The 71,622-nt window shown below is 36.1% G+C and overlaps 6 protein-coding genes and 3 pseudogenes across 6 annotated transcripts in view; 5 read left to right on the top strand and 4 right to left on the bottom strand.

Moving 5' to 3' along the window:
• The first annotated feature begins 2,731 nt into the window (after positions 1-2,731).
• Positions 2,732-6,170, top strand: LOC145563251 (uncharacterized). The gene is made up of 9 exons (XM_081623698.1): positions 2,732-3,534; positions 3,722-3,806; positions 4,043-4,228; positions 4,408-4,572; positions 4,985-5,024; positions 5,091-5,182; positions 5,429-5,600; positions 5,696-5,858; positions 5,992-6,170. The coding sequence occupies exons 1-9, from the start codon at positions 3,212-3,214 to the stop codon at positions 6,089-6,091; spliced, it is 1,326 nt and encodes a 441-aa protein (XP_081479824.1). The 5' UTR covers positions 2,732-3,211; the 3' UTR covers positions 6,092-6,170.
• Positions 6,171-8,655: 2,485 nt separating this feature from the next.
• Positions 8,656-12,931, top strand: LOC145564621 (uncharacterized). The gene is made up of 3 exons (XM_081624887.1): positions 8,656-10,112; positions 10,824-11,098; positions 11,754-12,931. The coding sequence occupies exons 1-3, from the start codon at positions 8,656-8,658 to the stop codon at positions 12,929-12,931; spliced, it is 2,910 nt and encodes a 969-aa protein (XP_081481013.1).
• Positions 12,932-25,860: 12,929 nt separating this feature from the next.
• LOC145564622 (uncharacterized) lies at positions 25,861-26,505 on the bottom strand. The gene has a single exon (XM_081624888.1). It carries the CDS (start codon positions 26,503-26,505, stop codon positions 25,861-25,863), a length of 645 nt encoding a protein of 214 aa, XP_081481014.1.
• A 5,397-nt stretch (positions 26,506-31,902) lies between these two features.
• On the bottom strand, positions 31,903-32,709 carry LOC145563252 (RING-H2 finger protein ATL78 pseudogene; annotated as a pseudogene).
• A 4,283-nt stretch (positions 32,710-36,992) lies between these two features.
• LOC145563253 (RING-H2 finger protein ATL78 pseudogene) lies at positions 36,993-38,138 on the bottom strand (annotated as a pseudogene).
• A 4,819-nt stretch (positions 38,139-42,957) lies between these two features.
• Positions 42,958-44,009, bottom strand: LOC145563254 (RING-H2 finger protein ATL78 pseudogene; annotated as a pseudogene).
• Positions 44,010-50,093: 6,084 nt separating this feature from the next.
• Positions 50,094-56,125, top strand: LOC145562024 (autophagy-related protein 13b-like). Its single transcript, XM_081622175.1, has 4 exons — positions 50,094-50,901; positions 51,160-52,631; positions 52,730-52,902; positions 55,116-56,125. Exons 2-4 carry the CDS (start codon positions 51,285-51,287, stop codon positions 55,504-55,506), a joined length of 1,911 nt encoding a protein of 636 aa, XP_081478301.1. The 5' UTR covers positions 50,094-50,901; positions 51,160-51,284; the 3' UTR covers positions 55,507-56,125.
• Positions 56,126-56,544: 419 nt separating this feature from the next.
• Positions 56,545-60,162, top strand: LOC145564623 (serine/threonine-protein kinase ATG1t-like). Its single transcript, XM_081624889.1, has 7 exons — positions 56,545-56,992; positions 57,599-57,716; positions 57,812-57,870; positions 58,480-58,544; positions 58,725-58,818; positions 58,891-58,955; positions 59,970-60,162. Exons 1-7 carry the CDS (start codon positions 56,732-56,734, stop codon positions 60,160-60,162), a joined length of 855 nt encoding a protein of 284 aa, XP_081481015.1. The 5' UTR covers positions 56,545-56,731.
• Positions 60,163-68,140: 7,978 nt separating this feature from the next.
• Positions 68,141-71,622, top strand: part of LOC145563256 (protein TONSOKU-like) — a 13,106-nt gene continuing 9,624 nt past the window's right edge. Inside the window, exons 1-3 of the mRNA XM_081623700.1 lie at positions 68,141-68,653; positions 69,402-70,196; positions 71,491-71,622. The exon at positions 71,491-71,622 is cut by the window's right edge and continues 45 nt beyond it. Coding sequence (XP_081479826.1) covers positions 68,381-68,653; positions 69,402-70,196; positions 71,491-71,622 — 1,200 coding nt within the window. The 5' untranslated portion in view covers positions 68,141-68,380. The remainder of the gene's footprint in view (positions 68,654-69,401; positions 70,197-71,490) is intronic.

The following is a 71,622-nucleotide window of genomic DNA, read 5'->3' on the forward strand; positions in this document are numbered from 1 at the left end:
TTTACAAAGAACCCTAACTTTAGGATAGTTCTACACAAAATTTCCATTTTTTATCCTAATTTTTCTGTTTCTAAAACTTCCCATTTCCTAACGTCAAATTATGATACCTTGAAAATAAAAATTCCCTATTTCCCCGAAATTATGAAATGTAAAAAAAAATAAAAAAATTACCAGATTCTAAACCCTAAAAAAATCTACTCACATCAATCTTCTTGCTGCTGCTCTCAATCTTCAATTTATCGCCCTTCTTCTTGCTCGCTGCTCTCAATCGTGGATTCCGTCATATCACTTCAACTACCAAGGTACGTTTTTCTCGCTTTATTTTAGATTTTATATAATTTTAGTTTTGATTTATGGATTTATTGTTTATTTTGGATTTATAATTGCATTTTTGGGAGATTTTGGAATTATATGACTTCGGATTTGGATTTTGGTCTGAAATGATATTTTCGTGTATTAAATTTCAATTCGATGATTTTTTTGCTGAAAATGATATCTTTTTTCAATTTTGAGCTTATATTGAAGTGTTAATGGAATTCTGGGTGTCTTAGAGTTTAAGGGCATGCTACATTATCCAACGCATTATTTTGATGGAGTAGTAATTAATTTCTAATGGTGCTTGTTTACACAAATTTCGAGTCTAAATAAATAAAGACGGGAAATAAATAACAAATGAATTTATATTAATATATGAATTTTGGATACAATCTCTGTATAAAAGTTTATAATAATGTAAACTAAATCCCCTGATTCTGTTCCGCAGCTTGACGATGACACGTGTGTGACACTTGTAGGTTGACGTTTGATAACGTCGACTTGTGAACGCAGGGGGACGTTTGATGATGTTAACCTGTATTCAAGGGTTTTGTTTGAATACACCTGGACGAGGGCTTATGAAGCTTAACCCCGTTTAAATGTGTTTGAGTGTATCTGAATAAGTCGGCACGAGTTTGATGTGCTTGTTGACTTACTTCAGAGAGAATTCCGTTTGACTTTTATGAGCTCATGGAATAATGATTTCTGGATCCCTTCAACTGATGGAGAAATGTGTATTTATAGGAGATGAGAACCCCTTGAGTGGACTTAGTAGGTTTGTGTCTGGCCTATTTTATGACTTAGAAGTCTTTTAACCTGGTTCGTTTGATTTATTTTATAACCCGAATTAATTCGGAATATTTATTTGGATGAGCCAAAAATAATTAAAATGGATTATTAACATGATTTAACCCTAATTAATTTATTTAATTTAATGTATAACACTTATAAAATTTCCGTGTCTACAAATTGCCCCCTCGAGACTGCGTTACATACACGATTTAAAGTGTTTGGCGTGATAAGGTCTTGACCCTTTTGCTTAACTTGGGATTTCCTAGCATTTTTTTTTTTTTTTTAAAGTACTGAATTTGATTTATGGAAATTCTTAAGTACCAAGTTTAGATTCCCAATTACAAAAGATAATTGTCAACCGAAACCTATAAAAATAAGGGATTTGACTCCTCTATATCACATTATTACGGTAGACATACTTTGATGAACAAGGTAGCCGACTTTCCCCTGCAACTGCTCATTATTGTTCTTCTTGAATTTGCAGCCGCAAAGGTAAATATTCGAACTCGTACTTGTATTTTTTTCCAACTAATTATCTAAGACTTAATCACAATTACATCTTGCATTGTTTTTTTACAGTCTTTAAGAATTTCCCCTGACATCCCTCTTTCGATTGTCGCCGTCGCAAGGAACTTGATAATTTTGGAGTATCGTTGCAGCAAGTTAATCGTCAACAACAATAGGTAATTAATACTTAACTTCTGCCTTTCTTACTGTGATTAATCAATTCTCATTCATCATGATTCAACCATGATTACTACTCCATGAATTTGTAGCAATAAAAGCACAAGGATTTGGAGTTTCCTGACTTCGGAGCAATTGGTTTTTCAAGAAATTTTCAAGAAACCAAACATACTCACGTCCAGTAAGTTTGTTTGCTTTTTTTTTTTTCTTCTTTTTTTAATTGCAATTTTGTCTCGTATTGCGATGCTGCTGAATTGATTTTTGTTGGATTTCCGTATAACAATTATACTTTTTCTTGGCTGACATAAAAAGCTTACAATTTACATGTGTTTATACTACGTACATAAAATATATGGAGCACACTGTAGTTTATTGTTATGTGTAAACACATTAAAATTCCTGTGAAAACTGAAAACTATATCTATTATATAATCACCACAATCCCTAATACTCAAATTCTATTGATCATACTTTTTTTTTTTTTAAATTTAACACCAATAACTATCCATCCGATTATTTTAAAAAAAATATTTTTGTATGGTATATCCCGTGCAAAGCTAACAGGCCGACGTTCATACAAATACAAACAAGGATTAGCCGTGTTGTTTCATGAATTACGGTTGCTAAGTGCTAAGTTACTCTCCTATTTAAACAAGGATTGATTATAATAATGAATAAAATTTCCATAAAATTATAACTTTTTATCCATCTTTCTTTCTCCGCTTTATATATGAGTACTTCGTAATTCAGAAAAACTTAACATAACCCATCAATCTCTGTATCTTCTCTTTCAACGAAACAATAAAAAGAGAAAGAGAGATAATGATGCCTCTGCTTCCTCCATAGCAACTTCGCGGCTTCCTCTCACTCGACATTCGCTGCCACTGCTTCCTCTCACTCGACATTCGCTGCCACTGCTTCCTCTCACTCGACAGCGACTTCAACAAACAAGTATCAACTTAAAGTAATTTACTAATTTCTATCATATTTTTATTTTTTTGTTATTTTGGTTCATCTACCCAATTTAGAGATGCATGGAAATAAAAAGTTTTTATTTTTTTTATTTTGTTTTTAGTTAGATTTAGATAACTGATTTGTTTTTTATTTAGTTTTTTTAATTTGTTTTTTTTTTTTTTACTTCCTAGTATTTGTTTTATTTCTTTTTCCTTTTTCTGTAATTTTTTGTTCTTGTTTTTGTTTCTTGTAATTTCTTTTCCAGTTTTTGTTTGGCTGATTTAATTTTATTTTTGTTACCCTTTTATTAGTTGCTTTGGACCTTGCTAGAGATGATTAAGTATTATTTTGTTTTCTTATATTTAAATTGTTTTCGATATTCTTAACTAAAATAGTGATTGAGGGTTTTAATTAACAGGATTTTTTTTGTTTTGTGTTTTGGATTTTAGCATTGACAATTTAAAGCATGGCAAAGAGAAAGAGAGATAATGAAGTTTTGGTGAAGATGGATTTTTACCCTTACCTTGATACGGTAAACAGGCATAATCTAGATTTTGATTTCGAGAAGCAATGTTCCAAGTGTTTTAAAAAGGAGGATGTTTATGCTTGTTTGGTATGCGGCAAGTATTATCATGGAAAGCGTTTCGAATCACATGCATATGAACACAGCCGCAACTACAAACATCATGTTTTTCTTAATTTACAAACGGAGAAATTTTACTGTCTTCCCGATGGATATCAAATATTTGACTCGTCTCTAGATGATATTCGTCACGTTCTAAATCCAAGGTTTGTTTCTAATATATTGTCCGTATCAAATTAAATTAATAATACTTTTGAGTTTTTTTTTTTTTTTTTTTTATTTATTTTTTTTTTTTAATTGTGTAACGCAAAGAGTATTGAATGACCTAAATATTTCAATGTGTATTTGTTTTTTTGGTGATTTATCTTTGATATTTTGTATTTGTAAAATCAGGTTTACTTCGGAACAGATTCAACAGCTAGATAAAAGCAAGTTGTGGTCAAGAGCTCTTAATTGTTCTTTTTACCTCCCTGGATTGGTATATTCTTTAACTTCACCTAAATATTACTTCCTCAGTTTTTTTTACCCGCTACACTTTCACTTCACATAAATATTACTTGTTTCGGTTTTTTATCCGCTACATTTTGACCAAAATAGTGTTAAAAAAAACAAGGAAGAAGTAATACTCTTCTTTCTGTCTTGTTTAATTTTCTAGTTCCTTTAAATAACGAGTAAAGTGTTTTATGTAATAGTTTAAAAATATATTGTTTTCAGGTAGGACTTAATAAGTTGAAGGAAGCTGATTTTGCCAACGTTGTGATTCAAGCACTCGTACGTGTTACACCTTTGAGGAACTTTTTCCTAGTCCCAGAGAACTACAAACATTGTAAATCTTCCCTGGTTCACCGTTTCGGAGAGCTCATTCGAAAAATTTGGCATCCAAAAAATTTTAAAAGACAGGTATATTATATATTAGCATATTTAAATTTCAAAAACTTCAGTAGATTTTGGTTTTTTCAATTTTTGATTTATGAGTACTCATCAAACTAGGTTCGACGCTTCAGTTGGTAAATCTCAATATAAATGATTTCACTTGTAGATGCAATGAGTATAATTTAATTGAATTATTATTATTGCAGGTAAACCCCCATGAATTTTTACAAGCTGTGATAAAAGATAGTGATAATCTTTTTCAAATGAGTGTACAATCTGACCCAGTTGAGTTTATGTCTTGGCTCCTTGATACTCTACATTTGCATCTCACAAGTTCAAACAACAATACAAGCATCATTACCCAATGCTTTCAAGTAATATCTCTATCTATTTATTTATGTACAAACTTGATACAATTGCATGCATGCTATTATGCTAGTATTATGTCTTGTCGCAATACGTCTAATTGGTACTATTTCGTGTTACTATGATGGCATGTCTTGTCATAGTACATCTAACTTGCGAAACTCTCCCTTGGGTATGGGTACTAGACACATGTTCAAGTGTAAACTCGATTAATTAATGTAAAATCTCCAAGTAGTATTTAAGGAATTACTCCCTCCGTCTTTTAATATCTGCTACATTTGACCAAAAAAGCTCTCACATTTTTTTGGTCAAATATAGCCTATAATATAGGACAGAGGGAGTAATTGTGTATATATATAAGGTAAAATGAAGAGTGTGAGCAACATGGAATTTAACTTAATTTTCACAACGTATGTACAAGGAGAATTGGAAGTTGTCAAGGAGATACAAAGTAAAGGTATAAGAGAATATGGTGTTGCAGCTGCTGATGATGGTGCATCTGAAAATTCTAATGCTCACATAGAGACATTCACAGTGCCATTTATAATGCTTGACCTAGATTTGCCACCTCCACCACTCTTTAAAGATGCCTTGGAGAAAAATATAATCCCTCAGGTACGTATTCAATGCATATATTTCTTGCTCAAAGCCTTTGATTTATGTTGTCTGTGCTTATATTGTGTTGACAATTTGGAAATAACGAGTACTTGTTAAAAAAGATCGTTTGGTACAAAATGTAAATGCAATTATATTCTAATGGTTATGCTTGTTGTTTCCAATCAATAATATATACCTTGTTTCCCCTTTTTTATAAACTTTGTTTTTTGATGCATTTTTTCCATATGCATTCATAATGTGCAGGTTCCACTTTTCAATATATTGAAGAAGTTTGATAGGGAGACCATAACAGAAGCTGTGCATCCTCAAATAGCTAAGATGCAGTATCGTGTCACAAAACTACCACCTTACGTTATTATGCACCTACGGCGATTTACCAAAAGCAACAACTTTGTTGAAAAGAATCCTACCATTGGTATATGATCTCATCTTGTTATTGATATTTTCAAATCATTTTCTTCCATTTTTTAGTGCAAAGTATCCTAATTCAAAAAAAATTCTCGTATGTAGTTAATTTTCCAGTGAAAAACCTTGAGATGAAAGATTACATTGCTCTCAAAGATGCCGAGAAATTTTGGTCAAAATATGATCTAATGGCAAATATTGTCCATGAAGGCACGCCTATCCAAGGATCGTATAAAGTCTGCGTTCAAAGAAAGTCGGAGGATCAATGGTAATTTTGTTACATTACATTATCTTGTTTTTTTGTGAATTTTTGCTTAATTTACATTTGAAACTTAACGAGTAGTATTCTTAATTTTTGACAGTTTTTCACTTTCTTTTGTTGGATATTTTAATAATTGCAGGTATGAGGTCCAGGATTTGCATGTTTCAGAAACAAAAGCTGAGATGGTTGCCCTTTCAGAAGCATACGTGCTCATGTATGAGCTGCTATCGAATCTTTGAAAGCCACACAAGTAGAATAACACTGATCACCTTAGGCTTAGACTTTATATTAGTGACTTTATCTTTTCAGTTTTTTAAATTCCTTACACTAGTATGATAACTTTTATGTATGAAGCAAAAATTAAATTAAAAAAAGAAAAGAAAAAAACCTAAAAGTTTTGGCTGGAAAATTTTCAATGTAATCGTGACAGTGCGACACGTGTACTCCTAAGATTTTATTTGGGGATTGTTTTAGTATAGGGTATAGATCTAGACTCGTAGATTTTGTTAAAATTCTATCACTGTATATTGTTTTGTTAAAATTCTATCTTTCCTCAAATTGCTTATTAGATGTGAAAGTATTGCGTAATATGCTTAGACCAACTTATTAACAATTCCCCCAAAATTTATCAAGTTAATTCAACAAACGTCATTCATTAGCAAAGTTTGCACTGAAGGAATGCCTTCTCCATTGATCGAACAAGGATTTATCTTCTTCATATGTCCAATTTCCTTAGACGGCGGTGGCCCCGTTCCTGATTTGTATGGTACGTAGCAGTTGGTGGCGTTTAAGTGTAGCAAATGAATGAAGATCGTAAAATCGTAAGAAATATTAAGGATTCCCTTTTGCTCTATTTATATTGCTGGCTTAACATCTGTACCCATCTAAGTGTCGAGTGATAAGAATACTGTGTGTTACATTGTTACAATCTTACAGGATATTGCCGTCCATCCACATAAACCTCGCATTAATTATTTTCTACGTACACTCCCAAGTCCCATCAACCTTACTTGCAACTAACACTTATTATTATTAGTAGTATTAGTTCTCTTTTTCACTAACAACAATATAAATCTCTATATACATACCATGCATACATAGTTGTATAAAATTTTAACTTTGTCCTCACCTTATAATTTTCCTTTAAATCTGTATAGGATGATATCTGGGCATGATCGATATCTTGCGAAAGCACATGACCAGACCACAAGAAGATGCTGATATGTTACAGAAAGAGCACATGTCGGCCTGCCGCAATTTAACACGTGGCAACAGAAGCTCAACACTTGGCACAAAAGCCTCTGCATGGATGAGAGCCACCTGTCAAGGTAAACTATTATAAATAGTTGGTAAGACCTCATTAATGAGGGCATTAATTACTCTCTCTCTCTAATCTCTCTCTACTTTCTCTCTCTTATTTATCTTCTTTTCTCAAACACTTTTTGACTTTATCATCGGAGTGGTTATCCCCGGATCACCCCGGGGTTAGCTAACTTCTTCTCATTGTGTAGGTTCTCAGCTTGCCGATAGGAGTATCAGAATCTCAGGTCCGAGTTCTTGGAGGAGTCGGGATCAGACAGAAACAATTTGGCGCTAGAAGGAGGGTACAGTTGATCACTTCTATCGCCTAAGAACCTCACACAAAATATATATACAACAACAATAATCATGGCCGGAAACAATTTTAACAATGGAATACCAGTAGGACAACCCCAGGTGGAGATAGTAGATGAAACCCATACCCTAGAGGGTAATCAGTTCCATATGCCGATAACCCCCTCTACAGGAGGGGGGGGAGGCAGAGGATCCTATGGCGGCATTCACTCCAGATGAATTGGAAACAGCCGCAAGGGTGATGAGTGCAATGAGTAAGAAGAGAAAGGAGGCTGAGGCGGCACGGGCTGAAAGAGAAGCTGCCCAGGCCGATAGAGGAACATCGCACCGTCACCAGGAGGAACAACACAATCAGCTGGAGAACTCGTCAAGGAGACCCCGACATGAGTCGTCAGAAAGGACGCACACAACATCACGGCAGGATGAGCAATCCTCGAGTCGTGTTGTGGATACCAGAACTCAGCAGCAAAGAAGCTCGCAAGTAGCAGGTCAAGCAGTACGCACGGTAGTGCAGTTAAGGGCATCCCCATTTGCCCAGCACATCTTAGATCAACCAATGGAGAAGGTGAAAATGCCGACTTGTAGATATGATGGAAGAGGGGATCCGGCAAGATTCATAACATCTTATGAGGGACACATGATGCTGTACACAAACTCAGATGCAGTTTGGTGTAAGGTCTTTCCGACAACTTTGATTGGGGCTGCAGCCGATTGGTTTAACAACCTTGAAGTTGGATCAGTAGATAGCTTTGAAAGACTGACTGAGATGTTTGTAGGGCAATATGTCAGTAATAGCGTAAGGCAGAGAACTTCTAGAGAATTGATGGCCGTGGAGCAGAAACCAGATGAATCTCTGAGGGATTACATCAGGAGATTTAACAATGAAGCAAACACTATTCCGAAGTTACAACAGGAGATAGCCGTGATGGCTTTGATGAATGGGTTAGTTGATTCGGATTTCAAAAGGTATCTTACAAGGAAGAGTCTGCCGACATTGGCGGCAGCGTTCAGCAAAGCTCACGATTACATAAAGAGCGAGGAGCTGTTGAAGACGAGTAGCAGGCATATGGTGACTGGAAAGGGGTAAAGTCAAAATGAGGGGACCTCGTCTGGAGGGAGCAGGCCGAGAGCTCCTGCCCCAGGAAGGGGAGGAGGAAGTCGGCAAGATACCAGACCGACAAGGCTGCCAATGAGATACAGCACCTACACCCCCCTGAATACACCAAGGGCTGCAATCTACTCAGTGAATCAGAACAGAGAAGATTGGTCAAGGCCGATTCCCATGAAAGCAAGGTCGAGGGACGTGAAGAAGTACTGTATGTTCCATAGGGATGTGGGGCATTATACAGAAGAGTGTACCCAATTGAAGGACAACATTGAGGAGTTGATCAGGAAAGGGCACCTAACACAATACCGGTTGAATACCGGCAGAAATCAGCAACCAACACAAACAGTTGAGAGGCAGCAGATAGAAGCGGGGCCCGAAAGGACACAGGGGAGGATAGTCCGACAAGGGGATGCAGGAGTACCACCGTTATCTACAGGAAGAGTGGATGTGATAACGGGGGGGCCAATTCATGGAGGGACGATTAGTGGAGCGAAGAAGCATTTAGCGGAGCACCGTCATCTAGTTTGTGCTTTAGATGTAGATAATCGTCCTCGGCCGGCATCAATACCACAAGTTGTATTTACGGAAGAAGATGAACGAGGTGTAGTGTTCCCACATGATGATCTGTTAGTCCTGATAACCAAGATCAATGGGGCTGACATCAAAAGGGTGCTGGTGGATGGAGGTAGTTCAGCGAACGTGTTGTTTATGCAGGCTTTTACCGAAATGAATATAGGAAGGCAATACTTGAAACCGGTATCATACCCTGTGATCGGTTTTAATGGGTCGACAGTGAGGCCAGAAGGGAGCATTGTGTTGCCTGTAAGGATTGGTGATGGACCACAAGCGAGGGATGTGATGGCAGAGTTTTTGGTGGTAAGTGTCAAGTCGGCTTATAACGCAATTATCGGCAGACCGATAATTCATGACATGCAGGCTGTTGTATCAACATACCATTTGGCAATAGCCTATGTATCAAACTTGGGAGCTGTGGAAAAGGTGTATGGAGGTCAGGTTATGTCGAAAGCCTGTTATGTAACAGCTTTGAAGAACCCAGTTGGTGATGTCGCAGTTCCATGCAACCCAACAAGGGAAGGTGAACCGACAGTGCAAGATTTGACAATGAAAAACTTTGATGCAAGACCTGAAGAAACACCAAGGCCGTTGCCGGGCGGAGAAACCGTCCAAGTTGAATTGCAGCCAGGCAACCCCAGTAGAACAGTGAAAGTTGGGGCAGATATGGATGTGGAGACCAGGTGTAACCTGATAAGTTTATTGCGCGAGAACGCCGACGTCTTTGCGTTCTCGGCCAGTGAGATGCCAGGCATACATCCTGGGGTAATGGAACATAAGCTGAATGTTGATAGAAAGTTTAGGCCGATAAGGCAGAAGAAGCGTAATTTCTCGACTGAGAAGATAGAAGCGATCCAGGCCGAGGTGAATAAGCTCTTGGCAGCAGGGCTTATAGAACCCTGTACATATCCCGAATGGTTGGCAAATGTAGTAATGGTGAGGAAGCCGACAGGGAAATGGCGAATGTGTGTGGATTTTACAGATTTGAATAAAGCTTGCCCTAAGGATTGCTACCCATTACCTCGGATAGATAGGCTGGTAGATTCGACCTCTGGTCATGCCATGCTTAGTTTTCTGGATGCATTCTCAGGATATCACCAGGTCAGCATGCATAAGGCCGACAGAAATAAAACGGCCTTTATAACAGATGTAGGTGTGTATTGTTATAAGGCAATGCCGTTTGGGTTGAAAAATGCAGGAGCAACCTATCAGAAGTTGGTGGATAAGATTTTTGAGAAACAGAAAGGGCGGAATGTTGAGGTGTATGTGGATGATACGATAGTAAAGAGTAAGAACAAAGAAGACCATATAGCCGATCTGAGGGAGACATTCGAAACCTTGAGAAAATATCAAATGAAGTTGAATCCAGAGAAGTGTGTTTTTGGGGTGAGATCAGGGAAGTTTTTAGGTTTCATGGTTAGTGAACGGGGGATAGATGCGAATCCCGATAAGGTGAATGCGGTGCTTCAAATGAAACAACCAAAAACCATCCGTGATATACAGAGGTTAACGGGCAGGATGGCAGGGCTAACAAGATTTATCAGCAAATCAGCTGATAAAGCACTCCCGTTTTTTATGGTGCTGAGAAAGAATAAGGCATTTGAGTGGGGAAAAGAACAAAGTGATGCCTTAGAAGTAGTGAGGAATCATCTTAAATCTCTTCCCACAATTGCCAGGCCTGAGAAGGGAGAAGTGTTACAATTATACATCTTAGCATCACCAAAAACAATAGCGGCCGTTTTGTTGGTAGAAAGGAAGAGACAACAACAACCGATTTACTTTGTCAGCCATGTCTTGAATGCGGCAGAACGCAGATATCCAGTTATAGAGATGATGGCTTTAGCTGTACTAGTAGCAGCCAGGAAGTTAAGACCTTACTTTGATGCACATCCGATAGAAGTACTCACCAATCATCCCCTGGAGAAGTCACTGCGCAAAATGGATACGTCTGGTAGACTACTGACATGGGCAGTAGAGTTATCGGAGTATGAAATAAGTTACAAGCCTAGGACGTCAATTAAGGCTCAAGCATTATCAGATTTTATTGTTGAAACCACATACACAGATGAAGAAGAGGAGTTGGGAACATGGCAGGTATCAGTTGATGGATCAGCCACAGCAACGGGGGCAGGGGCCGGAGTTGTGATAACGGCTCCAGATGGAAAAATATTTGAATACGCCATGAAATTTAAGTTCAAGGCAACAAATAATGAGGCCGAGTATGAAGCTGCGGTAGCCGGAATGCAGCTGTCAATAGCGGCAGAAGCAAAACGGCTAGTTTTGACAACTGATTCTCAGCTGGTGTCAAGCCAGTTTAGTGGGGAATACGAAACTCGAGAGCCAGCAATGGTGAAGTATATGGAGAAAATGAAACAGTTAGCAGCTCAGTTGCAATACTTTGAGATTAAATTGGTTCCGAGATTGAAAAATGCTCAAGCAGATGCATTGGCAAGATTGGCAAGTTCAAGCTTCAATGACTTGGAAAGAACAGTAATGGTTGAGGTTAAGGCAGAGAAGCATAGATGAGACGTCGGCGGATGTCTGTTGTGTTGAAGTGGGGGATCAATGGTATGATAAAATACTGGCATACATTGTTCATGGTGTAGGGCCAACAGACAAAGGAGAGCTGAAAAGGTTACAGAAGGATAGTGTGTGGTTCGTTATGTACCAGGGCCAGTTGTACAAAAGGGGGTTTTCATTACCATTGCAAAGGTGTATAACGGATGTGGAATCAGCAAGGTTAATAGAAGAATTACACGAGGGAAGCTGTGGAAACCACCTTGGAGCAAGAGCCTTGTCCAGAGAGGCAATGAGAAGGGGATATTACTGGCCGACAGTGAACACAGATGCAATGGCTTATGTTAAAAGATGTGAAAAGTGCCAAAGGTTTGCCCCAGTTATCAACTTGCCCCCGAACGATCTAACTCCGATACTGAACCCAATCCCTTTTGCCCAGTGGGGAATGGATATAGTAGGCCCATTCCCATCAGCCACAGGTGGAAGAAAGTATCTGATAGTGGGAATTGATTACTTCACCAAATGGATAGAGGCAGAACCAGTAACGAAGATAACGGCATCGGAAGTAAAGAAGTTTATATGGAGAAGCATCTTCACGAGGTTCGGGCTGCCAATGGCGATGGTGTTTGATCATGGAACCCAATTTGACTGTAAGCCAGTCAAAGATCTTTTAATGATGTATCGAGTGAAGTTTGCTTATGCAGCGGTATGCCATCCACAGTCTAACGGCCAGGCAGAGGCAGCAAACAAGCAAATCATAACAGCAATGAAGAAGAAGATCGAGGATGCAAAGGGCTTATGGGCAGATTTGATACCAGAGATATTGTGGGCAAACAGGACGACAATAAGAGAAGCCACAGGAGAATCACCCTATAACTTGGTTTTCGGGACAGAAGCGGTCATACCGGCAGAGGTTGGGTTGCCGACATTTAGGGTTCAGCATTACTGTGAAGACCAAAATGATCTACTCTTACGACAGCAACTAGATTTTCTGCCAGAGCTAAGAGAAAAAGCAGCAGTTAAGTCAGCTGCATTTAAAGAAAGAATGTCCAGGGCATACAACAGAAGGGTATCTCATAGGCCCTTAGAAGTAGGAGATCTGGTACTACGAAGAACAGCAGCAACTAGTAAGGGTAATGAAGATGGGAAGCTGACTGCGAATTGGGAAGGGCCTTATCGAATAAGAGATGTCGTCATCCAAGGATCATTTTATCTGGAAACCCCGGATGGGACACCTCTAAAAATGTATGGAACTCGGCTGTATTGAAAAATACTATGTGTAATGAACAATCCTTATTTTTTGAAGCTGATATCAAGAAAGATATCGGTAATGAATGAAGAAGTATTCAGACAATGCGCATTGAAATAGGCATCCTCCATTTAACAGAACATCGTTAAGTGGGACGGACAGCTAAAAACCGCTTCCATGAAGATAACAGTTATACAACCTGATCAGTTGTATACGTTAACTCATGAGGTTGCTGGTTCAAAATATAAATACCGGCCAAATCAATTCGAGTATACGCCGACATGAGGCGTAGCTCAGAAAATGATCGCCGAGAGGGTACCTAACTGGCTAAAACAACACAGCAGTAGGTGACCAATGTTATAATCTAAACCAGCAACAACCGTTCGCTTTCACGTTCGCAGCTCAGTGTGCATAGCTCAAACGTGAACTATGTACACTGGGGGGAACAAGGAATGATATGGCGTTCGTATGCGTTGTGATACCCATAGTACGTCGATAAGTTTTTAAAGTTACACTGATAAGTTTTTAAAGTATGCTGGTAATTGTTATATGCAATTTCTCGAGCTAGGTTTTAGATCTGGTATCTTCGGAAGCTGGCGTCTTTAAAAAGGTTTCTAACTGGAAGTTTTCGGATTTCAGACAAAGCATTAGGTAAGCAATTATTTTTTGCAATTTTTTATGCGTTGAAAACTAGCAAGGCAAGGCAACATGATTATCATAACCTTGTTTAAAAACAGGCAAACTAGAAAATGATAAGTAAAGAACAACACAGTTATGATAAAAGTGTAGAATTTTGTAAACAATCGGCAGACAGTAAAAACAAAAATAAGTTTACACAACAGATAAAATTAACAACTGACAGGCATCACCACAAAAAAGGGGTACATGCCGATAAAACAGCACTGCCAAAACATGTTCATACATACAAAAAACAATAAAAGAGTTACGGCTGGTAAGGCCCAATGATGCAAGACCCACAAGAGGATGTCGGTGATGACTGCCCGCCCTTTCAAGATTGAGCATTCTCAGGCACTGGGGAATCCAAAATGCTGGGATTGCTGGGGCCGTCATCAACAGTTGGCGCCAGGTTATACAAGTCCTCATCAGAAAATTGCTGCGCCTCAAAGCCAGAAGGGATCTTGTAGGCTTCCTCGCCGAAAGCCTTTTCAATTTTTGCCCAATCATCCTTCTTCCAACCGGCGGCGTGGGCAATACATCTCTGAGCAGCGATCCAACCTCCATCAAAACGATCTTGGAGTTTGGAGCAGAACTCATCAGAGGCTAGATAACGGTCGACCGCTCTCCGACGGATACCAGGTTTGTCGGCTTCCATTTCTTGAACCTTTTCTTCAAGGTTCTTAATTTTAATCCTGGCATCCCAGAGATCTTTCTCAACTGAGGGAAGCCGCTCAACGGCCTTGTTTTTCTCAGTGATCTGAGTCTTCAAACTTTGCACCTCTAGCTCGAGATTGGCAATCCTCTCAGCCTTGACCTTCAGCTCCGACATCTCCCTGTCATCTTTTTCTTTTATTTTCCTCAGATCATCGAGGGCCTTTTCAGCATTTTTGATGACCTCCTGCATGGCACTTTCGCTGGCAGAGGCTTGATGATGTTTCTCCTGGTAGTAACGATACATCTCAACCAGCTCTGTGCCAGACATGACGGCCTATAGAAATGTATATTTAAGTAAAAGTAGGGAAGCCGAGAACGCTACATAAAAAAATATATATAAAGAAATAAAATAATAATATGTATATGTACCTTCATCATGTTGTGCATGTGGGTAGCAGCAAGGGGGCCGATTGGACCAGCAGGTCTGTCCATTGGCAGTGTCAAATTGCTCAACAGCCGATAACCGAGATTTCCACCTTGCATTGGGTCATCGGTTATCATAGATTCGTTCCGGCCGACATCTATAGCAGGTTGCCAACGGTCGCCGGAATGGCCGGGAGGGACAGCAAACCCCTTCAGAACTTCATCTGGAAACCTTCCAGAAACACGCTCAATCTATTGATTGGACCGATAAGTCAAGGCTGGGATGCTAGAATCCGACCCAGCCGTTGTAGGAGCAATTGCGGTGGTTGCCTGAGGTTGACGGGGAGATTCAGCAGAAGTAAGATCTTCGATCTCAATACCCTGAATAACCTTCTTCACAACGGCCTCAGGGCTTTTAGCTTTGTTGACAGTCGGGGTCTTTTCAGACACCGACTGGTCCTTCTTCTTCTCGGGCGCCGATTGATCCTTTTTCTTTTCGGCCCGCCCTTCAGGTTGCCTGGGGCTGGAGATCACAATACCACCTCGCCGATTGGCTAGAGGTGTTAGTTTTCTTTTCTTGGCATTTTCATCGGCCATGATCTCAGCTCTCCTCTTGGCACTAATAGCTGGAGCACGCCCGCAAACGGAAGCAAGAGTATCGTAGGGGTCGGAAGCTTTGGGGCAGCGCCTGATAACCCTTGTCCCGTCAGAAGATAGGCCGAGTTGTCTGTTATCCAGCTTATCAATACCTGGTAAAAAGGAATGAAAATTCAATCAGTTAAATGCGAATATAAAAAAAAAACAATAAAAGGGTAAGGAAGGTAACACTAAACAAGTAAACTACGCCGTTTTCATTATGAAAATAAGAAAATGAATAATTAGTGAATAAGAGTAATAAAACTAAGAAGGATAAGCTATACCATGCTGGTCAGTCCAACAAAGACCGACACGAGATAGCGGCGCGTTGCCCAGAATGTAACTCACATTCGGCACCCACACCGCAGGAATTAGACGGACCTTGCCGTCGCCTTCATCATGTTCAGAGATGTCAAAGTGATTGACAGCCCTTTCTTCATGCTTCCCGAGATCTCTCTCGGGGATTGAATCAAAATGGGGATGAGGCTTGAAAAAAGTTCTCCTCAAAGGAAAATCCTCTGGGACTGACATAAAGAAAAACTTATCCTTCCAACCTTTGCAGCTAGATAGTTTAGGATGGACGGTATATTTGTGGGGTTGGGTATATAAAGACCACCACCCATCTGATTGACCATCTCTCTTTAGGGTAATAAGCCGTCTGAATACATTAAGGGTTAGAGGGAAGTTCCGATATAGCATAACCCAAACTGTAGCAATAACGGCACGAATAGTTTGAGGGGTTAACTGAACCAGGCAAACGTTCCAAGCCTTCAAGATTTTAGCAACAAATGGATGTAGAGGAAAACGGAGGCCAAAATCCAAGTGCTTCATGTAAACAGCCACGGAACCAGCTGGACAATCCAACACTGAAGCTCCAGATGGAGGGAGAGACAACTCGTACCCATCAGGTAAGTTAAAGAACTTTTTCGCACGACGACAATAGTCCTTTGTAATTGCCATTTTCCTAAAAACTTCACTTATCTTTTCCTTTGCAACTTTTCCGTCGTTGCCAAGAACTATAGGTTGTCGGAACTCAGCCCTATCAGTCTCAGAACTATACCCCTCGTCCAAATTCTCTTCCTGGATAACCTCAGCCGTTAAATCAACAATGTCATCCCTACTCTCATTATTTACACTGTCTTCCTGAGCGTCGTCATCTCTTAAAACTGAGTTGACGGCAGAATCATGAACAGGAGATGACGGACCTTCTTCAGGGGTCAAAGGGATGTCATCCTCAAGTTCTTCTTCAGAAGAACTTACAACCTGACCTTGTCCAGGTCTTTTGCTAGATTCCGCTGCCTTGGCGGCCTCAGCTGCTTTGGCGGCCTCAGAGGCTTCACGGGCGGCGGCTCGGGGTTGATAACTTGTACTCTTTACCCTTGGCATAGTGTTTATACCTATATTGCCAACGTTAGTGCCGTATTGATTAAAATATCGTCTCCCAGTAAAGCTGCGTAAGTGATAACGGACATTAACAGGTTCAACGTCAAGAATTTCAGTATCGGCAGGGATATCAGGGTTAGTAGGGTGAAGGGCGCTTTCACGGTGGGCAATGGTCCTATGTATCATAAAAGCGCGTTTTTCTTCTTCAGAAGTTAACGTCTCAAAAGGGTAGTCAATGTTATCAGAAAGGGAAGACGAATTACCTTGATTACTACCGGTTTCTTTGCCTAAAGACTGTCTAATTAAACGACGCCTAGCAGTACTAAGGTTAGGAAAATTCTCTTCGACACTATCTTCAGACATTTAATTGAATATAAGAAAATAAAAATAGCATGAAAAATCAGGGGTTATGGTACGAAAATACCTTCAATGAAAATCGCGGATTTAACGCCTCTAACTGATAAAGAAACGACGAAGAAAGCTAGAGAAGGTACGCCCGAGGAGACGGAATGCACAAACCAAACGCAAGGAGGATAAGAAAGGACAGAACTGTGGTCAGCCACTTAAACTTTTTCGAGAGAAAATTGGGAAGGAATGCAAAGTAGTAAGAAAATGGCGAAATTTTGATCTAAAAAGGGGAAGCTGAATGGCCAATTGAGGTGAAAGGCGGTTCAGAGATCCGACGGCTGTTAATTGACAAACTTTTTCAAAAAGCAGCGGCAGGATTTATGACACGTGTAAAAATTTTCCCGCCCAAGCAAAAAAAAAAAAAAAAAAAAAAGGGGAAAGAAGAAAAACGGTTACACTACCATAACGTACCCTTTGTAATAAATTGACCTTGTAAGCTATCGGCATACAAGGTCACTCGGGGAGGAAAACGGAGTTTTTCGCTCCCAAGTTTTTTGTAATAAATTGACCTTGTAAGCTATCGGCATACAAGGTCACTTGGGGAGGAAAACGGAGTTTTTCGCTCCCAGGGTTTTAGTAATAAAATGACCTTGTAAGCTATCGGCATACAAGGTCACTTGGGGAGGAAAACGGAGTTTTTCGCTCCCAGGGTTTTTGTAATAAATTGACCTTGTAAGCTATCGGCATACAAGGTCACTTGGGGAGGAAAAGGGGTTAATAAAACTGATGAGTTACTGAAACTGATGAAGAACACGGCGTTACGGCACAACAATTATCCTCTTACATAAATAGTAATAAAAGTACTAAAAGTAGCAAATTAAAATAACACTTCTCAGCAAAAGAACATAGAGCATAAAAATATATGTACAACAACAATAATCATGGCCGGAAACAATTTTAACAATGGAATACCAGTAGGACAACCCCAGGTGGAGATAGTAGATGAAACCCATACCCTAGAGGGTAATCAGTTCCATATGCCGATAACCCCCTCTATAGGAGGGGGGGAGGCAGAGGATCCTATGGCGGCATTCACTCCAGATGAATTGGAAACAGCCGCAAGGGTGATGAGTGCAATGAGTAAGAAGAGAAAGGAGGCTGAGGCGGCACGGGCTGAAAGAGAAGCTGCCCAGGCCGATAGAGGAACATCGCACCGTCACCAGGAGGAACAACACAATCAGCTGGAGAACTCGTCAAGGAGACCCCGACATGAGTCGTCAGAAAGGACGCACACAACATCACGGCAGGATGAGCAATCCTCGAGTCGTGTTGTGGATACCAGAACTCAGCAGCAAAGAAGCTCGCAAGTAGCAGGTCAAGCAGTACGCACGGTAGTGCAGTTAAGGGCATCCCCATTTGCCCAGCACATCTTAGATCAACCAATGGAGAAGGTGAAAATGCCGACTTGTAGATATGATGGAAGAGGGGATCCGGCAAGATTCATAACATCTTATGAGGGACACATGATGCTGTACACAAACTCAGATGCAGTTTGGTGTAAGGTCTTTCCGACAACTTTGATTGGGGCTGCAGCCGATTGGTTTAACAACCTTGAAGTTGGATCAGTAGATAGCTTTGAAAGACTGACTGAGATGTTTGTAGGGCAATATGTCAGTAATAGCGTAAGGCAGAGAACTTCTAGAGAATTGATGGCCGTGGAGCAGAAACCAGATGAATCTCTGAGGGATTACATCAGGAGATTTAACAATGAAGCAAACACTATTCCGAAGTTACAACAGGAGATAGCCGTGATGGCTTTGATGAATGGGTTAGTTGATTCGGATTTCAAAAGGTATCTTACAAGGAAGAGTCTGCCGACATTGGCGGCAGTGTTCAGCAAAGCTCACGATTACATAAAGAGCGAGGAGCTGTTGAAGACGAGTAGCAGGCATATGGTGAACCCAAAGCTTTTTCGCACGACGACAATAGTCCTTTGTAATTGCCGTTTTCCTAAAAGCTTCACTTATTTTTTCCTTTGCAACTTTTCCGTCGTTGCCAAGAACTATAGGTTGTCGGAACTCAGCCCTATCAGTCTCAGAACTATACCCCTCGTCCAAATTCTCTTCCTGGATAACCTCAGCCGTTAAATCAACAATGTCATCCCTACTCTCATTATTTACACTGTCTTCCTGAGCGTCGTCATCTCTTAAAACTGAGTTGACGGCAGAATCATGAACAGGAGATGACGGACCTTCTTCAGGGGTCAAAGGGATGTCATCCTCAAGTTCTTCTTCAGAAGAACTTACAACCTGACCTTGTCCAGGTCTTTTGCTAGATTCCGCTGCCTTGGCGGCCTCAGCTGCTTTGGCGGCCTCAACGGCTTCACGGGCGGCGGCTCGGGGTTGATAACTTGTACTCTTTACCCTTGGCATAGTGTTTATACCTATATTGCCAACGTTAGTGCCGTATTGATTAAAATATCGTCTCCCAGTAAAGCTGCGTAAGTGATAACGGACATTAACAGGTTCAACGTCAAGAATTTCAGTATCGGCAGGGATATCAGGGTTAGTAGGGTGAAGGGCGCTTTCACGGTGGGCAATGGTCCTATGTATCATAAAAGCGCGTTTTTCTTCTTCAGAAGTTAACGTCTCAAAAGGGTAGTCAATGTTATCAGAAAGGGAAGACGAATTACCTTGATTACTACCGGTTTCTTTGCCTAAAGATTGTCTAATTAAACGACGCCTAGCAGTACTAAGGTTAGGAAAATTCTCTTCGACACTATCTTCAGACATTTAATTGAATATAAGGAAATAAAAATAGCATGAAAAATCAGGGGTTATGGTACGAAAATACCTTCAATGAAAATCGCGGATTTAACGCCTCTAACTGATAAAGAAACGACGAAGAAAGAGAAGGTACGCCCGAGGAGACGGAATGCACAAACCGAACGCGAGGAGGATAAGAAAGGACAGAACTGTGGTCAGCCACTTAAACTTTTTCGAGAGAAAACTGGGAAGGAATGCAAAGTAGTAAGAAAATGGCGGAATTTTGATCTAAAAAGGGGAAGCTGAATGGCCAATTGAAGTGAAAGGCGGTTCAGAGATCCGACGGCTGTTAATTGGCAAACTTTTTCAAAAAGCAGCGGCAGGATTTGTGACACGTGTAAAAATTTTCCCGCCCAAGCAAAAAAAAAAAAGGGAAAAGAAGAAAAACGGTTACACTACCATAACGTACCCTTTGTAATAAATTGACCTTGTAAGCTATCGACATACAAGGTCACTTGGGGAGGAAAACGGAGTTTTTCGCTCCCAGGGTTTTTGTAATAAATTGACCTTGTAAGCTATCGGCATACAAGGTCACTTGGGGAGGAAAACGGAGTTTTTCGCTCCCAGGGTTTTTGTAATAAATTGACCTTGTAAGCTATCGGCATACAAGGTCACTTGGGGAGGAAAACGGAGTTTTTCGCTCCCAGGTTTTTTGTAATAAATTGACCTTGTAAGCTATCGGCATACAAGGTCACTTGGGGAGGAAAAGGGGTTAATAAAACTGATGAGTTACTGAAACTGATGAAGAACACGGCGTTACGGCACAACAATTATCCTCTTACATAAATAGTAATAAAAGTACTAAAAGTAGCAAATTAAAATAACACTTCTCAGCAAAAGAACATAGAGCATAAAAATATATGAATATGTAGAAGTTAATTTGCCTGGATACAGGCCAAGGGATTAAAATGAATTATGACAATGGCAAGATTAGTAATGAAACTCTGTTAGTAAGCAGTACTTGACAGAGTACAAGAAACGTTGTTACAATAAAATTTCCAATTTAAGGAAGAGTCTGAAGAATGAGATGTGGAACCCAAAGTTCGTTTTGTTAGGTTCAGCTTGTCTCCCATGATTAACTGAGCACGATGATGAATGATCATGCGTCCTCACTTGGGGGACTAATTGTATAGGATGATATCTGGTCATGACCGATATTTTGTAAAAACACGACCAGGTTTTGATAATTATAGAGAAGATGCTGATATGTTACAGAATGAAGACATGTCGGCCCGCCGAAATTCAACACGTGGCAACAGAAGTTCAACACGTGGCACAAAAGGCTCTGCATGGATGAGAGCCACCTGTCAAGGTAAACTATTATAAATAGTTGGTAAGACCTCATTAATGAGGGCATTAATTACTCTCTCTCTAATCTCTCTCTACTTTCTCTCTCTTACTTATCTTCTCTTCTCAAACACTTTCTGACTTTATCATCGGAGTGGTTATCCCCGGATCACCCCGGGGTTAGCTAACTTCTTTTCATTGTGTAGGTTCTCAGCTTGCCGATAGGGGTATCAGAATCTCAGGTCCGAGTTCCTGGAGGAGTCGGGATCAGACAGAAACAATTTTACAAGGTCACTTGGGGAGGAAAACGGAGTTTTTCGCTCCCAGGGTTTTTGTAATAAATTGACCTTGTAAGCTATCGGCATACAAGGTCACTTGGGGAGGAAAACGGAGTTTTTCGCTCCCAGGGTTTTTGTAATAAATTGACCTTGTAAGCTATCGGCATACAAGGTCACTTGGGGAGGAAAACGGAGTTTTTCGCTCCCAGGTTTTTTGTAATAAATTGACCTTGTAAGCTATCGGCATACAAGGTCACTTGGGGAGGAAAAGGGGTTAATAAAACTGATGAGTTACTGAAACTGATGAAGAACACGGCGTTACGGCACAACAATTATCCTCTTACATAAATAGTAATAAAAGTACTAAAAGTAGCAAATTAAAATAACACTTCTCAGCAAAAGAACATAGAGCATAAAAATATATGAATATGTAGAAGTTAATTTGCCTGGATACAGGCCAAGGGATTAAAATGAATTATGACAATGGCAAGATTAGTAATGAAACTCTGTTAGTAAGCAGTACTTGACAGAGTACAAGAAACGTTGTTACAATAAAATTTCCAATTTAAGGAAGAGTCTGAAGAATGAGATGTGGAACCCAAAGTTCGTTTTGTTAGGTTCAGCTTGTCTCCCATGATTAACTGAGCACGATGATGAATGATCATGCGTCCTCACTTGGGGGACTAATTGTATAGGATGATATCTGGTCATGACCGATATTTTGTAAAAACACGACCAGGTTTTGATAATTATAGAGAAGATGCTGATATGTTACAGAATGAAGACATGTCGGCCCGCCGAAATTCAACACGTGGCAACAGAAGTTCAACACGTGGCACAAAAGGCTCTGCATGGATGAGAGCCACCTGTCAAGGTAAACTATTATAAATAGTTGGTAAGACCTCATTAATGAGGGCATTAATTACTCTCTCTCTAATCTCTCTCTACTTTCTCTCTCTTACTTATCTTCTCTTCTCAAACACTTTCTGACTTTATCATCGGAGTGGTTATCCCCGGATCACCCCGGGGTTAGCTAACTTCTTTTCATTGTGTAGGTTCTCAGCTTGCCGATAGGGGTATCAGAATCTCAGGTCCGAGTTCCTGGAGGAGTCGGGATCAGACAGAAACAATTTTACAAGGTCACTTGGGGAGGAAAACGGAGTTTTTCGCTCCCAGGGTTTTTGTAATAAATTGACCTTGTAAGCTATCGGCATACAAGGTCACTTGGGGAGGAAAAGGGGTTAATAAAACTGATGAGTTACTGAAACTGATGAAGAACACGGCGTTACGGCACAACAATTATCCTCTTACATAAATAGTAATAAAAGTACTAAAAGTAGCAAATTAAAATAACACTTCTCAGCAAAAGAACATAGAGCATAAAAATATATGAATATGTAGAAGTTAATTTACCTGGATACAGGCCAAGCGATTAAAATGAATTATGACAATGGCAAGATTAGTAATGAAACTCTGTTAGTAAGCAGTACTTAACAGAGTACAAGAAACGTTGTTACAATAAAATTTCCAATTTAAGGAAGAGTCTGAAGAATGAGATGTGGAACCCAAAGTTCGTTTTGTTAGGTTCAACTTGTCTCCCATGATTAACTGAGCACGATGATGAATGATCATGCGTCCTCACTTGGGGGACTAATTGTATAGGATGATATCTGGGCATGACCGATATCTTGGGAAAGCACATGACCAGACCACAAGAAGATGCTGATATGTTACAGAAAGAGGACATGTCGGCCTGCCGCAATTTAACACGTGGCAACAGAAGCTCAACACTTGGCACAAAAGGCTCTGCATGGATGAGAGCCACCTGTCAAGGTAAACTATTATAAATAGTTGGTAAGACCTCATTAATGAGGGCATTAATTACTCTCTCTCTCTAATCTCTCTCTACTTTCTCTCTCTTATTTATCTTCTTTTCTCAAACACTTTTTGACTTTATCATCGGAGTGGTTATCCCCGGATCACCCCGGGGTTAGCTAACTTCTTTTCATTGTGTAGGTTCTCAGCTTGCCGATAGGAGTATCAGAATCTCAGGTCCGAGTTCTTGGAGGAGTCGGGATCAGACAGAAACAAAATCTATGTAACTAAGTATAGATTTGGGAGTTTTATTAAATGAAGGCCAGGTAAAGGTGACAATTTATAAGAATAATAGTCCTAATAAAGATGTTATTGGTCTGAAACGAGTCATTATGATTGAATCAGTTATATTAATTACTTGAAAGGAGAAGATAAGCATCTTGTGATTATTGATCCAAATGTCCAATTTAGTGGTTAATTAAGCACTAATTAAAGTAACTAAACAAGATGTATGTTTATAATTATAAGAGTAAAAGCAAAATACCGCCTCTTTTTTCAATTTGCTAGCTTAGCATTCTATACCACAAGTTCGATTCAAAAAGACGTTGCATTAAGCCATGCAATTAGTAGCTGGATCTCACAATTCAATTACTTATACGGTTGTACCCTGTCAACTAGGCTGTTTTCTAATTAAGACATATACTTAATTACAATAATTAAGGATACTTGCTATTGATTTAATATAAAGCTAGCATACGTATACTCTTTATATTGTAAGCAAGCATCTTGTTAGTCCTTTTCAAGTGTTTGGATTTATTAGTAAGTTTATTTTCAGATTAAGTACTACTAATTAAGTGAGAGTATTATTGTTTTTACAAAAGAGTTTTTAATTTTATACATAGTGTTGAAGTGCAAACACATACGAGAAAATGAAGGCCATCTAATTTGCAACAACGAAATTATATATCTATTCATTCTCCAGTAATTACATTCAAGTTATATTAGAGGCTTATAAAATACACTACATTAGTTTTTTAAAAAAATGACCTTGGTCGGCAAGAAAAAAAATCTGAATACCACTTACAATCATACATGCAAATTTAATTTGACCCAATCTAAATTGACTTGACTTATCTTGACATAATCGAAAATGTCCCAAACCTATCTTCACATAAATCAAAAAGCGGCTAAAATTAAAACTGGTATGACCAAACTTGAATTGTACCAGGCCAAAACAAGATGATGATGACCCAAACTAACTTGAAATGAAATTGACCAAGCTTGTTGTCAAAAAAAAAAAAAAAAAAAAAAAAAGACCCAACTCAAACCATACAAGAAATAAGATGGTCAGAATAAAGATGACCAAACCCGAGTCGATCCAATTAATTATAGTATAGCTGAAATCTATAATTTAAATTTATGTTTACAAATTAGTTTAAAGGCTAACGCATTTTAAACTCGATCATCAAGAACTTCTACAGCTTAGTGTAGTAAGATCTATATCATCAAGGCTACTAAATCTTACTTTTTTATCTTAAACTAATATATATTCATGATTTTATCTTCAATTTGTGTAGTAAGATCTATATATGATTTTATCTGCCCTGTCAGATCAGCTGCTTAATATCTTGCACTAATACTCAACATCATCATAATTATAAGATATTTATATATCAAAAGCAGCTTAATTAATATCTTGCACTAAGGACCGTAACGTATTATAAAGATATTTATGTATCAACGCTCTTAAAGTGATAATAAAGTACTGATTAAGCTTTTAAGCTTCATTCATAGCCAAGACAAGACAGTGCAATTTACAACTCTCTTGAAGAAACATTAAACTATTCAAACAAGTATCACTAAACAAGATTATAGTTAAAGCGTCGCATTTTGATTGGTGTTTAGAAGAAAATTAACGACATCAAATCTGCCTGTTCCCAAAAGCACGATTCTATTCTTGGTACAATTGCTCTTAAATATTTTATCGGATTAAAGACCTTTCTTCGTTTACAGATAGTAAATTTTCTTATTTTACGTATTATTAGTGATAGATTAACTTTTTTTACTCTGTCACAAGTTTAGTTTTTAGATATAAGATAAATTATATTAACTTTTATGTATTTTTTATTTTGATTTGAAAAATAGAAAAGCGTAAACAAATAATTATTGATTGTGGATGTAAGGTTTCAACAGCTAGCTGATTTACATTATTTTGTAGACCAACTTAAGTGGAAAAATATAATTGTAATTGCGTTGTAAGCGGCTTAAGCCTGCAGGGGTGGGCCCCATGTGTGTATGTTCTAGTTGGCAAAAGTGCCCTTAAATATAATTTAAAGCCTTTACAAAACATGAAGCATGTTCTTTCCAAAAAAAAAAAAGAAAAAAAAAATGAAGCCCGTTAGATTTGGATATTATTTTGAGAAAATAATGAGATTTTATTGTATTCTAAATGTTAATTGAATAAAATCACCTGAACAATCTAGCAATACACAATCGTAACAAAATTTCATCGTGAAATCTGCTAATAAAACGCGAAGCAGCTCACAAGAATTAAAGTTGGTCGTAGTTCTTTCTTGTACATTTTTTTTTTTGAAGGCAATCGGGATTGGCATTTTATTAATCACAGCAAATCAAGTTCCGCCAAGGCAACGATACCTTGGGGAAATGAGTTAAAAATTACATACTCCGACCCACTAGGGGGAGCCAATCTCGCTGCAAGATGAGCAACAGCGTTGCCACTACGCTTGACATGATAAGCACTAAAGCTACTAAGACTTCTACCAACATCCAAGATATCCTCAATTACAAGATCAAAAGGGGATCTGCCACTCTTCTGCTGTGTGACAGAATTGAGCACAATGCTAGCATCACCTTCTAGCTCCACCTTGTCACAACCAACCAAACTCGCAAGATGCAAACCCCACCTGGCTGCTAAAGCTTCTGCCAGCTTCACAGAGAACTCACCCTGGCATCGCTTCACACCAATAGCCATAATCCGCCCAGCATCATCACGCACAGCAGCCCCTAGACCCACCCCAATTCCTGCCAACATTGCTGCATCTGTGTTAACTTTCACACAACCCGCACAAGGAACCTTCCAACTACTACAAGATGGAAAGCTACTCCCACGCACACAACTCACAGCAACATTATACTTCTTGTAGTCACCCACCAATTTCAGGAAGCCTAAGGTACCACTCACGACACACCTCCAAGGGTTGTTAAAGATGACAGAATTTCTATAAGACCAGGCTGCCCATGCCATAGCACTAAAAGACAGCAGCTCCTCCTTGCTTAATCTGGTGCTCACCCACAGCAGCAACTCACCAAAGTTTGTCATTGGAGCATCACACAACACGCTATTATAAGGTGAGGGAGTCCAGATTTGACTTACATTCGGGCATTCAAAAATAGCGTGACAAATAGATTCTTGAGCACTATTGCACAGTTCACACACCCCATTCTCTCGTACATGTCTATCACAAAGCCTCCCCAAAGTAGCCAAAGACCTCGTACAAGCACGCCAAAGAAAGTGACATAGCTTAGGCGGGCCATTCATCCCCCAAACTAGCTTCCATAAGGCATCAGAATCAGCTCCATAATGCAGCTCCCACCTACGTATATGACCCAACTTACCCAGCCAATACCCAGTCTTCGTGGAATAGACCCCATCACTCGATGGCCACCAATATCTTGCATCAACAGGATACCTTTTACTCAAAGGGATACTACGAATCAGATTCGCATCATCCGTGGTAAAATGAGCATTAATCACATCCCAATTCCAATCCCCTGCATTTTTATCAATAAAATCTGCCACAACAAGGTCTGCAGGACTCGCCAAATTTGGAGAAGGCACCACAGTTACACTATCACCCGGGAGCCAAGCTTCATCCCAAACATTAATGCTCTCACCATCCCCAACTCGCCATTTTAGCCCCTCAAGCAGAATAGACTTTGCACCCCATATACTGCGCCATACAAAACTTGGGTCATGTCCTCTTCGAGCCGAAACAAAGTCACCATGCTTGAAGTATCTTGCTTTTAGAACCTGATGCACCAGGGAGTTTGTATTAGTGAGAAGCCTCCACCCTTGTTTGGCAAGCAAGGCTTGGTTGAAAACTTTCAAGTCCCGGAAACCCATACCCCCTAAGGCTTTTGGAAGGCATAACTTTTCCCAACTGATCCAGTGCATCTTACGACTAGTCCCATTAGCACCCCACCAAAATCGAGCAAGTAAGGCATGAATCTCATCAAGAATTCCGTCAGGAATTTTGAATAAACCCATCATATATGTCGGAATCGCCTGAGCAACCGATTTAATAAGAACCTCCTTACCCGCCTGCGAGAGCAATTTCTCTTTCCACCCTTGCATTTTCTTCCATATCCTATCCTTCAAGCACGAAAACACCGCTTTCTTTGACCTCCCAATAATCGTTGGCAGCCCTAAATACTTCTCATGTCGAGCAACCCCTTTCACACCCAAAACATTAAGGATATCTCGTCTTCTATTCGCCTCAACATTCTTGCTAAAAGTCGCTTCAGATTTCTCAAAATTAATTTTTTGCCCAGAAGCTCTCTCATAAGTACTAATAATATTAGCAATTGTAGAGCATTCCTGAAGCGTAGCTCTAGCAAAAAGGATACTATCATCTGCAAAGAACAAGTGTGAAATTCGCGGCCCACCCCTGCAAACTAAGGCTCCATGAACTAATTTCTCTTTCGCAGCCTTGCAAAGAAGACCAGAAAAAGCCTCATAAACCAGCAAAAATAATTACGGGGATATCGGATCTCCTTGTCTCAACCCACGTTCCGGAATCACACATCCATCAGTCACCCCGTTCCATTTGAAAGAATATTTCACACTCGACAAGCATTGCATCACCTTTTTGATCCAAATCACAGATAAACCGAGCCTACCCATCACTGCCTCAAGGAAAGACCACTCAACCCGGTCATAAGCTTTACTCATGTCAAGCTTAAGCGCCATCGTACCCGTCCTACCTTCCCCTTTCCTTTTCATAGCATGAAAGATCTCAAAAGCAACTATGGCATTGTCCGTGATCAACCTTCCGGGGACAAAAGCACTCTGATGATAAGAAATAATATTCGGCAGAATAATTTTCAATCGGTTGGCAAGCATTTTTGAGATCAATTTATACACAACATTACACAAACTGATAGGACGAAATTCACTCATTTTCCGAGGCTCATTGCATTTAGGAATAAGGACAATACAGGTCTTGTTTATATCAGAGAGGTTACGGTCATTATTCCACCAATCTTTAACAAAACTAACAATGTCGGGGCCAACAATATGCCAAAATTTTTGATAGAATAAAGCATGCATACCATCAACTCCGGGTGCCTTGTTCGGGTGCATTTGAGATAGGGCGTCAAAAATTTCCTCCGCTGATGGTTCACCAAGAAGGCATTGATTCATCTCATCAGTAACAAGTTGCTCGATGCCCGCCAAAGCATCATCAAAATTAGTCGGGATAGAAGAGGAAAAAATATCTGAAAAATAGTCAGATATAATCCTCTTAATTTCAATCTCATCCTCACGCATGACCCCATTCTCATCCTCCAACTGCCCAATGTGGTTACGGCGATGACGATGGCTTGCCTTATGATGGAAGTAGGAAGTATTTTTGTCACCATCCTTCAACTCGTTTGCACGAGCTCTCGCATGCCAATAGGACTCTTCATATCTATGCAAGTCATCCAACTCGGCTACAATTTCCTTACACTTCTCCAACATTGTTGCATCAGACACCCGTTTCTGCCACTCACCCAACTCCTCCTCTTTCTCTTTTATTTTCTGCTTTGTACTCCCGAAAGAAGAAGCAGCCCACTCCGACAAAGAAGAGCCACACTTAGTAATCCTTGCACTCACAGCGAGCCCCGAGCTCCCCTCCCACGCTGCCTTATCCACATCATGGCACTCGGTTTTTGCCAACCACATGGCCTCAAAGTGAAACTTTTTACCTCCTCTTCGACGCCTCGAATTTCCCTCTGTTTGTAGCAGAATAGGAGCATGATCCGACAGGTACATAGGGAAGTGCCGAACTGAAGAATTTGGGAATAAATTACACCAATCATCACATGCCAAAAATCTATCTAATCTCTCCCGTACTACAGTTTGCGGGTCGTTCCCTCGTTGCCAAGTATACACATTCCCTCGATATCCCAAATCATTCAAAGCACACACCTCAACAGCATCCCTAAACAAGTCTATTTCCCTATCACTTCTTCGAGCCCCTCCATACTTCTCTTCTTCACATAAGATCTCATTAAAATCACCAAAGAAAATCATAGGAATATGTATCGATTCCCTCAAAGATTTCATTAGCTCAAAAGTATGGAATTTATTTTCTCTTTCCGGCCATCCATACATCCCCACTACAGCATAAATAGGCACATTATTAGAATTCCTTATCTCCACCGCTATATGGTGAATGGAGAAAGAAATAATATGAGCATTAACATCCCTCCACCACAAACCCAAACCTCCGGAATTCCCATTACTACTCACACATAATCCCTTCTCAAAACCACATCTATTACGGATTCTTTCTAATCTACCATTATCAATCATAGATTCCATGACGAACACAAAAGTTGGGCGCTCTCTCCAACACAAAGATTGGAGTTTTTGAACTTTCCGGGTATTGCCCAATCCCCGGCAGTTCCAGCTCAACGTTTTCATTGCTGTTCGCGGGGTTGGTTGTCTCCAACACCCGCTACTGAAATTTCGGCCAATGGACAAGTCACACGAGCTCTTTTGCTTTTGTCATCTCCACTCATAAGATCACTTCCCAGACTCTCCTTTCTCTTCCTGCCAACAACTTCTCCTTCCCCCAATCCCACGCTTCCTCCCTCATCTTTTTTCAATTTCACTCATTTTTTTGCAAATTTTTTCCTGCCCCCTCCCCTGCTTCAAATACGAAAGAAGAGATGTTGTCCCCAGTCAGAATTCGGCTCACATCCCCACTCCCATCATCATATCCCACCTCCATATCCACCCTCTCATTATTATAAGGTTCGAGCATGTGTTCCTCACCTAACATCACATTCACACACTCTCCCTGCTTCTCACTGTATTTAACCACACTCTCGTTCTCTTTACTCCTACTCCCACCCTCCGCATTCTCTGCATTCACAAGCACCATATCTTTCACACTCCCCTCTGCCTTTCCTTCACTACCTCCAGCTTTCTTATTCACAAATAAAATCTTCCTGCTAGCTTTCACCTCTTCAATCTCCTCAATTAACTTCTGTCTACCCTTTCTAGGAGTTGCTCTCAGGTTTAGACTCCACCTCAATCCCTGATTCTGTTCCTCCTCCGATACGTTAAGGCAATCTTTCTCACTATGTCCCATCACTCCACACATTAGACAAAAGAACGGCAGACGTTCATACTTGATCCTTATTCGAATGACCTTTCCATCCTTCCCCTTCATGTTAAGGAAACGGCGCAAAGGTTTGGCCGTTTCCTTATTAACATGAAGGGGAAGGATGGAAAGGTCATTCGAATAGGGATCAAGTATGAACGTCTGCCGTTCTTTTGTCTAATGTGTGGAGTGATGGGACATAGTTCTTTCTTGTACATTATGAGACAATTAGCTCCAACTCGCATATGTTATTTCTTAACAAAATATTTTTTAATATATGTCAATAGGTTCTTTTTTATGGAGATTAATTAAATATCTATTGATATTTTAAAACTATTGTTTGTCTACTTAGATTAAGTAATGCTAGTATATTTGAGAAAATAGTATGAATTAATGACGATCTTAGAAGCTCCTATAAGCTACCCCCACCCCCACAACACATAAGAGCTTTTAGGTGGAATGAGATACTAGTACATGTTAAGCAACAATCTAAAATTTCATATATGACCTATTTGATGTCATTGATAGTCCAATTCCACAAAATTTCAATGCTTTAGCATAATTTATATCTTATTGTAGTATTAAATTAAATAATTAACATTTTACTCGCTCATACATATTTAGTACATAAAGAACTAATTAACAATATTGATATTATCATAACTTATTACAACTCCGATCCAGAGGTGCAGTTGTAGTTTGAAATTCTCTTTGGCTACATAACAAAGCTTGTTTATTTTGACCATTAAAGTGTGTGGATTATTATTGATCAAATAATTTACCCAAAACAACATACTTTGTAGAAATTTATTTAAAAGGAATGAAATAAAATTAGATAATTTAGTGCATTAATATATGTGAGATCATTTGCGTATTCAATTCAAGTAAAATTCCATATGTTACAACGAACTCACCATAGGAGAAGATTATAATTAAATTGATAAATGGTGTAACTAGAAATATTGATATGGAAAGTCAAGTTATTATTTGAAAAAGGAATAAGTCAATATTATTGACAATTATTCAAAGGATCGATCGGAGGTTATTATGGACAATTATATAGCCAAAGCATGGAATTGTACATTATTGCTCTTTTGTTTGTACACTTTCAATAATTGAGAACAACGAACTCATCGTTAAAATATGTCTGTAATATCTATCATGTGCACAACTTAACAAGTTAATTATCATAAAATTGTTAAAATCTCCCTAATTTTTTACTCTTTAAATTAACAAAAATCTACAAAATCAACCAACTACGAATTTGGCTAGCTTTGAGCAACTTCACTCCTGTAATTTCTCACCAAATCTTCCCTTTCAAGTGGCACAATGCTCACTACAACCATCTCCCTAGACGATGATGTTGTTGTTGTTGATGTCGACGATGATAATGATGAAGAAGATGTGTTTAATGAAGATGAGGTAGTCTGATGATCATCACCACCAACAATCTTTTGACAAGTTTCAACTAATGATTGCCTACAAGTAGGGCAAGAGGAGTTTGAACCAAGCCATTTATCAATACACTTAACATGGAAACCATGATGGCATTTTGGTAATATCCTAACTTTTTCATCACCCTTAAACTCTGATAAACATATCACACACTCAGTGCCTAACCCTTGAATTTCCACCTCGGTTGAGTACTTCACTACTGGAAATGTCTTTAATGCCCTTTTGTCTAAACCATTGCAACTTTTCTTCTTTTGATCATGATTAATTATGTTTAGGTAATAACTAGGCTCTCCAGTAATCATAAATGACCACTTGATCACAAACCTTATGATGGTGTTTATGCAAAATGAACATATTAAAGCGCACACCAAGACCGCGAGGATCATGACTATGTTAGAATCAAAGCCGGGGTTGCCATGGCTTGAACTCGGGTCTAGGACTTGGTAGGTTGGTGTTGGTGCTTCTGTTGTAGATGGTGAAGAGTGGAATGGGGAGTGAAGTAGTAACCTTCTAGAATAATGAAGGTTAGTAGTGATTTCTTGGGGAATAGAAGAGAAGGAAGTTGAAGGAAACATGTTTTTGGTTTGTAAAAGAAAAGAGAGAATATGTATTATTGTTATTGCGGGAGGAGTGGATAGAGTTGGATGTGGAATTGTGGTTGTGTTGAAAGATGAATATATAGTGGCCTAAAGTTATAAAAAGTATAGATTTTGTAGATCCTATATAGTATATATAAGTATATCTTGCATTCTATATGTTTGTTGTTAGCAAGGATAGATATGTGTATCCTTAGCATTCTTTACCTTATTATTTAATTAAGTACTTTGTAAACTTTTTTATGCTAATTAAGTACTTTGTCGTATAATAGCTGATCGTATTTAAGTTTGTATATATGTAGGAACTAGCTAAAAAGTTATGGTTTTTTGAGTTGATGTTTGGCGTTCTATAGCTAGGTTGTTGATAATGTAAAATTCTACTTATGTAAGAGGTAAACAAGTTTTATTAATAAGTCTCTAGCCTTTTTACCTCGTACTTCCTATAATCTTTTTTTATTTCACTTAAAACTACAACACTGAGAATTGACAAAATTAAATTTGTGGAAAGGAGAAGTAAAGCAAGTGGATTGTGCTGTTAAAGTTTTGTTTTCTTCACCTCAATTATAAAAATAATAATCAGTAAAAATAATTTCAATTCAGTAAAAATAATTGAAGCTCGGCTAAAAATAAAGTAAATAGTGCATGATCAAACTTAGCTTGTGTTATGCATGTTATTAAAAAATTCAAAATATTGAAGGAATGAAGAAAGAAAGGCCAGAGAAAGAGAAGCATACCAAGTATAAGGTAACTAGAACTCTCTAGAAGTCTATCTATAGTATAGATTTGATTTTTTTTTCCCCCCTGATTCTTTATCAACTTATCTGAAAATTCAAGTTAATTTTAGTTTAATTTCTAATTTTGAACCCGTTATTGATCAAAATTAAGTCATTCTAGTCGGAACAGCTTTACTACATGACGTGAAATTGAACGTATCCAATGATCTTAAAGAAAAAAAGTGAAGATAAGCTTCTTGCCGTTATTGTTTCAATTCAATCTAGTGGTTAAGCAAACGAAAGTGAGTGACAAGCCTAGCAAGTTTCAAGTTGATATAAATCTATAAGATGTTAGGTTATACAAATGGTGTTTAAGAGTTAAAGCAAAAGATCACCTCGTATTTAATTCTTGCATCCTACACCACAAATTCGATTCAAAAAGACGTTGCATTAAGCCATGTAATTAGTAGCTGGATCACAATTACTTGTACCCTGTCAACTTGCGTGTTCTTTTATTGGATACTTAATTACATTAATTAAGAATACTTGCTATTAACTATACGTCCTATATTGTAAGCAAGCACCTTGTTAGTCCTTTTCAAGTGTTTGGTTATATTAACAATGCAAGTTTATATTTAGAAAGTGCTAAGTGGGGATCTTTATTTTCAGATGGTACTAATGGGAGTATTGCTTTGATAAAAGTGTTGGAGTATACGCTGAAATGAAGGCCATATAATTTGCCTCATGGAAAAAAATATATCTATTCATTCTCGCATAATCAAATTCAAGTGATTAGAAGTTTAGCTTATAAATACCGTATAGATTTTAGAGACTGGAATAATCAATTGACCCACTATTATTATTCATATGTGACAAAACTGTCCCGGCCTAAATTGACTTGACTTAACCGAATTGAACCAAATGTCAATCCAAATTGAAATTTGTTTGACCAATTTTGAATTGTACTTGAAATAGAATGACTTAAACTAATCCAAAATGAAATTAACCCAATTTGAACCCAAGTCATCAGTACATACCTAAAAACAAGCAAGATGAACAAAACGAAATTATTGGCCAAACACGAGCTGATCTAGCTGAAAAATCCAATATACTACTAGCTGAAATCTGTTTAAATTTATTTATCAAATCAATTTTTTTTTTTGACGTATATTTTACAAATTACTTATAAAGGCATTTATATTCAAAATTAGTACTCCAGTTTTAATAAAGCTCAGACTTCCCTCAAAAACGTGCTTCTCTTTTCTTCATTAATGGTTCATTTTAGCTTGTCCATTAACTACCTTCTAGTAAAAATTTTAAGATCTTATATTTAACAAATATATGTACATGATTTTATCTACTATTTGTGTGGTACGTAAAAGTTATATCAGTAGCTTAATATCTTGCACTTGTATTCGGTCAATATCATAAGATATTTATATATCAAGAGCATGCAGCTTATTAATATCTTGCACTAATACTCGTTATCACAAGATATTTATATATCAACCATCTTAAAGTGATAAAAGTACTGGATAAACTATTAAGCTTCAATTGTTGATTTACTAAATTAAATGATTAAATTTAGCCAAGATAAGAGAGCTAGTAGTGCAATTTACCACCCTCTTAAAGAAACATTAAACAATTCAAACAAGTACGATTATACAAGATTATAGTTACAAAGTTTTGGTTGGTGTTTGGAAGAAAATTAAAGACATCAAATCTGCCGGTTCCCAAAAGCACGATTCTTTTCTTGGTAAGATTGCTCTTACATATTATCGTCATATTTACCGGGCAAATTAAGATATATATCCGTTCATGGATAGTAAATATATATCATCATAGGTTACTTTTTAGTTTTGAGCTATTATGATTTATTTGAAGAAAAAAGTAACAACCAAGATAATATATACTCTCTCCGTGTTTAAAAAAGTGTTATACTTTAACTAAACAAGGTCGAGACATGACTTTGACCATTAATTTATCTAATTATGTGTTAGTAAAATGATACGAAAATTGATATTATGAAAGTATACATTATAACGAACCCAATAATGTATTATATAATACCATTTGTTTTTTGTTTTTTTTTATATATAAGTACATTAATCAAGTCAAAACCATTAAGTGAATAGTGAAAAAAATTAAAACTGTAGTATTTATTAAAACACGGAAGGAGGATAATTGACTGTGGATGTGAGGATCATAAGGAAAAAAAAGGATTGAAAGAGTAGTATGGCTTCAAACAGCTAGCTAAGGAGTGATTCACATTGTTTTGTAGACCAACTTAAGCGGAGAAATACTGTTTTAAGCCCATAAGAGTGGGCCCTGTGAAAGCCTGTCCTAGCTGGCAAAATTGCCCTTAAATAAAATTTTAAGTAATTTTTTTTAATTCAATAAAAATAAGAATACCTTAGAAACCATTTGCATTTTAAAGTAAGGGACCGGATGGATTATTTGATCAACTTTGATAAAAAATTTATAGAGTTTATATTGACACAAATAACATGTGATTTTTCTTAGCAATATGTTTTCAATTTTCAATAATAAATCAATAGTTTTCTTTGATGGGAGGTTTTTTTTTTTAAGTTATACGTAGTATAACATTAGCATTTAGCAATGGTGTTAGCTATTAATTAAGTGAGCTTGCTATATGAGTATCAGTGTATGCCATATTTAAGACACGATAAATTTTTAAATCTGTCATATTATGTCTCTTAGGAAACAATATGATTCAATGATGATCTAGAATATCTCTAATTAATAAGTTACCCTTTACAATCTAAGAGCTTTTAATTTTTGGTGGAATTGAATGAGCCATACGTGATACGTACACTAAGCTAGCAACAATCCAAATATTCAAATAAAGACCTATTTGATGCCAATGGTGATCTTGTTTAAGCATTTATTAACACTTAACTCGTACATATGAAGAATACACTGGCCTTGTATACAATATGATATACTTTGTATATATATCATTGTAAATTATTATTGCAACTCCGATCCTAGGGTATAGTTGTAGCTTGAAATTTTATGGCTACATACATAATAGAACTCACTTATTAGGAGGGAGTCCCGATGATAAACAAAATTTGTTTATCTAATGGCATTTTCTCAACAATTCATCCTAATCAGCATGACACTTTTGTAAATATAAGTGAACAACTTTTATTAATATGCAGGTCCCATAAATGTTAACTTATTTATGAAAATTTTGTTTATCATCAAGATAAACTTGTATTTTCTCGCTTATTAGCTTGACCACGGGTTTGGAGTGTGTATTCAATTTACTGATGATCGAATCACCTACCCAAAACAACATACTTTGGTGAAATCTATATAAAGGCGAACAAAAAAATTCTAGTAGACATACTAGCTTAGTGCTGGCATCAGTTGATATGTAGCCAGAATTGTTGATATGCCAATTCATCAAGTTAAAATAATTGGTCTTACTTAATCATTGGCCTTGAATAAAGAATCAATCCAATAATATTGACAATAATTTAAAGGGGATCAAGGACAAAACAAATTAATTAATGGCCAAAGCAGGGAATTGTTAATTATTGCTCTTTTGTTTATACACTTGCAAGATGAACAATTAGGAACCGCTCGTAATAATTTGTATGTAATATTTATCATGTGCAGTTGTGCACAACTAAACCAATTAATCTTATAATTGCTAAAATTTCCCTAATTTTTTTACTCTAATCTTTAAATTAAGAAAAACCTACAAAATACTACTAAGCTAGAATTTGGCTAGCTTTGAGCAACTTCACTTCTGTAATTTCTGACCAAATCTTCCCTTTCAAGTGGCACAATACTCACTACAATCATCTCCCTTGATGGAGTTGTTGTTGTTGTTGTTGATGTCGAGGACGACGACGATGATGTGGTTGAAGATGATGAGGTAGTTTGATGATCATCACCACAACCAATAATCTTGTTACAAGTTTCAACTAAAGATTGCCTACAAGTAGGGCAAGAGGAGTTTGAACTAAGCCATTTATCAATGCACTTAACATGAAAACCATGATGGCATTTTGGTAATATCCTAATTTTTTCTCCACCCTTAAACTCTGACAAACATATCACACACTCAGTGCCTAACCCTTGAATTTCCACCTCCTTTGAGTACTTCACCACTGGAAATGTCTTTAATGCCCTTTTGTCTAAACCATTACATTTTTTCTTCTTTTGATCATGGCTAATTATGTTTAAGTAATAATTAGGCTCGCCGGTAATAATACTTGAGCACTTGATCACACACCTTATGACGGTATTTATGCATAAAGAGCATATCAACGCGCATACCAAGACCGCGAGGATCATGACTATGTTAGCATCAAAGCCGGTGTTGCCATGGCCCGAGTTCGGGTCTAGGACTTGGTAGGTTGGTGATGGTGCTTCTATTGTAGGTGGTGAAGAGTGGAGTAGTAATCTTCTAGAATAATGAAGATTGGTTATGATTTCTTGAGGAATAGTAGAAAAAGAAGTTGAAGGAAACATGTTTAATATTTTTGTTCTTGCAAAAGAAAATAGAGAGAGTATGTATGTATTATTGTTGTGGGAGATGAGGATAGAGTTGGATGTGGAATTGTGGTTGTGTTGGAAGATGAATATATAGTGCGCAAAAGTTATAAAGGTTTGATTTTGTAGATCCTATACATATCTTATTTTCGTGCTATGTTTGTAGTTGACAAGGATATGTGTATCTTTGGGAACGTTTAACTTATTATATAAGTACTTTGTATAATACTTAATTATTTTCTTTTTATATATAATGTGAAGTTTTTTGAGTTTATCTACTAGCTATAGGTTATTAATTATGTACAAGGATTAGGCTGATAAACTATTTCGATGCTTGTTTCTTGGCTTTTTTGGGTTTTAACTGTTAATTAAAAAACAACTCTTGATTTACTTACCTAGTCTATGATGTACTGAAACAATACATGCTCCTTAGTGTTCAACTTGTGAGAGTAATTAAGGAGCTAACTTATGTCTCTTTAAGATATCGTCAAACTCGAATAAAAATTGATTTGTTAATTATATTCTAACACAAGATCTATGTCTAATCTAGCAAGTTTTGTGTACATGCGTATAACAAATGTATTCTACAAAACAATAAGAGGATAAATTAATATTAACTTCATAAAAACTATCGATTTACAATGTTAATTTTACGTTAAATAGGTGATTTAAATAATACCTTCGTTACATATTAGTTGTAACTTTGGGTAATATTTGTGAGAGATAAAATATTCCAAAGTTGCAACTAATATGTAATAGTTCGTGTTTTTGCAATTCAATTCAAATATATTCATTTAAAAAAGAATTAAATATATTATCTCAATGATCTTCATTTTTTTCTCTATATATTCCGGATTAATGAAAGTGGTAGATTTGTTCGTAAATTGACAAGAAAATATATACTTTACACTTGTAAACATGATTAATCTATATATCCCCCTTAGTCTTTAAACTAGTCAAACCAAAGGCATATAATTCTAATATGTTGCCTTGCTTAGGAGCATGACACGTGTAGGAATGAGCAAAATGGTTAAGATCAAACCGTACACGTGTGTAAATCAAGATTAAGTGGGCATTATTCCTCAAAAGGAAAAGATAAATAAGTAGGTATTATAGTATAATGAAAATGGGCCCAACCAAACACGGAGTTAGAATTTGACGGGTCAACCGAAAAACAGAAAATGGGTTAGATGTTATGGGTTGGGTGGGTGGCATGGTTCATGGATGGTGGCATGGTGATCAGCTGGATAATAGGATAAGAATATTTATTTAGTGCTACTCGATCTTATAATTATATTTACAATTTTGCGGGGTATAGCCGTCCAAAAACACATAGACCACATATAATTATCATACTAATTATATAATTATTACATGAAAGTGGGGTGATAATTCGTAATTTATCAGCAAGTGTAGTCTTATCTCTAAGCGTGTTTCATTCTAAAAATAAAAATAAAATAAAAATGCCTTGTAAAAGTACGTTCATAGACTCATAGATTAATTAAAGAATATGCTTTATGCTACTTATTGAAATACGTATAACGCAAATTCTTATATATGTCTATTCACACCATGCGACTACTTATCATGGGGTTACTTCGTTAGTATTATAGGGGTCACTTAGTCAGTGTAACAAGGGTTACTCGATCAGTGTTATAGAGGGTTACTCGGCCAGTGTGTTATAGGGGTTATTTTGTTTTTTTATAAACGGCTATACGGTGTGGCCAACCGTGCACACAAGACGGGTTGTACTTGTAAATTTTAAAACCACATTTGCTATAATTTTGAAGGTAACTCAAAGATTATCTTGATGACTTGATTTAGTCACTTCTTGCTAGTTCTCAAAATAAAAGCTCTAATTGTGAAGTAGGATGATTATGATAAATAAAGTTTTATTTTTTATTAAACTTATTTAATATTAATAATCTCAAGCTTCAATCATAAGGCAATAATCATCATCATTTTTAAACACGTTAACAATAAGTCGCATGTGGAGTGTTCAATACCTCAACCTTAGCTGTGTCCAATCCAATTCAAATTTTCAATACCTACATGCTTGATCTAATTAACATCTAGCCAATTTCTTTATTCCGAAGCAATTTGGTCAATTTTTAGTAACGTAGCCTAGTAGTGGTATAGCCGTCTAATGCAAGACCTAGCATGCATTATGCTAGTACTTATAAAGCTTACAGTAAAATACATAAGTGAAACATAATTTATCCTATATTTGTGACAGTGCCAACATAGAAAATGAGCTTGATTAAATAGCGACGCCCTCATGAGACTTTGACTCTCTGTCTATAAAATTTTTCCCTTACACCTTACATACACCTCTTTTTAACATCTATCATTCGATCCATACATTAATAAAGAGATATTATATTGAGAAATATATTCATATATCAGCTCGTCTTGTGTGTGGCTGTCCACACCATGTGACCACTTATAAAAAAACAAAGTAACCCTTATAATACTGACCGAGTAACCCTATAATACTGACTAAGTAACCCTTAATACACTAACGCAGTAACCCCTATAACACTGACCAAGTAACCCCTATTACACTGACGAACTCCTATAATGGTTGGTCACGCGGTGTGGCCAGCCACATATAAGACTTTGTGTTCATATATAACTAATTCATCGTTCAACCAATCTATATCGATCTAATTTACGTTGTGTTTAGGTCAAATCTATAATCTAAGTCATGATCCATTTATGGACCTCATCGTTCATTGTGACTAGTTAAGTTGGCTAGGGTGGAAATTTACAACCCAGAATCATGGTATGCTCCGTTGCCTAGGACAAAATACAATGGTTTATTTTAGTGTGGGAACTCACCTCAACACCTTGTCAAGCTATCATATTTGAATATGTGATAGATAGTGACCATATATACTTTGATGGAGTTGACTTTTTTGAATTATTTGAGGTAAAAGCAGAGTTATATGTGGAGAAAGTTTTGCACCTATATATTGGTCATTACAAGCTTAAGTCAATGCAGCTGATTGTGAGATTAGACTATTTGGTACAACAAGAATAGTGAGTTCATGAATTTAGTAGAGAAAGAATTAAAGGTGAAAGGAAGATTCTTGCAATCTGTTTTTGATGCATAACACATGATTGAAATTAAGAAAAAAGCATGGTGAGTCATTGTTGTCCATCTAACTATTTACAATTTATTTATTCATTTCTAATTTAATTAAGTAAGCTCCATACAAAAATAAAATAAATACATAAACTACAGTCTATTTTAAAGAGCGGTCGAGACACAAATTAATAAAACGCGTTTGTGATGACTTTATCATTTATGTGTCATATCTTGAAACAAATAATCGTTGTCTTAAAATTAAACCGTACTACACTAGCCATTCTTTTGTTGGTATGTGGAAATTAAAAATTTTGAGCATATGAACATGATAAATTCAAGATTTTAAGGAATCTGCTCTAAATTTGTCGCAAAGTTAACCTTCTTAATGAAAATTTATGATTGCAAGTAGGCTTAGATCTCAATCTAATTTAAACCAATCAAGTATGCCCTTCATTCTTCTTGGCTGATAAACAAAGAGATCATTATGTACTTAATTAAACGAAAAAAGACTGCCTTTTGAGTCTAATTTATCATGAATATAAATAAGCAATATATTGTTATGTCTTTTTCAAATAATATATATAAAATAATTCATAGATTCTGAAAAGATATACACTGTACTATGTGTTACAGCAACCACCATTTAGTGGGGATGTATGTGAACTGTTCTTTATATTATGCTTTCCTTTCAATTTTCACTTGTTATGATTATCAGATATTATGGACTATGGCCTCATTATGTTATGCCTTCCGTGTGGGATCCAGGCCAATCCTAGGTGGCTTAACCTGTTTAAGGAGTGAGACATATCGAAAGGCTCGGAGTTAACCTTTTAATACAAGTGGGATGGTAAGTAATTTCGATTTTTGATCTAGAATTGACTCGACTAGTTAGAAGAGAAAATAAATTCGAATGAATCCACACTAATACAGAGTTACTTTTAAGACTATAATAAGATTTAATTAGAAATTAACCTGAATATGTTTCGATTTTCACTTTATGGTCAACTACTATTAATTAACAAATTATATTGTATGTAATACTTCTTTGTATTGAAATATATTATATTATCTACTATACGATAGTTATACGTATTTTTGTTATGGTTATATGTAATGGATCAAAATTGAACCTCGGCATAGCTAGCTCTAAATCATGAGCCATGTTGGGAAATTGGTTGAAACTTACTATTATGTGTTCATATTAAATTAGCTAACTTTACTCTTGAATTTGGTGTTCAATTTTTAACTTAAACTATCCATACTTTATTGTCTAAGAGTTTGATATAAGTGTACTTTTAAGTTATCATATACATAGTATTCTATTCTATCCATACAAAAATTTAAATTTACACTAATAATCATTATCTTTTTTAAATATTTTTTTTTTTTTATTTTTACTAGATGTAATTAGAATGAGTCTATATCTTTATTGCATTCCATGATTTCCATCCGCCTTTAAATCTCCAAATGACTAACAAAATATTGTTCAAATGCTCATATCATACATGTTTTGGTCATCGGCCCTGACCTCAGGCTAACTTAACAAGCATCCCTCCCCAAAGTCCCCAACCCATGCTCTTAATTCTGGGGAGATGTGAATATACGAGGAAGAATGACTTTTTGAGTCGATTATATTTACCTTTTTCTTACACCTAGCTATCCTACAACTAACTAGTCATTGATTTTGTCGGAAAAAAATAAGTCACAAATTTAACTACATAGGTACCCGTTGACCTACATACGTACCTTAGGTCTCGTTATTTGCACGGTACGATTTCATCAACTTATTAATCTAAGTTAAATGTTTATTAGAAGTGTTTTGAGTACGGAGTATCAAATTACCGCATTACCAACTTTAAAACAAGACATATAATTCGAGACTAATGTTTTAATAATTTAATTGAATACGAATAATGACACAGAAGAGATACCAAAAGATTATGGCAAATTGTTAATTTTTGTATAATTTGTAAATCCAACAGAAAATGTATCTTGACTCTTGAGCTATAATTTTGTACGATTACAAACCTAAGTTCCTAGTTAGCAGGGTTAGTTAATTGGCTATTGATTAAATTAAATTACTAATCTCTGACTAAACCTTCTCTTTCGAGTGGCACGATACTAATCACAACCACCTCACTAGGTGAAGATGATGACGACGACGATGATGATGTAGCTTGATGATTATGAGCATGATGATCACAATCAATGATCTTCTGACAAGTGTCAATCAAAGATTGCCTACAAATAGGGCAAGAAGATTGAGAACCAAGCCATTTATCAATACACTTAACATGAAATCCATGATGGCATTTTGGTAAAATCCTTAGTTTTTCTCCTCCCTTAAAATCGGCCAAACATATCACACATTCACTGCCCAATCCTTGAACTTTCACATCTTTCGAGTATTTCACCACAGGAAATGTCTTTAATGCCCTTTTCTCTAAACCCCTACTAATAACCACTTTATTATCACGTAGACTTCTTTCTTGGGTATTACGAGTAGTAATTATAATTAGGCACTTAAACATGCACCTAATTAAACAATTAATACATATCGAGAATATTAGTAAACATAATAAGACTGAAAAGATCATGACAACATTAGCATCCATACTACTTCCACCGTGCTTTGGTGGCACGGTCGTGTACGCTTGGTGTTCACTTGGTGGTGGTGGTGGTGTCGCCGTTGTAGGTTGTACTCTATGATGGAAAAATGGGGAGTGTAGTAACATTCTTCTAGGATATTGATGAAGGTTTGATGAAATGAGGGAAAAGGTTGAAGGTATCATTATTTCTATTTTTTTTTTTTTTGAGAGAGGAAATATGAAAGTTTTAAGCTAGCTTAAGAATTATGTTGTTGTGTGGAGAATATATGTAGTAGTGATGAAGATATAAAAAATACTAGATTCTAACTTTATTTTATGGTGGATTATTTTTTCGTGGAATGTTTATTTTGTTATTGTGGCATATTGGAGTGGATATGGTTGGTTGATCTTTATCTCCAACCATATATATATAAACGACATATAGAAAATGCACTACAAAATAGAGGCCTTGTTTCTTTTTCTTTTTTTTCTTTTTTTTTTTTTAAATATGTATAGTAATTTAAAAAAAAAAATTGAGTGGTGGGATATAGATAAAATATTGTACGTGGTTGAAATTTTTAAATATATACTACTCGGCTATTATCAAAAGTTCAATTTTTGTGTTAGTGGTGAAATGAATTTAAAGATTTGTATGACTACCTTGTCTCATTAGGGAGGACCGATGGACTATTAGGAGAAATTATGGTGTTAGTTTAAGGAGAAAGAAGGGACAAATTTGACAACCTTTTAAGAAGCCAAATTTTGAGAAAATAACAAGACCTAGTGACTTAAACGACATGAACTTAGCTCAATTTTATTTGGTTTATTTGGATTGGCTCAAATTATGATAATACAGCTCTATCTAACAGATATCGCCTTTTTTAGAAAGGTTTTTTCAACTTTGCATACAAGCATATAGATGACTCTTATTGACATTAATATCTATTTAATTGTTAAGTACAAGTATATTTTATACCAATTGGTTGTTGATGTAGTGGTGATTGGGGCTACACTTGGTAGGCCGGGAGGACCGTGTGTTCGATCCCCCGCAACAACAATTGGAAGGGGACTGCAATCTAACCACTCAAAACTACATCATTGAATCTAGAGTAACCCAAAGGGTGAATTGGGTGGAAACACTAAAAAAAAAAAAAAAAAGTATATTTTATATATAAAAGGATAGTTTAATTTCGATGGTTAATTTTAAATGAAATACTTGAGTCACTAGCTTTATTCTTATCGAGAATTTCCCTTAAATAAATTCCATTCACTTGTAGAGACTAATTAGGGTTAGGTTGCTCTACCCAACTTATATAAAGTAACTCCATCAAATATAAGCTCCTGCTACAAATTAAATGAGAACATATTACATCATATATATGAAGTCACTAGTCTCAATATTTATGACAATGGACATAATAGATAGATGCTCACCCCTACTTCGTCAATAAACTAATCTTAGTAGAATCCCTTAACTATTAGCATGTTCAAATAGAAGCATGCATGAACTAATCCCATATCATGTTCAAAACTCTAAAACATGAGTCACTAATACCAATAAAAGAAAATTAATATAGAGAAGAAATAATCCTATTTAGCTAGCACAAGATATTGATTAGTGGGATTTGATTTACATCATTTTAAAGATAATGAAATTAAAACTTACTCCATTTAACACAGTATCCATTAAATCTTGGAACTTTACTGTAATCTGATTAAGCAAAATTAAAGTGGCTTAATAAATATGTGGCTTCTAATTAAAGCACCATACCATTAAGTGTATAATTTATATATAACTAATCAACATACTAATCCTAATACTCCATATGTGCTAAGCTTAAAAGGGATATTAACATAAATCATAATGTATATAATTTTAGTACTTTAGTGAAAAGCCCTCCATGATTATAGTAAATTAATTAGTAAACTTTTTATTAATTTGTAGTTTTAAAATTTGTGCACCTCAAGCTTTAAAAAAAAATTTTAAAATAAATTGGAAAATTTCCAAATCGACATGCATTTTAGTTGTCCTTTTCATGAAAGTGATTATTTATTTATATACTTTCATTGTATACATAAATATCAATAATGGGAATATGTAAATATTATATTCCTTTAAAGTAGCTTTCAAAGCCCAAGTGGGAATGTTACTTTTGTGGCATCTCTAATTAATTCAAGCCTTATCATTATACGTTCGTGTGAACCCTAAAATAAGAAGCAATTATTTGAAGAAAAATCAATTTTAAAAACAACTAATCAAGAAGAAAAGAGCAAAGAAAACAGAAGCAAGTGCACTATTCTTAATGCCCTAACTTTCATTGATGATTTGAAACCACATAATATAATATACAAGTATAAATGGTCTACAATCATGTCTATTAAATTCTTAATATAATTTTGGCGGCCTATCTCCTAAAGGAAGCTTACACTCCTTTTTCTTTTTTTATTAGGAAAATATAATATACCGACTTCTACTCAAAGAGTTTGGAGTTTAGTTTGTTTTTCTAAAGGCTCATCATTTTAACTTTTGAATAGGCTGTTTCTTGGGAAGGAAATTATATGTATCACCCAAATGAGTACATAAATCCATCAAAATTAAACAATATTTTACTCATATAAGATGATTTTAATATTAACTTTCTAATTAATGTATTGGAAAAATTATGTTATAATTTTACATATACTCCCAAAACCTCATAACTGACTTTAGTAATTTATTAAGAAAATGGAAAAAATCATTTCTAATAGCTAGAAATAACACCACTGAAATTTTCCATGATTTGAAATTATTGTTTATGATGAAATGAAATGTGTTCTTCTTGTTTCAAAAAAGAAAAATCGAAATGTGTTCTTATACATAAATAATAAATAAGAATGTTACCACAAATTCCATTACATTATTAATGTACATGGACTCATGGTACATTGGTACTTAAAACGTATGTAGAATAATTTTATTTTATTTTATTTTTATTTTTATTTGAAGGAAAACATACGATGCAGAGTAATATACATGCTAGATACCCTACATAGTTTTTATGATTTTTTAAATTGGAAAACCATATATACTAGCTCCATTTTTAAAAGTTCACTCACTTATTATTCATGTGGTCAAAATATAATAACTTTGATCACAATCTATATTTTATACAATAAAAATAAATTAGCATGTGAGATCTTATTAGATTTCAAATATTATAAAATTTTCGAATATCAATTTTTTATTTTTTTTTTATAATTTTCATTTATACATAGCTGAAAATATTTATGACCAAGACGTTAATTAAAGACCGCGCAAATACAAAGTGAGTCGAGCGGGAGAGTATAATATCCATAATGTTATTTCTAGAATTCTAGTTGTAAATTCATTAACAAAAATTAAACTCGCTAAGGATTGTGTTTTGGTCTTGTTGCAAAGTGCTAATGCTCCTGTACAAAGAGCTGCTTAATTTAATATAAGTACTTTTAATAGAAGTACTAGTATAAAGACGACTTTATCTTCCACATTCACATTGATAAATATCTTCAAAACTTCACCAAACAATGACTACTTAGTCAAGTAGTCAACTTAATACCGACTTAGTTAAGCCTAAAGTAAGTATGGCCAATGTAAGTTGCACAACACTTGTGTTATGTGAATTGTGAACTAGCTATGACTTGTCCCTTGTCTAATATCTTTGGAATATAGAAACTAAATTAGGCTCGTTGCACGAACTAACACTTGTGTGTATGTAATATGCTCTTGCACTATTTTGGTATGTTATTTATAAATAAAGACTTGTCCAATAATCAATATTTAATACATATCAGATGTAGACGCATCATATTTTCTCTATGTATGAAAAAAGTCGTAAGAATGATGATATAAACAAGATTTGTTTCTAGAGTTTGGATATCAGATCACTTCCCAAAACTCTAGCTTTTTTTTTTTTTTTTTTTTTTTTTTTTTTTTTTTTTTAGAAATAATTACGGAGTTTAAGCTATTTAGTATGGAGTTATAGTATTTACATGCAAGTGCACCACTAGTGTAAAAACATTTACAAACTTTAATTATTTCACTATTCTTGCTGGTCATTTTACAAGATAAAGTAACTTTCAACTTAAAGTTATTTACTTTCTCCGTTCTTCTTTTATTGCACCGTGAGGGGTTTCACGCTTGTCAATGCATTACTTTGGTTATTAATATCTTTAATTATAGTTTTGTAAATATTATAAAAAAAATTAATATTTGAAAAGTAGATTTCGAGACGAATCTAACTAGATCCCACATGACTATGTTTTTCCTAATGGATAAATCACAAAAGATGATCAAAGAATATTAAGTGAATAGTGTAAAATTCCTTATGGTGCAATAAAAAAAATTAAAAAAAAATAAAAAATAAAACGAAGAAAGTATTAAACATTAAATACTTTTACTTAAATATCTAATTCGGTTTGGTACTCCCTATGTTATTTTTAAGAGCAATAATTTGACCGGTAGGTGTGCCTATACACAAATATATATGATCATTAATATCTCTAAATTTTCATAAGTTATTACTCCGTATATTGGAACTAATCCAATAATTTATTACATGATACGGAGTACATTTGTTCAAATTTTTGTCAAAGGCTCAAAGCTACTTAATGAATAGTGCATTAGTACACCAAACACAAATGTTACACTAATAAAAACAGAGGGTATAATTAAAACAACCAAGAGTTAATAAATTATACAACCAACCACAACTTTTAGCTAACCGCTAATAGCCAAATGTGGTCAATGTTATGGTAAATACAACCTCTCCAAATTTGCATCAACAAGACTACAACTCATCATATAACTTAACTAATATATAAAGCTAAACTTTTAGTCATATCACGAGATTGCGACACTTGACATTTCAATTTTTCGCCAAGTGTCGCGCCATGTTGGATAGATTTAAATAGACTTTATAAGATAAAAAAGTTAATTAAGAATTCTATTTGGATAGAATTTTAGGATAAAATTATTAGTTTAGAGTTTTATTATCGATAAAATACCAATATGTGCAGATTGAATTATAATTTTATTCAAAAAATTATTAGATTATAATTCTCAAAAATTATCATATAAATTTATTTTTTATATCATAATATTTTTTTGGAGCGAAGGAAATAGTTCAAAGCGTAAAACATCTATTTCTAATATATACTAATTAGTTAAAATTATATACTTCACAATCTAATAGAATGGAGACTGGTCAATTAGGGTTGGGTCATGAGTTATCTCGGATTGGGTCACTTCAGGTTATGAGTCAAGAAATGTTCAACCCTTGCCCAAAGTTTTGGGTTCGGGTCAATCCAACGTGCTTTGAACATTTAGTTTATTTTTTGCTAATTTTATTTATTTTTTATTTTTTTTAATGTATTAAATCGAACATTTTCACCAACGTTATTATTAGTCATTACATGCCTAATAGATAGCAAATCGTGAGAAAAGCATAGATTATAAATTTATCTTTTTTGACGAGGATTATAAATTTATTTTAAAATTCAATAAACAACCCAGGTACCGCACTAGGCACAAAACTAGTTAAAAATAAGATGATAAGTTTATGGTTCAAATATAAATTGGTGTATTAAGAGTGCTGGGCAGGTTGGCTATGCCCGTAATGGACCGCATTGTAAGTTATAATGGGCCAATGTTGGGCTAAGTCTTGAGCCCATTTTTTCTAAATATTCCAGTCCAACTATCGACTTTGGCAGTTTATTATTTTGATTTACATGATTCAAAATTTGTGCACTTAAAAAAGATCGATTGTTTGGGTTCATATTAGGGTTACAAAAGACCCAAATAGTAGGGTTCATTTAAGAGTTGAGGATGGATTGGATACACAAATCAAAATTCATCTTGAATTAGTTATTTAAAGACCAATAATACTCAAATACTGAATTAATACAACAATACTCGTATTTTCAGATTGGACATCATGTACGAAATACATACATTCAAATTCGAAAAATTAAAGTTTTAAAATTGGTACTATAATTTCATTTAACAGTATTCAGTATTGTTACCACATAACTTCAACTATATTACTAATACAATCGATTAGACTCAAATTGATCCCACCTAACCCAAAATTGAACCTAACCTAAATGGGATTCGATTTAACCACTATTCAATTTTTAAAAACTCCGCACCTGTATTTGACTCAACTTGATTTGCAAATCTCATCAATCAAATATGATTAGACTCGAATGGACTTAGCCATATTACGTGACATTGTATGGACATGATTTATAATTGTATAAATGATTCTTGAAACAAATCAAATTGTATAAATAGTAACATTATAATCAAAGTTATAATTGATTTAATTATATATATTCACTAATACACAAATAAACTTAATAATAGTAAAAAGTATAATAAAAAAAAAAAAAAAAAAAAAAAGCGTGACTTTTTTTTAAAAAAAAAAAAAAATTTGTGAAAATAATAATAATAAAAAAAATAATAATGTAAATATAAGCGACGAATAGAGTACGTGTGTGTATATATATAGTTCATTTGTTTCGTAATAATAATCCATCCGTTTCGTAATACATAAAAAACATAGGTTGCCATCTAAAATATTTTGAATTAGTCTTAATAAGTATATTTTCATTTTATTTACCTTTTACACTAATAGTACTATATAATTATATATATTAATAGTCATTATACATTGATTTATGTTACCATTATTATGAAACGAAAGGAATACCAAATAATAACACTCACACCCAATAATCTCAATATAACCCCTATGACAAGTTTCCAAATATAAACATATATAGTGACGTGTAAAAATATAATTGGGCCAAATAGTGGGACCCACAATGAAACCTAAAAGGGGCTCCATAAACATTAAAATTAAGCTGATGTTATGTTATGTTATGTTATGTTATGAAGCAGATAAGACCATGTTTGGGGGAGAAGAGATTTGTCCTGTGTTTTAACTCTTTTTTTTTTGCAGTCAATTTTTTCAGTTTTTAGTCTTTCGTCCTCCAACTCTTTCTCCCTTACTTCTCTTGACTTTTTTTTTTGAATTTTTCTGCTTAATTTCCATTACTTTTTCGTTGTAATCTTTACTTTTGGCCCCTCAGAAAAGGAAAAAAAAAAAAATTTAAAAAACTGATTTTTGGGATTTTAATTTGTTTGTTTTTTTCGTGCCTTTTCCCCTTATTTTCCGATAATTTTTTATCATCATTTTAGGGTTCTTCAATTTCCAGCAAACCCAATTCAACTCGGAATTGTCAGCCCTCAACTGGGTTTATCGCGGTTTGAGTAGTAAGTCCACTTTCTCTCTCCTTTTTTTGGATTTTATGAATTGGGTTTACATTAATTTTGTAATTATGCTACTGTATGATCGTTTATAAGTTCAAATTTTAACTGCCCATATTTTATTTGTTTTTTAATTTTTAATTCTATGTTCTAGATTAATTATGTAGTGTAGTAATTTGGTTAATTGTAATTTGTGTTAATAGTGAATTTTGTGATGGTTAGATGATCGTTGATTTTATTTTTAAATATTGTTATTTGTTACAGAATGATAATCAAGTGGATAATTGGACATTGATAAATTCTTTACTTTGTGGGTTTTTGGCCTTTGAAGTTGAATTATACAATTTTGGATTTTTGGGGTTTTGTGATAATTTTGGTAGTTTTGAGGTATGGCATCATCTAGGGGTAATGTTCACTCAGATACCGCGAAAAAGGAGCAAATTATAACTGAGTTTTTCACTAAGACCCTTCAGATAATACTAGAATCCAGGTCACCTTACATGTCCTCGCGGCATTATAGTGGAGAGCAGGTTGTGTCGTCTCCATCATCATCATCTTCGTCTTCCTCGAGTTTTAGGACTAGGGACAAATGGTTTAATTTAGCCCTCAGGGAATGTCCTGCTGCCTTGGAGAATATTGATTTTTGGCGTCAGAGTAACCTTGAACCCATGGTAGTTGATGTGATCCTGGTTCAACGGGATTTTGTCAACTTTTCTCCTCAAAGGGATTTTGTAAAGAATCCAACATTGAAAGATCAGGTTTCAAATTTTATGAACTTGGAACCTGATGAGCCTGCTGTTGTACCAAGGAATGAAAAAATTATAGAGAGATGGGTGGTGCAGTATGAGAGCCGAAAGAGTAGAGATGGTGGTCTTGGCAGCAAAAAATCTAGTGGTAATTTGCACTCGCTATATAAGAAGTCAATTGTGCTTTTGAGATCGTTATATGTAACTATACGACTTTTGCCTGCATACAAACTCTTCAGAGATCTCATTTCATCTGGACAAATTCATACATACACGCTTACACATCGTATGTCTACCTTTGTTGAGCCCTTCACGAGGAAAGAAGAGAGTGAGATGCAGCGATTTAGTTTTGCCCCAGTTGATACTTCATGTGGTAAACTCTGTCTTTCAGTATCATATCGATCTATACTGTCTGATGTGAGCTCAGAACCATCGACTCCTATGTCTCCACAGTTCATACCAGACTATGTCGGTAGCCCATTAGCAGATCCACTTAAAAGGTTCCCGTCACTTCCCAGGTCTCATGGCTCCCCATCTTATTCCCCATTCTCAAGACGTCATAGCTGGAGTTATGAAAACTATCAAGCCTCACCATTATTAAATTTACCATCACCATCTCCATCTCCATCTCCCACGTACTCAGATTCTCATGCTTCAGTATCTAAGTGTAAGTCTCGAATTCCCCCTCCTTTGAACTTGCCTCAACGCTTACCCGAAACATTTCAAGCTACTGGAAAAAATACCGGCTACGATGAGTATTGGCCTTCCCCTGTCTTTTCTCCCTCTCCCTCACCTTCCCCACCAATGTACATCGCTAATACTGATGCTTCCAAGGCTCTGTTGCGATGTGAAAGTGCTCCTGTTAGAATTCCTGTGAGTAATACTTTCAACAGGCAAATCTTGCGTCCTTCTCCTCCCCCTAAGCTTACAAGAGCCACCACTTTAAAGTCAGATAGATCTACTGGTCCAAGTGGTTCATCTGTTGAGAAGGTACTTCTTGATTCATGGATTTTCTAAGTCCTTGTTTCTTTATAGTTTCAATTGTGACTTTCTTCCTTGAATGGTGCTTTAATCTTCCTGTTTTGCAGTTTTCTCTGGGCAGAGATGAAAGTGGAAGATATTCTGGGCCTAGGGTATCAACCAACAGCTCTCCAGGCATCTCTTTTTCTAGGAGTTCTAGTAGGCCATCAATTCATGATGATTTTGATGATACTGAGTTTGCTTGCCCGTTTGTTGTGGATGACGATGACATGGGTAGCAGGTAAATTGTTATTATGTTAAATTCATATGTTCATTCAGACACTTTTCATTGGAAAAAATGTACGTAAAAAACTTTAAATTGATAAAATGCGAAGCAAGTTTCACAGGCCGGTGCATGGCCTTAAGCCTTTTAGAACATTAGCCTTCCTTTCTGGCTACAATTTTTGGCTTTCTTGAGATGTTATCTTTTCAGCAATGGTATGTTCTGCGGACTAGATATAGTCTGCTTTTCCATCTCCGCATCTACGCCAGGATACTGTTGGATATCTTTCTGGATTACCTGCTTGATTTGTTTGGGCTACTTGTTCATGTGACTCCATTGGTACAGTTGAAGAGAAATTGGTTTAATCTTTAAAATTGTGACGAAAAATCGAAAATAAAGAGTAAAATAACATACGGAGTAATATCTTAGGTTTGTCAAATGTCAATATTTTGGGGAAATTAACACTACTCTTTAATGGATTACCAAGTGGGAAGTAAATTTCTTGACTCACTTAGTAGTTGGTGAATGGGTGTAATATTTTACAAACCAACTTGTATGAAGTTAAGAACTTAGAAGTCAGTGCCCCAAGATTCATGGCAGGGATCAGGGTTAGATATATAACTGTTTGCGATTTGTGTTTATAGTGAGACTACTTTGTGTCCGAATCTTGATTTTAAAACATTTGGAGTAAAGACTAAACCTCTAATGTCCAGCAATAAGTAATACTTAATATAAAAGAATAGGTTAATGAATCAATTGATGTAGCATAGCTTATCAATACCTTAATCTACTTATCTGAACTTGTTGAACTTAAAAGCCGAGTAGCCCGTCCTTATCTGTATTATTAGTTGTTATTTGAACTTGTTAGCCTATATCTTAACATACTTTGTTAAAATTAGGGAAAAATAAGGTGAGGAGGATAGACATAGTTAAATCTTTAATGTTTCCTAAAGCTCAGGATGGAAAGGATTTTAAAAAATAAATTAAAGAAGAAAAAAAGAAAAGAATTATCAGCACCAGGTTAGAATTCCTTGTAATAGAAGCTTGTTCATATCCATTAGCTCCACAATTACCTATGAACTAAGGGATTAAATCTTTGTTATTTCACTTTACTCCCTTTTGGTAATTGAAATAGAGTAGGGTGAGCATGAATAAGGTCAGTGTTTGTCTTTACAATGCCATTGTGGTTCTATGCACTATATATCTTCCAGCTTTTACTGTGCCGTTTTTAGCATTGTGCATCCCTTATCAGGTATACAGAATAAAATTGTGATCTTCTTTGTCATGCTCCAAATCTGGGACATTATTTGATGTGTTTGATGGAGTAATTAAGGACATAATGGTGCACTTTCAAGGTATGGGGATTTTGTATCCTGCAGTGAATAGTCGGAGCATCTTATGGGAGCAATGTAAACATAAATTTGTGAATAGGCAGTAAGATGTGAAATTGCTTCTTTGTAGCATCTTTCTTATGTTGCTGTCTATTTAGTAAGTTTGATGGAGAATGATTCAATAGGATATGAAATTGCTTAATTGGGGTTGGGCAACCAATTGTGCTTGAAAATAGTCTATCTGAAATATGTGAAGGGATTTCTCTCTTTGCTCAATTTTTCTCTATATTTCGCTGACCAGGTGTAGAGTTTTTATGCCTAAGATGGCTCCTGCTCCTTGCATATATATATATATATATATATATATATATATAGGGTTGGGATCCGATGAGAAGTTTCTTAAAATGAGAAGGATGAAATGTGCATAAGTTTGAAATGTGCATAAGTTTTTCACTAAATGTGCATATTTTTTTCACTAAATGTGCAAAACAAATTTTCGAACTAACAAAAAAATTGAATTTTCTGGAAAATCAGAAAATGTGCACATTATGTTCAAATTTATGCACATCGAATTTGGGTCAAATATTTTTTTGCACATTCAGTTCAAAAAATATGCACATTCGGTGCAAAAATTATGCACATAAAATCCTTCTTATTTTAAGATTCTTCTCATTTGACCCTATATATATATATATACAAGGATTTGGACAAAGACTTTTCTTTATAGACCACTTTTGCTTGAAATTACATTGTGTCCAAAGAATAAAGAAACAATGATTACCTTTCTACGAACCATCATATTTGTTCTATTTCTTTGTCTGCTTGGAAACTCCTTTCGTTTCCTGAATTTATTTTTGCTTAATTTGGCACATGCTCATTATTTTTCCACACATTCTTTAGGCCTGAGTCCTTCGATCAGAAAGGAAAACCAAATGACCCACTGGAACCAGGAGGATCTGCTCCTGTTAGAAAATCCCAAGATGCTAAAGTGGGTGCCCTGGTATTAATGCTGAAGAAAGCTCCACCTCTTCGCCAGGATTCACTGATGGCCTCTAAGGCTATGAGCTGCCGTGACAATGAAGAACCTGCTCTCAAATCAGATGATCAACAGTCTCAGAAGGGGACTTGCACAAGCATATTGTCGTCAAGCCTTGCCCCTTCAAGGACAACAGCTGATGCTCTAGAAGAGCTCCGGAGCTACAAGGATTTGAAGGAGTTGTTACTTAGTCAAGGGAAAAGTTCCCATAAGTTTTGCGATTCTGCTGAAGGAGCTTCAGGGGGGAAATTCTAGTAAATATTGAGCAATTTCTACCATTATCGGACTTCTTTGCTTGTGAATATTGTCTTGCTCTGGAGTTCTGGCCTTGCGGTTTTCATCTACAACTTTACAAGTACATGTTTGCACCAGCATCTTTTTGATGAAGGGGGTGGTGAACAACTGAGAGGAGGGGAGGGAGGGGGGTTGAAAGAATTACAATGAATGTCAGAGCCAGGCTTTGTGTTTTTAGTTATGCCTGGTTTCTGTAGAGGTTCTATATCTGATTGGTGACTATATTGCTATGTGTATAAAAGCTTTGATCTTTGTCATTTTTCAAGGTGTATAAAGTTGTGTCGGGGAGAGCTGGAGAGGTTTAAAGACGGGATAACTTGCAATATGAAGAAGCGAGAGGAGATTGTTGTCTTGACTTGTGAACTTTGGCTATTTACCGGAGTTTATAGTTTGACAATGAGGTGTTCAATCAAATCTTTTTTATCCTGAAAGTAATTTACATCATTACATGTATATAATTTTCAATTTGAACCTTCCAATTATGTACAAGAGCTAGAAGTGCAGAATTGATAATGTATATTCTACTAATGTATCGTTCATGTGCAAGTGAATCAATGTGTTCCCAAATGTTACCATCCAACTCAAGTCTTTAATTTAACGTGTAAAGAAAGCCCCAAAGGATAATTGGTTAAACAAGGCTTAATCCCGAGTTAACATTCACTTTAGCAACTCATAGTTAAACGCACTTGATCAACTTCATGTGATCAAAAAAGCATGTGACTATATACTAATCAAACTTAAAATAATAATTGACGTATAATTCAAGGTTATCATTTGGAACACATTGATTCACTTACGCATAAATAATACACTAGTTAGTATTATCATGCATTCTTAAATTACTCTTGACCTTGACCATTATACTTCACTTCAAACTTAATTTTTAAGTCTACATTTGAAAAAAAAAAAAAAAAAAAAAAAAAAAAAAAAAAAAAAAAAAAAAAAAATCAACCTCAATTAACCTATAACACCAATTTCAGAAATCAAATTTTGAATTTTCAGTTTTTTTTTTTTTAAAAAAATTTTTTTAACACAGATAGGAACCATTTGATCATCCTTACCCAAAAAAAAAAAAAATAATAATAAATAAATAAATAAAAATGGTATCCTCCAGAAATTGGGAAAATTACCCAACAATAATCATCTGAACAGTAGTTTATGCCATTTGAAGACACAAAAATCGGGAATGAATACTTGTAAAATAACCACCAAAAACAGAAATAGGGTGGTTGGAGATTTCATATTGAGAGAAAAAATCAGTGAAACCCCATTTTCAAGTGTTTGGAGAGCTAATCACAGGATAAACCCTGATTTGAAGGATGTAGCTTTGAAGAAGATCACACTTTCCAAGTTAACCCCAAATCTTAAAGCTTGCCTTGATTGTGAGATTAACTTCTTATCTACTGTTAATCACCCTAATATAATCCGTCTTCTGGATTTTTTTCAGGTTTGTCAGTCTGAAATTCTGATACCACCTTTGAAAATTTTGATTTTGATTTTTTTTTTTTTTTTTTCCCTTTCTGGGTTTTTGGTTGTTACTCATTTGAATTTATCTTTTGTTAGCATTTTTATATTTACCTTGTCAATTAGGTGTAATTAATTTGTGAATAATATGCAATTTTTGAGAAAGTTAATGGAATATTGTGCTACTGTGCTGCTGTTTTTAATGTTGTTCTTTAATTCTTGTAGGAGTATAAATTTGAATGTAATGGATGTAATGTTTTAATGTTGTAAGTTTGATGGGTTCTTATGTGGTTAATTTATGAGGGTGGGGGCCTGGGTCAGCTTCATTTTCGGAATAAGGTTGCGTACATTTGAACCTCTTGAGGTATGGTTGCAGTGGTATCGGAGCTAGGAGGTTCGGTTATTAACGTACAATATACACTAGATTAATTACATAATCTAACAATTATTGGGACATAATGTGATCTTGGGGGTTGTCTTTTGGTTTGATGTATGGAAATTGTGAAAAGTTTCTAAAATTTGGTTTCTCAAGGTATTCTCATCATGCAGATGGTTTATATGTCATACACCTAATCTTTTCTTTGTTCAGGATGAAGGCTGTTTATATTTGGTCTTTGAATTTTGTGATGGGGGTAATCTGGCTTCTTATATTCGTCGCCATGGTGGAGTCCAAGAGCAAATAGCTAGAGACTTTCTGTATCAACTAGGTTAGTAGGTTTCGTAGTGTGCCCATTTTTTAATACAATATAGAATTTTGTTAGTCATGATAAGATTATAAAATCTCATTGAAAATCAATTCCAGGTACTGGTTTAAGCATTATGCGAAGCCATCAAATTGTCCATCGAGATTTGAAGCCACAGGTATTGCTAGTGTTTATGTGCTGAAGTTACTTGAGGCTAAATTTATTGTTCATGTTAGAATACATTGAACATTAGGCTTTTCATGCATGTCGTCAGCACCTTGAATCCCTGACCTAGTCACATTAGTATGGTAGTAATGTAATATCATCGTAAGTTTGTAAATTTATGGTATATATGATTGGGTTTGCTATTGTTCTTTGGTGAGAAAGCTTGGACCTTCAAAGTGATCAGATATGTTAGGAGTTAATATCATAGTTTGATGCCTCATAATTAATGTCAGTGGATGAGGTCTTTCTTTCTGGCAACACTCTGAAATTCTGAATAGTGAACAGAAATTAGCAAACTTCCACCATTTGTGATGTTCGTAAAACTTTATTTAGGTTTATTTACAGAATTTATGTTAAAGAAAGGTCACTGTGAGACTTAATGATCCGTGAAGGGTAAGAACTTGTTGGCCCTTTAAAGAAGAGGTTTACTTTTAGTTTCCGAGTTGGTAAGTTTCTGAATCAGGGACATGTGGATATCTCAACCAATCTCACTTTAGAAACCGATAGTATCGAAAGCCCTAGCTTTTGAAGATTGTTAAAAACTTCATGTCTGGGTCTGCAGAACATTCTATTATCGAGTTCTGACAGCAACACACTTCTAAAGATAGCTGATTTTGGCCTTTCAAGGTAAGTTGTCAAAGATTCATGCTAGCATTGTGATGTTGCTGTCCTTGCTCTGTGTGTGTTTGTGTGTTTCTGAAGGAGATTTTTATGCTTTATTACTTAAATTTATATGATTCCTTTCCAATGAGTAAACGTCATGTTTGTAGTAATTTTCTCTATGTTCCTACTGCTCTTAACTTGCAGAGTTTTACACCCGGGGGATCATGCTGAAACTGTTTGTGGCTCACCTTTGTACATGGCCCCAGAAATGTTGGGGTTTCAAAGATATGATGATAAGGTAAGAAATTTCTTATTTTCCCAATTATGAAAGAGCTGCAATGAGTTATGTAAGCATTGTGTTCTGCTCTAGGTTGACCTATGGAGCGTTGTGTTGGGTTTGAGAGTGTGGATAACAGTTCAAGAAGGCAAAGAGGGGTGCATAGCTTAGGAGATTAAGCTATGGGCTATTGCTTGGTGTTAAGCAATGGTGGATGACAAAGGGATGACTTCAATTGACCATATCTCAAGATCTAAAAGTGATATTGAGATGATTCAAGTTGGAGGTGACAGCTCGTCTCAAGAGCTTTCCAACGATTGGTCATAAGCCAAATTTGGCCAAGAAACGAGGAAGATATGGCTGTTTTACGAGGAGCTATTCAGCAGGGGAACTCGGAGCGGCCGCTCCTCATAGAGGAGTGCCCGCTCCTTCGAGGCTCGTTTTGCCTATTCTTCCAGTTTAATGGTGCGACCGCTCCTGTCCATTGGAGCGCTCGCTCTGTCTCTTGGAGCGCCCGCTCCATTAGGTTTCTCGGGCCTCTGTTTTCGCGTTTGAGCCTCGGTTTTTACGGTCTTGATTTCTCCTTTGCTAGTTACTTATAATCTTAGCCCTTGGATTATTAGCACTATATATACTCATGATTTGTCATTGTAAGTGAGTAATAAGATGAGGGGAAAGATGTAGAGATAGAGAGCCTCATGTAAACCCAAACACTTAGGGTTTGAGTGTTTGAGAGGGTGAGTTGGGGTGGGAGCTTTAATGGTAATTAAAGCTTGTAATCTACATTGTTCTTCATCAAATTGTTACTCCATAGTGGATTGGTGGGTTTTCCTCCCGGTTCTCGGGTTTCCCACGGTAAATTCTCCTTGTCTCGTTTATTGCTTGTTTTCCGTCTTCGTTGTTGTTAATTGTCGTTAATCATAAACTTGTTAGCACGTTCGTTAATCCTTTCAATTGGTATCAGAGCCAAGGTTGTTTTGGCGGTTTTTTAGGGTTAGTTTGTGTGGTATGCTTGTTGTTTGTGATTGGAAAGTCCAAAGATTGAATTTTTGGTGTTAAATTTTCAATTTTGGTGTTGTGGGTGTTCAAAATTTGAGTCTTTGGTATGGATTTCAATTGGTTGTTATTGAAATTGAAAAGTCTTGAATTTTGTGTTTGATTAACAATGGAAGACGGAGTAGGAGGATTGGAAACTATGGAGTGTTGATGTTGGAGTTGAAGGATTTCAAGAATTTCCCCATATTGATATCCGGTAGTAAACTCAACATCATTAGTGGCTATATGGTGTGTGTGAGGGAGGGCCATGGAGAAATTGTTGAGGGAACTCGGTTGAAGTTCATGGGACAATGGAGTGGTGCCTTGTAACCTTGGGAAACACATGGGTAGTCATGAGGGGTGTGTTCTTTGCGGAGGCATGGCTTGGTCGGATTGCTATTGAGGAAGAGCCATGGTTTTGGTGTTTCAATGGTGGAAGATGGCCGGGAAATGCATGTCAAGTGAAGGGGTCTCACATGGGTTTTGTGAGGTGATGTGAATCTTTGCGGTAGGCATTGTTGGTTGGATTGTCATTGGAGAGAAGCCGTGGTGTTCGGTGTTTCAATGATAGAAGAAGACCGGAAAGACGTGCCAAGTGAAGGTGTATCATGAAGTCTCACATGATGGTTGTGAGTGGTGAATGCACATGTGGTTTAGCATGTGTGAAAGGCAAGTATGGGTGCTTGTTGAGGTGGGAGCATGGTAGGAGTGTTCCATCAACAAAAGGAAAATGCCCAAAGACTTGTGTTTGTCACGGAGGGTGAGTTTGTGTGGAGTGCGGTTGGAGTGCTCGGAGAACTAGGAAAATCCCTTGGATAACGTGATGTTTATCAAAGTTGGTGTAGACTTTGATGTTTGCTTCCTCGGTTGAGAGGAGGTGTCATTTCCTTGGTGTAGAGGAAATGGGTGTGTTGTTTAGGTTGGTTGAGATCTCAATGTTTGCATTACCTTCTTGGTGCGTAGAAGGTGGTGTGTTGGAGTTGGTGTAGACTCCGGTTTGCTTCCTTGGTGTAGAGGAAGTGGTGCTTTCTTGGTGGAGAGAAAGTGGTTTATCAAGATTGGTGTTGATCTTGATGTTTGGTCTCCTTGGTGTAGAGGATTTGTGTTGGTCTCCTTGGTGTAGAGGAGATGGTGTTTCCTTGTTGAATAGGAAATGGTTGTGTCGAAGTTGGTGTAGACTTCGGTGGTGTTCCTTGGTGAAGAGGACATGTGTTGCACACATGGGTATTGTGTGTGGAAAAGCAAGTGGAGCAAAGGATGTTTTGTTCGGGTGGGAGCATGGTGAGTTGTTCCGGGAGCAGTGTTGAATTCCTTTGGCTTGTGTGTCACTTTGGAGGGTGTGTTCGATTTAGAGCACGGTAAAGTGCTTGGAGAACATGGCAAAGTCCCTTGGTTATGTGATGAGTTTGTCAAGGTTGGTGAAGACCTTGATGTCACTTCCTTGGTTTAGAGGAAGTGGGTTTGTTTTCTTGTTGTAGAGAAAACGGATCTTTGCTATGGTGATTAGCAAAGATGTTGATGACGATGGTTGGCTTATTGTGTTGGTGTGATCTCGTGATTATAAGCAAATTTCCGGGTTGGGAGATTGTGAGGCTTATGAAGAGATGTTGGAGCACAATGGAAAAGCCATGAGAGTATATGTGTAGTGTGTTTGTTCTCACACTTGAACCGATCTCCAGGTGGGAGATTGTTGGGTTTGAGAGTGTGGATAACAGTTCAAGAAGGCAAAGAGGGGTGCATAGCTTAGGAGATTAAGCTATGGGCTATTGCTTGGTGTTAAGCAATGGTGGATGACAAAGGGATGACTTCAATTGACCATATCTCAAGATCTAAAAGTGATATTGAGATGATTCAAGTTGGAGGTGACAGCTCGTCTCAAGAGCTTTCCAACGATTGGTCATAAGCCAAATTTGGCCAAGAAACGAGGAAGATATGGCTGTTTTACGAGGAGCTATTCAGCAGGGGAACTCGGAGCGGCCGCTCCTCATAGAGGAGTGCCCGCTCCTTCGATGCTCGTTTTGCCTATTCTTCCAGTTTAATGGTGCGACCGCTCCTGTCCATTGGAGCGCTCGCTCTGTCTCTTGGAGCGCCCGCTCCATTAGGTTTCTCGGGCCTCTGTTTTCGCGTTTGAGCCTCGGTTTTTACGGTCTTGATTTCTCCTTTGCTAGTTACTTATAATCTTAGCCCTTGGATTATTAGCACTATATATACTCATGATTTGTCATTGTAAGTGAGTAATAAGATGAGGGGAAAGATGTAGAGATAGAGAGCCTCATGTAAACCCAAACACTTAGGGTTTGAGTGTTTGAGAGGGTGAGTTGGGGTGGGAGCTTTAATGGTAATTAAAGCTTGTAATCTACATTGTTCTTCATCAAATTGTTACTCCATAGTGGATTGGTGGGTTTTCCTCCCGGTTCTCGGGTTTTCCACGGTAAATTCTCCTTGTCTCGTTTATTGCTTGTTTTCCGTCTTCGTTGTTGTTAATTGTCGTTAATCATAAACTTGTTAGCACGTTCGTTAATCCTTTCACGTTGGGGCAATCCTTTTTGAACTTTTAAATGGTTATCCACCTTTCCATGGCAGGACTAATGTTCAGGTAATGCTCTTCTTTTGCTTCAATTGTAAGCATACTGCAATTTTTTCTAATTTTTATGTTTGAGGTTTTTTTTTTTCATCTTCAGCTCTTGAAGAACATCAAGACTTCTACAGGACTTCCATTTCCAGAGCTTTTACGACAAATCATACACCCAGATTGCTTTGATATCTGCTGTGGGCTGCTGTGTGTAAATCCAGGTTGGTATATTAACCCTGTCTAATAGATCTCCTTCTTCAATTTTCTTTTCTTATGGTGTGTGTTTATTGTGTCTTTCGATTTTTCTCTTTTTTGCAGCTGACAGGTTGTCATTTGAAGAGTTTTACTGCCATAGATTTTTCATGCAAACAAAGGAGGGGCTATGACTATAATCGTGGAGGTATTTTGCACTCTCTGTCAAGTGGAGAATTAGGTGACTACTTGGATTTGAAAACTGAAGATTGCAGAAATGATCTGTAACAGCTTGTTTAGCAGTCTTGGTCTCTAGGACAATGCATTGAAATATATGAGGATGATGAAGTTGTAGATGTGTGTACTTGATGGAAGTGTATTTTTTCCCTTGGCTGTTTTGCCGATACTACCAACTGAGGTATGTTGTATAATTCCCACTTCCCACCAAGGGTAGGATATTCATAGGTCCCCAGATGTACATGATCTAACCTATCGATTGTAAGCCAGCAATCTAGCTATTTTCTGAAAGACTGGCATAGAATTAATCTATCTTTATAGGATCCGTGCTTTACAACTCACTCATGTAAGTTGGTATAATGTTTTTTTTTTTTTTTTTTTTTTTTTTTTTTGATAAGAGTAAGTTGGTATAATGTTGTATCAATATTTAATGAAGAATTCTTGTTCTTTCTGGCTTCATGTACTATTATTGTACTTCTTTGTATTAAAATTGGCTTGATTACTGTAAGTTTGTTCCTGTTGTCTTTTAGGCTGATATGTTTGTCCAATCCATTATGGATTTAAGAACATCTTATGATCTTCCTCTACCCCCCCCCCCCCCCCCCCATGTCCCCATAATCAAATGGCCTCAAGGCCAAGTTTAGATCTGTTTACCTCATTATGCATAGTATGAACTTCAATTGAAGTTGTTAGGTTGAATTAATCTTGAATGCTCAAATGGCATTAAGGAATCAAGGACACATAATAATAGCTTGCAAACAAGAAAGGAAAAGGACTCAAATACTAGCTATATTAAGTTTTACTTGTTTTAGGTTTGAACCTCCCCCCCTTCTAATTGTAAACATTGCGATGTTCTTTGCTTATCTAAAAAAGAAATCAAAACTTGATCAAAGTCAAGTTAATTTCAATTATCCAAGTATAAATCTAACTCGTTCCACACTAACAAATATTAGGATCAGCTGGTAAGGGAGTTGTTCCAACTTAATCAAAAGTCTCAAATTTGAGTCTTAAAAATACAACAACATTTGTTGGGAGAGTTTCCCTCATTAAAAATTGCTCCGTAATAGGATTACTCAAGTATAAAACTTGGAATCACCAAAAAAAAAAAAAAAAAAAAAAAAAAAAACTCTATACTCAAAATAATTTCACAAATTAATTTTGACTTGTTAAATGTATATTCTCTAGTACCGTACCTAAAGCAAAAATAAAAGAAATTCATAAAACCAAAAAGACCATATTGTCCTCCATAATACGAAGTAGTAGTAGTATATGGTACAATGTTCTGAATTCTGATACAAAGGTCGAATCTTTAAAGTTACCCTGTAAAATCAATCAGTGGTCGAACAATGGCACCGGCGAAGAAAGGCAAAGCAAACAACGAGTCAACTCGGAAAACTCAGGTGAGTCAGAGTGAACCCATTGAATTCCCGTCATGTCTAAAATCAATTCCACCTTGTTCCGTTGCCATCACAATCCACGCTAAACCCGGCTCCAAACTCTCCTCCATCACTGGTATTTCAATTCTCTCTCTGAATTCATCCTCAATTTTATTAAAAAAAAAATAGAAATTTTGTATATTTAATATTAAATAATGATTTATTGCAAACAAAAAAAAAAAAAAAAAAAAAAGATGTAGGAGAGGAGGCAGTAGGAGTACAGATTGATGCACCTGCTAGAGATGGTGAAGCCAATGCCGCTTTACTCGATTTCATCAGCTCTGTATGTTTCTTTTTTTTTTTTTTTGGGTTTATTTTCAATTTTGTTAATTTTGTAATATGCATGAAGGAGTATTTTTAATTTGATGGGGTGGTGAATTTTCCATTTATTTTTCTGGGTATTGCCTTTTGTTTAAGATACAATTCAATCCCTGTAAAATTTGTACTTCAGCTCTTGAAGAACATCAAGACTTATACAATTGTTTTAGATACAATTCAATCCCTGTAAAATTTGTAGTCGATTGTTTATTCTTAAAATTAATACTGTTGCATCTGAGCTAATTAGGTATATCAAACAAACATTTTAGTATCAAGGTCTAAATTTGTTTGCTATGGATTCTTTGTGGTTTCAACTTTTAATTAATCATGTGTAATGGACTTAAAATTAAACTTATTGTCGCTATTTAATGAGGAGTTGTTGTTATCGTTATTGTTGTTGTTGGTCAATCGTGTTGTTGTTGTTGGTGTTATTGGGTTGCTTGACAAAATTAGTTGTTTGGATATTGGTTAGATACAAGATGATGTGTTTAATAATGCACCATTCTATTTCACCGATCACTTGATTATGTAGGATGCATTTACATGCCAATTTTCTGCTGGATACCTTGTTAGATAGAGATAACTTGGAATAATTGTTATTTTCAAAATGTGGGATGATATCATGAGGGAATTGAGGCCTGAAATCTGCTGAAATATCCCGATCAAATGATGTGTATGTACGTTTAATGTTTTGGCACATTTATGTGGTTAAGGACATTGTTTTTCTTGTAAAGAGTCTAGGACCATTAGACCATGTATGCCAACCCAACTGCATATGTTCTAGTATTGTATCAATAGAAGATGGCTAGCCTAAAGATATATACTCCGGTCTTTTCACTTGACAAACTCTATAGACTTATCATCCCTGAACCTTTTTTTTTACTCTATTTGAAGTTATTGGCCCTTTTTTTTCTAGTTATGAATTTGACATTTGTCTCCCTAATAAACTTATTTAAGTATTCCTGAAACCTTTTGGGAAGCTAAAATACAGGTTTAAATGGAAGTTACGTACTTCTTCAGTAGGTTGTTCATTCTATCTTCAACTGGGAATCATCTCAAAAGGAAGAAGTTTCGTATCTCCAAATTTCACCATAGACTTGAATGTTGGATGACCCTAAAATGTACTAAAAGCCACCCTATAGGCTAATGCTTTCTTCTTAGTCCATTTCAAAAGGCCACTTGGGTTTTCTTTTGAGCGGACTGGTGACGTTGAAATGATTACAAAGTTTCATAATGTATAAACTGTGAATCTGTGAGACATGCGACAGTTATTGAGATTACCTGTGTGTGCTTTAGAGTAATTGGGAACAACAACTAACCAGACTGTTAATTCAAGGGTGGGTTAGTCAATTCAGCATGCTAAGTTATCTCTTCGTCTGTTTTGTACAAATAGACCAACTCTAGTCAGATGCCATACATTTTCTAACTCAACACTCCTCAAAGAGATGCTTGATTTCTAACACATTGTCTTTATACAGGTTATTGGTGTTAAAAAGAGACAATGTTCTATTGGTTCAGGTTCCAAGTCGAGGGACAAAGTGGTGATTGTGGAAGATGTAACTATAAAAAGTGTGTTTGATGCTTTGAATAAAGATGTGAAATTCTAGCGAAGGATCAAATGGTGAGATGAACAATATGTATACGAGAACTTTGTCGAAGTTAGGAGTTGACCTAAATCTAATTTTGCTACCAAGCCTCAGCTTTTCTGCAGTTGTTTTTCCATAAATCAGTCATCAATACTCGTAACAACAAGCTGGCAACTCCCATTACAGTATTTTGTCAAGGTGCATTGTAAGGACTGAATATAGGGGCAGAGTGCAGGCTGCAGAGTTTCACTTGCAATATATAGGTGCATAGTGCAGGCTGCTGAGTTTCACTTGTAATATCTTTATCCGAAATTCTTTGGATGATGTTCTTCAGAGTTTTAAGACCACTGTATAATACTTGGTGTTTTTCTTCCCTTGATTTGGTGTATAATTGTGCCTCTAATGATGTGAATAGTGTAGACTTGGAATTATACCTTATTACTAGCTTTTCCAGATCATTCTAACCAATCTTGGAGGCTTTTTTTTAAGTTGATGATTGTATTCCAAGTCTTAATTATAGCTTCTCTAAAGCTTATTATGCTTCATTAATTTTGATTTGCGATGGGAATGTCTTTTTGTTATAATTTTACTTTTTTTTTTTTTTTGTGTTTCACCCGGTTCACTCTTTGGGCTAATCCGAATTCGGGGATCAATTTTGGGTGGTTAGGTTCCAGTCCCCTCCCAATTGTTGTTGTGGATGATCGAACATGGGTCCTCCCTACCAAGTGTAGTTTCAATCACCACTACACCAACAGTTAATTGGTTATAATTTTACTTATTTATTGTTAAAGCATAATTGCATTAGCAAGTGTGTATATTAATTAAACATGTCACCTAAAGGGATTAATTAAAACAACCCATGCATCAACAATGATAATGGTTGAGATTGGGTTTGATAGCACTGTGAAGGATTCCCAATTCTTAGGCCCTGTTCTCATCAGATTATTTTCATTTCACTTCAGTTCAGCTCCTAATTTCCTTCTCTCATAAAATATTCAGTTCAGTTCAGTTCAGCTCATTTCAGTTAATGAGAACAGGCCCTTAATAGGATCCCAAAATGCATATTTGGTGTTTGGAATCATCCCTTACATATTTTGATTGCCACTATAGGTCTACGACAAATTTGTAAAATAGTTATACTATTGAACCAAAATCATTCTCGAGAATTTATATATATATATTGGTAGGCTTATTATAGTTCCAAACTAGCTTTTACAACCTTGGGAGATCCCCCCACATCCACTTCAATTTGGGAATATTTTTTCAAAATTGATCTGAAATTGTGGATTATAACCTTTAATTTTGAACAGTTTATGACTTTTATGAGCTTGAAAACAAAGAGGACAAGGTGCTTATCATAGGCCCCCCACAAAAAGGCTACAAGACTCCAAGAGGCCTCTAGATGATTGGAAATTTGAAATAATCTACTTTCTTCTTGTTAGTCAATTTACTTAGCTACATACACGACTCTCTTCATTAGTTCGAGATCATAACGAGTCTTTACGTGATCGACAAGTGATAGTATTTATTTCCGAACAACAGTATATGACCCTAGGAAGCATAACCTAAGATCATTTGTGTTCTCGACATCAGGTTGAAATCTTAGAAAATAGTCAAATTTCATGTATTAGAAGCTTTCAAATTTAACCATATAGGGTAACCATTTCAGGTTCGAAAAAGTTGGCAATTGAGGTGCTTCCTAAAGCTCCCAAAGGGTCATCGAATGTTCACTTGATGCTCTAAACCATCTCATTTATGCCTTGGCCTATCCATTGTAATCATGTCTTAAAATGTTTTGCATTGACCTTAAATTATAATCTTATTTCCTACCAACTACCAAGTATATTGACTATACTTTGTTAAATCACAAAATATAATTAAAAAAAAGGACGTGAATAATGTAAAAATCCATATAGCTAGCACGGTGTATAAAAAAAAGGATTTTTTTTTTTTTTAAAAAAAAAAAAAAAAAAAAATTCGGCACAGAGCTTACGCGTTAGGGCTTCATTCTACAAAATTCTAAGTGACAGCCCATTCTTAAAAAAAAATGCAAAAATTTGGCGCGAATTTGAAATTATTTCACACCCAAAATCCCACTCTTTCTCTCCTCTTCTTGTTCACTTCCCATCCCCAAATCAAAATTGCTGAATTCCCAACAAAACCCTAAAAAATCACTTCAAAAACTTTCCCCCAAATCAATTTCTGAAATGGGGAAGAACGATCCAGAGCTATCATCAGCAAGGAAAGCGTATAGGAGTGCTAAAGATATAGGAAATCGCAAAGAAGAAGCTAGATGGGCAAATGTAATTGGTGATATTCACAAAAATAGAGGTGAATATTGTGAAGCCCTAAATTGGTTAAGGATTGATTATGAGATTTCTACTGCTTGTTTGCTTCAAAAAGATCGTCTCCCTTCTTGTCAATCCATGGGTGAACTCTATTTGCGTCTCCATGATTTTCAGAACGCCCTCCGCTATCAGGTATTTTTTCGGGTTTTTGCGGTTTTCAGTTTAGAAGGATAACCCGATTTAGTCGGCTTCCGCATGGTTGATGTTGGTAGTATTATGAAATTTGATTAAGGGAAGTAATAGGAATTTTTTTTGACAATTCTTATTTCATTTTATTTTTGTTGTACTCGTGAATTTAGGAATTTGAGTTCATAGAGTTGATTATTTAAGAATAACTTTTTCTTATGCTTGTTTTAATTTTAATTGATTCATAAATCAGGGTTTTTATTTTGGATATGTTATTCTGCTGCTTTTAAGTTTGTTTTGTTCATATTAATAATAAGTTTGATTTATGCAACAATAGCTCTTTGTTCTTAGCAAAGGTAGTTTCTTTCAATGGTTATCTTATTTGGGTTACTGGCATTTTATAATTAAATTTGTGTTCATTGAATTTTGGTTGTGTAATGTTAATATTAAATTATCTAACTAAGATTCCTGTCTATATATATATATATATATATATATATATATATATATATATATATATATATATATATATAAGATGTTGATTAGTGAGGTATACGAGAATTTTATAACAATGGAAGATGTATGCTTTTGCTAACTGAAAGTATTATTGGAAACAAGAGTGTAATAAGTACTGGATTTGCTTTATTCTGTTATTGTTGATTGGACTAGAATTAGCTTGGAAGATACTATGAACGACCAAAGTATCTTTTGCTAATACTTGATAAATTGATTCTGTTTTCTGTTATATATGTAGAAAGAGCATTTAGAGCTAGCCAAGGATGAAGAAGATCTGGTTGAGCAGCAAAGAGCTAACACACAACTCGGACGTACATACCAAGAAATGTTTACTAAATATGAAGATCATTCTGCTCTTCATAAGGCTAAAAAGTTTTTCAAATCTTCTATGAGTCTTGCTAAAACTCTCAAGGAAAATCCCCCGGACTCTAAATCCTCTTTTCTTAAGGAATATATTGATGCATATAATAATGTTGGAATGCTTGAAATGGAGCTTGATAACTTGGAAGAGGCTGAAAAAATTCTTACCAAAGGATTGGAGATCTGTGATGAGGAGGAGGTGAATGAAAATGACGAGGGGCGCACCAGGTTACATCATAATCTTGGATTTGTCTATATGCAGCTAAGAAAGTGGAACAAAGCTCGAGAGCATATCAAGAAGGATTTAGTGATATGTAAGAATATTTGCCATCGCCAAGGAGAGGCTAAAGGCTATATTAACCTTGGTGAACTATTTTGCAAGGTTCAGAAGTTTGACCAGACCTTGCGATGTTACCAAACGGCTCTCAAACTGGCAAAATCTCTGGAAGATGAATTTGCTTTGGCTCGTCAAATTGAGGAAAACATTCGAGTTGTGAAGGAATATATTAAAGTGATTGAGGATATAAAAACGGAAGAGCAAAATTTTAAGAAGCTTAATCGTAGCATGAACATGGCCAAAGGCACTTCAAGTGAAAGAAAGTGTTTAAGGCAGCTAATGAAGTCTCTTGATCTTCTTATTGATAAAGCCACCGTTGTTTCTGCTTGGGAAAAAGTAAGTATCTAGTGTAAGATTCTTCCATTGTACTTAATCCCTGAAGAACATACTGCAATAAGTAGATATGTATGAAAATTTACTGTTTCTGCATTGAAGATTGTCTCTTCTCTTCTTGATAATGGCCTTTAGAGTTTATAACTATAAAGTGGGGGATTTTATTTCACCCTTATATTCCAAGAGCCACAATGATATGTCTCAAGCAAGTTTCGGGCTGTTGAGTAGATTGAGGGAGTTTGCTTTGGATTTTGTTTTCAAATCATTATTGATGGCATTAGAAACTATATTAGTGCACAGAAAGGGCTAGTTATAAAAAATTATTGCTCAAAGAAAACAAAAGAATGGAAAATGACATGTCCTGCAATTTTTAACTGTAAGGTAGATTTCCTTGGAAGCTCCCGTAGGCTATAGCACAAGCCAATAGGTAAGTTTAGTAACTGTCCTCCACTGTTAAAGATAAAGTTCTTAGAGACCACCTGAGAGCATTCTAAATTACCTCTATTGTAGCATAAACCACAAGAAACCAAAAAGGCATCATGTAGCTTGTAGGTGTGCTTTTGACTTCCAAGAAGTGAAGAATATGTTTGGGGTTGCTGTGATAACAGAACTGTATCATTTTGCTTACTTTTGTTCACTTTGCTTACTTGCTATACTTGTCTTAGTGTCCTGCCCTTTCCTCCAGTTCCCTCTGGAGTTCTTTGTTTTGATCCACAGATGGCTCTTAAAATTTACCGTTGTATAAAATGGGGCACTTAGGTGCTGAAGGCAACATGGGTCATGCGCCTTTTTGGTCTTGGTACACACTACTTTTTTCCTGATTATTTTCTCCCTTATATCAAGTGTGCCTCACTTGTGCTCCTTGAGCCTTTCTATACATTGCTATTTATTAAACGCAGAAGTGATGGAACAATTTGTTGCATCTTTCTTCTCTCTGCTATTTTTTCTTCTTGCAAATGGAGCTTTAGATTATGCTGTTTGTTTCCAACTTAACTGCTTGATCTTAAACCTCTGGCTGGAAAAACATCTAATGCAGGTCAGCAGGTTACATATCATTTTCTTACATCTGTGCTCAATTAGTGTACACATTTGTACATGAACTTGTGCTGGAGTTGGACTTGAAAATCACATTTTTAAACTTGGCACTTTCTTCTAAGGATTCCTGAAACATGCATAAATAAAAGGCAATACTATTTTTACTCATTAGGGTTGTGAAAGCTACAAATACTATCAAGCTTTTTTTATGTCTTAAAATATATATACCTCTGTTATCTAACTTTGGTTCATTGTCTTCTAGCATCGAGAATTTGCAAAAAAGAAGAAAAAAATTGCAAGCAAACTAAGTGACAAAGAAAAGTTGGCTGATTCATATTTGGTTGTTGGAGAGTCATACGAAAAGCTTAGGAATTTCCAAAAAGCTCGTAAATGG

The sequence above is a fragment of the Chenopodium album genome, chromosome 10 (assembly GCF_948465745.1).
Source record: "Chenopodium album chromosome 10, dcCheAlbu1.1, whole genome shotgun sequence".
Classification (NCBI taxonomy): domain Eukaryota; kingdom Viridiplantae; phylum Streptophyta; class Magnoliopsida; order Caryophyllales; family Amaranthaceae; genus Chenopodium; species Chenopodium album.

Coding starts and splice junctions, on each gene's coding strand:
- LOC145564621 (XM_081624887.1), top strand. CDS start 8,656: ATGAGATACAGCACCTACACCCCCCTGAATACACCAAGGGCTGCAATC. Junction 10,113..10,823: donor CCGACAGGGAAATGGCGAAT/GTGTGTGGATTT, acceptor CACAATTGCCAG/GCCTGAGAAGGGAGAAGTGT. Junction 11,099..11,753: donor GCGCAAAATGGATACGTCTG/GTAGACTACTGA, acceptor TTCATGGTGTAG/GGCCAACAGACAAAGGAGAG.
- LOC145564622 (XM_081624888.1), bottom strand. CDS start 26,505: ATGGCATGGGCAGCCTGGTCTTATAGAAATTCTGTCATCTTTAACAAC.
- LOC145564623 (XM_081624889.1), top strand. CDS start 56,732: ATGAATACTTGTAAAATAACCACCAAAAACAGAAATAGGGTGGTTGGA. Junction 57,717..57,811: donor AGACTTTCTGTATCAACTAG/GTTAGTAGGTTT, acceptor AATCAATTCCAG/GTACTGGTTTAAGCATTATG. Junction 58,819..58,890: donor TTCAAAGATATGATGATAAG/GTAAGAAATTTC, acceptor GTTCTGCTCTAG/GTTGACCTATGGAGCGTTGT.
- LOC145562024 (XM_081622175.1), top strand. CDS start 51,285: ATGGCATCATCTAGGGGTAATGTTCACTCAGATACCGCGAAAAAGGAG. Junction 52,632..52,729: donor GTGGTTCATCTGTTGAGAAG/GTACTTCTTGAT, acceptor CCTGTTTTGCAG/TTTTCTCTGGGCAGAGATGA. Junction 52,903..55,115: donor GACGATGACATGGGTAGCAG/GTAAATTGTTAT, acceptor CACATTCTTTAG/GCCTGAGTCCTTCGATCAGA.
- LOC145563251 (XM_081623698.1), top strand. CDS start 3,212: ATGGCAAAGAGAAAGAGAGATAATGAAGTTTTGGTGAAGATGGATTTT. Junction 4,229..4,407: donor CAAAAAATTTTAAAAGACAG/GTATATTATATA, acceptor TTATTATTGCAG/GTAAACCCCCATGAATTTTT. Junction 5,859..5,991: donor AGAAAGTCGGAGGATCAATG/GTAATTTTGTTA, acceptor TAATAATTGCAG/GTATGAGGTCCAGGATTTGC.